The 70,482-nt window shown below is 46.5% G+C and overlaps 3 protein-coding genes and 1 non-coding gene across 4 annotated transcripts in view; 3 read left to right on the top strand and 1 right to left on the bottom strand.

The window, feature by feature from the left end:
• ATP6V1G1 (ATPase H+ transporting V1 subunit G1) overlaps positions 1-3,884 on the top strand; it is a 10,117-nt gene extending 6,233 nt beyond the window's left edge. Inside the window, exons 2-3 of the mRNA XM_049774226.1 lie at positions 258-358; positions 3,520-3,884. Of these exons, the coding sequence (XP_049630183.1) occupies positions 258-358; positions 3,520-3,693 (275 nt within the window). The 3' untranslated portion in view covers positions 3,694-3,884. The remainder of the gene's footprint in view (positions 1-257; positions 359-3,519) is intronic.
• An 11,563-nt stretch (positions 3,885-15,447) lies between these two features.
• On the top strand, positions 15,448-16,429 carry LOC126009672 (sterol carrier protein 2-like). Its single transcript, XM_049774224.1, has one exon. The coding sequence runs from the start codon at positions 15,526-15,528 to the stop codon at positions 15,946-15,948; it is 423 nt and encodes a 140-aa protein (XP_049630181.1). The 5' UTR covers positions 15,448-15,525; the 3' UTR covers positions 15,949-16,429.
• An 8,685-nt stretch (positions 16,430-25,114) lies between these two features.
• TMEM268 (transmembrane protein 268) lies at positions 25,115-60,524 on the top strand. The gene is made up of 9 exons (XM_049774191.1): positions 25,115-25,193; positions 31,477-31,667; positions 38,875-38,984; positions 42,929-43,036; positions 44,549-44,698; positions 50,210-50,320; positions 53,449-53,529; positions 55,663-55,851; positions 60,103-60,524. Exons 2-9 carry the CDS (start codon positions 31,556-31,558, stop codon positions 60,280-60,282), a joined length of 1,041 nt encoding a protein of 346 aa, XP_049630148.1. The 5' UTR covers positions 25,115-25,193; positions 31,477-31,555; the 3' UTR covers positions 60,283-60,524.
• Positions 60,525-68,720: 8,196 nt separating this feature from the next.
• LOC126010394 (small nucleolar RNA U3) lies at positions 68,721-68,924 on the bottom strand. The gene has a single exon (XR_007496432.1). It is a non-coding gene; the product is annotated as a small nucleolar RNA U3 (small nucleolar RNA).
• Positions 68,925-70,482: the final 1,558 nt, after the last annotated feature.

Genomic DNA, 70,482 nt, shown 5'->3' with positions numbered 1-70,482 from the left:
ACTATTCAGATATACTGGAATTTTCTTTTCTCTCTTTATGCGAGGCGATCCTTTGATCTCTTCCCCTTAAGTTCAGCCTGTATGGAAGCAGATCCCCTAACCAATCACTGACTCAGTTCTTTCTTTCCCAGCCATGTCTCTTGGAACTGTATCTTTAAAGTTTTTTTTTTCCCCAGTGTTTACTGTTAGAACTTGCTGCCTTAGTCTCTGCTTGTGTTTTAACCACTTCCTGATGTCACTTTTTCCTTTGATGACAGGAAAGAATCGGAGACTGAAGCAAGCCAAAGAAGAGGCCCAGGCAGAAATCGAACAGTACCGCCTGCAGAGGGAGAAGGACTTCAAGGCCAAGGAAGCTGCGGTGGGCCCCTTTTACAGTCATTGTTTACCCCCTTATTCTCCTGCACCTCTCCAGGTCCCCTTTCCCCCAGTAACAACATTAACTCAGTGCATTTGCTGATTCCTGCAGCATTCTAAAATTTGGCTTATGAGTTCCCAACCTCCAATTAGGGACACCATACCTGGTGATTACAAGCGCATGTGCCTGGGATTAGATAGAAGGACCACGCTTGGTGGTGGGCACGAGACCAGGTCAGGGCATGCCCAGAGTTTTGGGGATGAGCTCAGGGCCTTAGCTGTGCAGAACCCACACTCTTACATGAGCTGCAGCTGCTAGACTACCAGTGTGAGCAACAGTGAACCCTGCTCGTTGTCAAACAAGTACCAGTTGAAAGTTACCACACTGGGGACTCGGTAACGGGAGTCTTGCAAACCTGCCAAAAAAAACCTGTGAAAAAGGCTGAGACATCCATAAACACCAGCCACAGGGAGTGTCACTTCAGGGTAGTGTTGTGGGAGGTGTGTGCCAGTAGTATATATAGGCAGACTGGGAGATCCCAGCAAGGGGATCTGGTGATAGAGGGCTCCACGGAATGAGGCAGCTATTAGGATTCATGGTGGTGCAGGCAGTAGGAAACACTTCAGACTGGTTCCAACAATTACAGGCGAAAGGCCAACTGCATTTTGACCCAAGAGCTCCAATAATGCTTTCAGGACTCTTGGTTTTATGTTCTTTAATGTTGAGGATCCAGCCCATGGCATCCACCTGCTTTGTATGGGGTCCAGTCCTTGGATCTACCTCCCTGGTCCTTATTTGTATTTCATGATTGTGGCTTTATCTTGTGAGCTTCATTCTCAAGTTCTACTTTGTGGCCTTCTTACTGGTTCCAGGAACATGGTCTCCAAGTCCAGGTGCAGTGATGAGAAGCAGTGTGGCCATATTCTTGTCTCTGCACTGAGCTGCACGGTGCTGTTGAACCTGCATGTTCTTCTGGGATTTGAAGTTTTGAAGTGGGGCAGATCAGTGTCCTCTGGGACCTTAGGGTGTGGCTGGCTGGGCAATGGAGCCCCCACCTTACCTATATGAGGACACGCCCCCTGGCACTGCTCTGTATTTTGGAGGGCAGCCATTGCTGTCGGGATATACCACAGTCGTGTGTGTCATCCCTTGACACTGCAGCTAACAGTGACAAAGAGAATAAATTGCATATTGGAGAGAAGAAGAATGCAGGTGATATATAAAAGAATACAAAGAAGTTGTCTGTCTTAGCCACAGAACTGTAGGAAAACTACTGTCTCACCTCTTTTTGGGTTTGCTTTGGTTCTGGGGTCCTGAGAATTGTGTTGACTTTGCTCTGGGGACCAGGGGTTTTGGTATCTGACCCCCAACTGCTCTGGCACGTGTTCCAGGCAGATGAGCCATCTCCTTTCTCCTTACTCTTACCGAGGGACTATACTTGCTTCTAGGGACCATCTCAGCATCATGCTGAACATGAGCACACGCTTTCTTTGCTGTGCCATTGCCACCTTTTCTTTGGAGACTGCTAACTGGGACCTGGCATGTAGCTTCTATTCCTGGAACAGAGGTCCTGGTTTTTTTCCCCCTCCTGTGGAGAGCATTAGACTGTTAGGATTTTGAACTGGTGGCTGAACCATTAGGACCTGCCAAGGGTAGTCCTAGTATTTGCACAGTTCTCATAAAACATGATGAATTCTGAATTTGTCTTGTCTTGTGTTGCAAATGGAGCTCAAGGTTTCCGAACCCAGGGCCTCAGGCATTGGGAGTTGGAGGCCTATGCTGTATGCCAGTGATCCACAGACCTGCAAGAGTTCCAAGCTAGAACTCAGAAACTTTATTTGGGTCTTTGCGGGTCCAAAGACCTCTCTGAGACTCAGATTACCCCTGTGGGAAAGGAGTGTGATCACCTCAGAAACTGAAGAGCAAGTCAGGTGGGGTAATCGGGTGTTCAGCATGCAGGAAGGGATTTAGCAATCAGCTTAGACTTCGTGATGGCAATACAGAGGTTCGGTCACCAAAAAGGTCTAAGAATCTAAAAGGTCCACTGTCGGCTACAGGTATGGCAGGTAACCAAAAAGCCAACCTGCTGTGAAGACACTCGAAGGTACAGAAAGTCTCTTTTCCTGTGAAATCTGGGGTCAGGCTGGAGGAGTCTTCTAGCAGCTAGTTTGGGTATCATGAGAGGCTCGTGTCCCTTGCATTGTCCTGCAGTTGGCCTCAGCTCGTCAGTGCTCCGTTTCTTGTGTTCAGGTAGAGAGCATTACGCTGGTGACCCTGGCTAAACTCCCAGCAACAGTGGAATTTTCACGGCATGTGGTGAAACTGCTTCTAAATTGCGGTCCTACATGACTGTGTTACAGAGTTTTTAAAAGCTTTTTGAAGAACACCATACAGCTCCCATTTAAAATGACACTGGGAACCTCTAACCACATACCGATCCCATTCTGTCTTGCCTTCCCCAAACTGTTTTACACTTTGTTCCCCTGTATATGCACCTTGCCTTATCTTCCCCAACAACCAGAAAGTGTTCTTTGGAATGGATTATGCTTTTTCATGTCAATTCCATCCCTGGTCTTTTCTTTTTTGTTTTTGGGTCATAACCGGCAGTGCTCAGGGGTTACTCCTGGCTCTCCGCTCAGAAGTTGCTCCTGGCAGGCTCGGGGGACCATATGGGATGCCAGGAGTTGAACCACCGTCCTTATGCATGCAAGGCAAACGCCTTACCTCCATGCTATCTCTCCGGCCCCATCCCTGGTCTTTAGATTTTCTCTGGTCTTTGGTTAAGGCTGCATCAGACTCTAGGAAGATGTGAGTAGATCCATCACCACATAAAATTCTCCAGGCTAGTTACCCAGCATTGGTAATACTGTGCAATTTACTTTTTGTTCTGTGCGGGAAGAGAGAGTCTAGGAGCTGATCACCTCAAGGTCCATTCTCGACCACTGACTGAGCTTGGGCCTTCGTCTTTGGCTTTGCACTTTAGCTGTTGATAGAAGTTGCAAGTCTTTGCTGCTGGCACCTCTGTGGGAATGGCAGGTCCTCAGTGAAGTCCCAAGTTCCAGAGCTACTTCTGATTATTCCATTCCCTGATAAGACTGGGTTTTGTCCACAGTCGTGGCCTGCCCTCTGAATGTTTTCCATGTGTTTCCGTTCCCTGGCTGCAGGCGTTGGGATCCCACGGCAGCTGCAGCACCGAAGTGGAGAAGGAGACCCAGGAGAAGATAACCACCCTGCAGAAATATTTCCAGCAGAACAGGGAAGAGGTTCTGGATAACCTCTTATCCTTCATATGCGACATCCAGCCACAGATCCATGAAAACTATCGCATCAATGGCTAGGCAGAGAAGAGAGCCAGGCCTGTTTCGTGGCCGTCACATGCGTTCACGGGACACGGTGCTATAGTAGAGCTTGAGTCTAGCTGTATGAAAAGGCATTAAATTATTTATATGGTGTTAGGTCCCTTCACTTTTCTGAAAGAATAGCAAACCTCTTCACTTTGTATAAACTTTTAGCTTTCCAAAGATTTCATTTTTTTTTTTTTTTTTTTTTTTTGGTTTTTGGGCCACACCCGGCAGTGCTCAGGGGTTACTCCTGGCTGTCTGCTCAGAAATAGCTCTTGGCAGGCACGGGGGACCATATGGGACACCGGGATTCGAACCAACCACCTTTGGTCCTGGATCGGCTGCTTGCAAGGCAAACGCCGCTGTGCTATCTCTCCGGGCCCCAAAGATTTCATCTTTTGACCTCATTTTTCTTAGAAATTTAGTATACTTTCCTTTTCTGTGCCTTTTAGCTCAAGCAACATATTAATATGTGTCTTAGTACTGAATTTCTTAGATATAGTAAAAAAATATTTTTAAGAAAGAAAGGGGTTAAGTTTTTTTTCCCTAAAACTTTCTTGAAGGTCAGGGGCTTTATCAATGAAAAAACAGTAAATAGTTCTTTGTTGTTACCTGTGTAAAGCAGCAGCCAGACTTACACCAGCCTTCCCCAGCACAATGAATTCTAGTAGCATCGTCTGGCCTGCTTGTAGTATCTCTTCATCAGAATTCCTAGATGGTAGAATTTAAGAACCCGTGACATCTTATTACGTGGTGTATTGATACTCGTTTAGAAGTAAAGATTCTGTGTCAGGTAAAGACTGTGTGGTATGTTTTTCTTCCCCTCTGGCTCCTCCTCTTTGAGAACTCATCCTTACCCAGATGTTCTGGCAGATGTCCCTGAGGAAATTGAAGGAGCATATGAATATCGCCAATGCTTGGACGAACATACACACACAAACACACACACACACACACACACACACGACATAGGAAAGGAGCATATGAATATCGCCAATGCTTGGACGGACACACACACACACACACAACATAGGAATGCCAGTGTCTCAGCAGGAAGGGAATTATTTACGATTGCACATAACGGCTGTTTGGAAAAACAGCAGGCCAGCAACTGATAAGTCTCTAGCTTGCCTTATATTATGAGTACCCTATGCCGTCGCAGCCGTGGGCAAGTTGTCAAGCTCGTTTCTGTCCTGGTGGGCTAAATGGCATGTGTAATTGCGCTGTCAGTGGCTTTATGCCAGCTCTCCGTGGTTAAATGCCTGCAGCAGCCCTGCGGTAGCCTCTGGTTTGGCTGCAAAGCCATTCCTGATAGGTAGAAGTGGTTGAGAAAGCAGAAGGGATTTCCTTGCTTTTGAAAAAAAAAAAAAGAGGAAATCAGATGGCCTTGACAAGCTTATATAATTCCAGATGTTTTGATCTTGTGTAAGAAAACTTAGATTGTGTGTGTGTGTGTGTGTGTGTGTGTGTGTGTGTGTGTGTGTGTGTGTGTGCGTGCAATATGCAAAATGGATGCTGGTATTGAAGTAGAACAGCCTTGCCATTTGTCAGGACGAGTGCTACCAATTGAGTGGCCCAATCTCCTTTCTGCTTTCCCTTGGATCTTGTATAACTACTTGAACAATGGTGTGTGACCTCACTTGAGCTCCTTGCTCAGAGGCTGCTCTTCACCTATGTAGTCACCCTCGTTCCCTTGGCGAGACTACATTTCATGGCCTCAGATACCATCTGTTATTGAAGATATATATTTATACCTCATGTTGCTTATCTGATTAGCTTATATGTTTGGTAAGTCTTCCCCACTTAAATATGTCCCCAACTATACTCCTTTTTGTCAGGGTTTTTGGTTGACTTTTTTTTTTTTTTTTTTTGATGTTTGGGTCACATCCAACAGCACTCAGGTGTTACTCCTGGCTCTGTGCTCAGAAGTCGCTCCTGGCAGGCTCTGGGGACCATATGGGATGCCAAGATTAGAACTGGGGTCCATCCTGTGTTGGCCGCATGCAAGGCAAACACCTTTCCGCTGTGCTATCGCTCTAACCCCTTTTGCTTGGTTTTTTTTATTTCTCTCTTAATACTATGATTGTGATCCTCTTACCTACTCATGACAGGTACCAATTTCTCAGACTGGAGAACAAGGAAGAATCCACCCAGCATTCATTGTGTTAGACCTGCCACCTTTCCCTTGAACACTGTCTTGGGTGGTTAGGTTTGAACTTATATGACTGCTCGACTTACTTGGAGCTAGGCAGCTCAAGTCTCAGAAGCAACAAATATTTCCTAAGATGTGATCTAGTGTCTGTGCCGAGACCGAGACAAGTAGCATTTCAGGACCTGAGAGAAAATGCCAGTGTTTGAAGAGCGAATTAGATGGAGGGTAAATTAGAAGAACAGTTGTTGGCAAAGGAAAGCTGAGACACTGGGGCGTAGAACTGGAGAAAGTGGTTGGAAGAGGTGATGATGTGTATAATTGCTGGTGGGAAGGGAAGTGAGATGGGAGAATATATGTGGGATACATGAGCTCCCCGAATAGTGTGGAGGAAAGCTAGCTCTTGTTCTCAGCCCCAGTTAAATGGGGGTGCTCAGGCCACTCCTTCGGCCCATATCAGCAGTGGGGCCAGAAGTGAGGTTTGTTCCAAAAGTCTTTTATGAATTCTTTTTTTTTTTTTTTTTTTTTGGTTTTTGGGCCACACCCGGCAGTGCTCAGGGGTTACTCCTGGCTGTCTGCTCAGAAATAGCTCCTGGCAGGCTCGGGGGACCATATGGGACACCGGGATTCGAACCAACCACCTTTGGACCTGGATTGGCTGCTTGCAAGGCAAATGCCGCTGTGCTATCTCTCCGGGCCCCCTTTTGTGAATTCTAAGGGAAGGGACTTCCTTGTGCTCCAGAATGGGAAATGAGATTTTATTTTGGGGGCCATGCAGTGCTGGGGGTGGAACCCAGATCTGATATACACTCTAGCCCCTTGAACAGCACTTCTGGCCCCTGAAGTAAGCGTTCTTAGACCTGAGAGGCAGATGAACTGATTGTGAATAGGGATGAACTGATCCAGACTGCCCATTTGGATCGGTATAAACAGCCCAAGGTAGTCCAGAGACTTCTCTGTAGGGTTGTTGGGAGCAGGAACACTAATGTTGGTGGGGATTCTCTGAGAAGGAGGTTCTGTGCAGCAGTGGGTGGGCTCTGTGTATGAACTTCATCTGCCTTAAGGATGTTCAGCTGTGATCTCCCTCAAGGGGCCAGGACCACCCCTCCCAGTGTCACAATTGGAAATATGTTCAGACACATCTGATGTCCCCCGGAACCAGAGTCACGCCCAGTTGAGAACCCCTGCTCTGCAGCAACAACAGAATCGAGAACAAAATTCAGGACTGCCCCAGCCTGGGTGCTCAACAAATGCACCCCAAATCTCTCTCCTGTGAGGGTCTTTTTCACATCGTCCCAATGGCAGGAGAGGCTCTGAGATCTCAGAGGCTTAAGCCAGAAATGTTCTATCTTGGGTAACTCTAAGGAAGTTGATCTCTGAGCCAGGACTGATTGACTTCTGTGACTTCCGGCTGAGCTGTCTCTGCAGTCTCCATTTTCTACAGAAAAGGGGAAGAAAGCCAGTCGTTGCCAGCTCCTTGCTTCAACCTGTGGGCACTTGTTCTTCATTTATAGACTGCACAGTGTAGGTCACAAGACCTGATGCAGCTGATGATGGAGGGAGAGGAGTGGCGGGGCTGGGGTGTGATGAGGCAAAAAACAACAACAACTGGGCTGTTACTAGTATGAAAATTTCTTGGGATGAGGGACATGAATGAACTCAACTTTAGGGCTGTGAGGCAGATGTGAGGGGTCTCCCAGGGATCTGTCTTAGTGGTGTGCAGGGGTGAGGTTTCTATAGGATGTGCAGTGGTGAAGGGTCTCTTCCAGGAGTGTGCAGGGCTGAGGGGTCTTGCCCTGGGGGGCACAGAAGTAGAGGCGGTATCAGACTGGGATTCGAATGTTTGTGCTGACACTGGCAAGTGTCCCCTCCTGGTACTTTCCCCCCAAGACCTGCTGACCAAAGGGCCCAACCTTTGGACCCCAGAGCTGACAATAAATTTATTTATTTATTTATTTATTTGGTTTTTGGGCCACACCCTGTGGCACTCAGGGGTTCCTCCTGGCTGTCTGCTCAGAAATAGCTCCTGGCAGGCACGGGGGACCATATGGGACACCGCGATTCGAACCAACCACCTTTGGTCCTGGATCGGCTGCATGCAAGGCAAATGCGGATGTGCTATTTCTCCGGGCCCCATTGTTTTTTTTTTTTTAAGCTCATAAATTTGGAAAGACACTTGTTGGGTGCCTCCCAGTCCCACTAATGGCACAAGCCAAAGAGATGGGGATAAAATGTTTGATTTTTCCTCACAAATTGGGTGAGAGGTCCCGCCAGACATGTGAAGCTGAAGCCCTTTTGTGCAGATCTCCTGCCTCACCATACAACAGGACATGAAACAGGTTGGATGATAAATGGCCCCGGGACTCCATACAGCTCAGCAGGTGCCCCTACAAGGCCCACCAACAAAATGGCCCAACCCAATAGGTTCAAGTCTGAAAGTACTATGTATGGTATAGGATTATAGAAGGGAATAGAACAGGGGTCTCAAACTCAATTTACCTGGGGGCCGCAGGAGGCAAAGTCAGGGTGAGGCAGGGCCGCATAAGGGATTTCGCTTACCGAATATTAGCAATAAAAAATTGCATTAGTAAGAAAAAAAAATCACAAAAATCACATTAAACATTTGCATACCCTGAACGGAACTGCTCGGGGTATGCGAATATTTAATGCGAGTTTTTTCTTACTAATGCGATTTTTATTGCGGTTATTCGGTAAGCGAATAATAGCGAATACTGCGATATTTGAAGGCCGGCCTCGGGCCACAAAATGTACGGAGGGCCTCAAATGGCCCTCGGGCTGAGAGTTTGAGACCCCTGGTATAGAAGTATAGTAGGTAGGGTGTTTGCCTTTCATGAGATTGACTTGGGTTCTATCTCCGACATTACCTCTGATCCCCAGAGCAATGCCAGGAGTGAAACCTGAGCATTGCTCGGTGTGGTCCCAAAACAAAAAAAGTATTCTGGTTGTTCAGGTTTGAATGTATTCAAAATCAAAATTAAATGTCATGTATAAGACAGTTGTTTAGTCTATTTGGTGGATTTAGACCTAGCATAGGGTCAGGTTATTAAAGTGTTAGGGTTAGATTTAGAATTAGGCGTAAGCAGTCTCAGGAGCATTGAGGAGAAATAAAAAATGGCCAAACCTAAATACCCAACCCAAAGTCAATGACAATAGAATCAAGAAACTCGAACTACAACAGACTATACACAAAGGGACCTGTTACACTAGCAGTCCAGGGGGCTAAGGATGGAGGTATGGGAATGCATGCTGGCAACTATGGCGGAGGGAGGTCAATACTGGTGGTGGGATTGGCCCCAATTCACTGTCACTATGTACCTAAATACAACTGTGAAAGACTTGTAATTCACATTGGTTTCAATTAAAAAAAATAAGTTTATGTTAGATAAGCATTTGCTACAAGTTTAAGGGGATTTAGGACTGACTATGTTCTATGTTAAAAGTCAATGTTATGGGGGCCTGAGTGATAGCACAGCGGGTAGAGCATCCATTTGCCTTGCATGTGGCTGACCTGGGTTTGATCCCCTGCTGGGTTCCCCATATGTATTCCCATATAGTCCCTGAGCCTGCCAGGAGTAATTTCTGAGCACAGAGCCAGGAGTAACCCCTGAGGGCTGTCAGGTGTGCCCCCCAGACCCATAAAAAAGAAAAAAAAAGTCAAGGTTATGTATTGGGTTAATTATAAAATGTATAGGGTTAATTCAGGCTATTGGTAGTTTTGGGCCTAGGCTAGGATAAGATAAGGTTAGGGTTAGGGTTAGACTTAGGGTTTGAATTAGATTTTGAGTTAGATTTAGGTTTTGTGATATGTTTAGTATTTAGGATTATGTATGTTTTATGTTAACAATCATTAAATCTAGGCTATGTGACAGAATTAGTCTAGGGTCAAATTGAGGTAGAATTAGGCTTAGCATTGGGGTTAAGGTTAGGTTTTGTTAAGTCTAAGGGCTTAGACTGGTATACACAGGTGTTTGTTAAATGTAGGCGATTAGATTTAGGGAGCGGTTAGGGTCAGGTTAATGTAGGTTTAGTTTTAGGGTTAGGGTTAGCATTGGGCCTAGTGTTAGGATCAGGCTTTGTGATAGGTTTACGGTTTAGACCTTGGGTTATGTTAAGTTACAAATCAATGTTCAAATTCTTTTTTACTCACTAACTGGGTGGGGGCATTGGGGTGCAGGACTCTTAGCATTCCTGCTGGGCACCTCCCCCAGTTCTTAGCAACCACAATGGGGCAAAAGGAGGCATAAGGCAAAGATTGGGGTTGACTGGTGATGCTGCTGGGAGATTTCAACTTTGCAGCCCAGCAGGCACCTCGCCTGCTGCCACAAAAGACCTAAGCCCCAAGAAGAGGACTGGACACAAATACTTGTGCTTTGTTTTTCTTTTTTGTTTCTTCCTCTCAAATGGTTGGGGATAAGGGGGGGAGTGCTCTGCTCCTTGCAGTCCTGGATGCCACCCCACCCCTACCCCCAATCCTGAATGCAAAACAACTGGACACAGACAGGTACAAGCCACAGATCCAGGGATGAAATGCTTGTCTTTTCTTCGCAAGCATTTCAGGCCATACCTTCATAACCCCCAGCTGCATCTTGTCCACATAGACTTCTCCTTAGTCCAGGACTCAGAGTCCTAGGTCACTGCATGTGCAGTGAGCCTCCCTGTCTGAAGTGGTGGCCCCAGCACTGTCCATTGTGCTATGGACCCTCACCATTCTCTTTTGTGCCCCCAACACAGACCTCAGGGTCTGGTCTGAAGGCTGAGCCTTTGCAGGTTCCCTTAGAGCAGTGCTTCTCAATTATTTTCTGTCATGCCACCCTAAGAAGAAGAAAACATTTTTGTGCCCCCCCCCCGCACAACTGTAAATAGTATCTTTATTAAAAAGAACTTTAACCTACAACACAAAAATATATAAACTAATTTGAGCTGATTTTTTTAAGTTTCCACAATAAATATCATTTATTCTTTTATATGTACAGGCATTAAAAATACAAGGAAAACAATTGTCTTTTATTTCCATCTATGGATTCTCTGACTTCTCAAACAATTATTACAATAGTATTGCTCATTTTCAGACTTCCTGGAAAAAAATATTTTGCATCTAGTGAAGGAGATATCGGTTGGTCTAGCTCTTAAACATTTGAACGTAAGATACAATAAGGAAGTGAGAGTGAGTTATAAAATCATTTAGAAAACAAATTTCAAACATGAATTTAAATTTACTTCATATTTTGAACTGTGCTGAAGCCTACTCAAATATATCCACAAAACCTCAGCAGTGAATTTCAGTATGTATATTCACAACACATATAAATTCACACAAGGTGTTTTTTTTTTTTTGGGGGGGGGGGCCACACCCAGCGTTGCTTAGGGGTTACTCCTGGCTGTCTGATCAGCTGCTCCTGGCAGGCATGGGGGACCATATGGGACACCGGGATTCGAACCAACCACCTTTGGTCCTGGATCGGCTGCTTGCAAGGCAAACGCCGCTGTGCTGTCTCTCTGGGCCCACAATTTTTTTTTTTTATGGACAATCTAGTTATTCTCTTTTCTTTATAAATAAATAAAATAAAATTAAGCTATGTATATGATGATCTATACACTTTGCACTTTAATGTCCCTCATGTCTTTCAGTAGCAGTGGTTGGTAGTTTTGTTGAACTGATTTTTTTTTTTTTGGGGGGGGGGGTTTGGGCCACACCCGGTGATGCTCAGGGGTTACTCCTGGCTATGCGCTCAGAAGTCGCTCCTGGCTTGGGGGACCATATGGGACGCCGGGGGATCGAACCGAGGTCCGTCCTAGGCTAGCGCAGGCAAGGCAGGCACCTTACCTCTAGCGCCACCGCCCGGCCCCTGAACTGATTTTTTAATCAGAGATGATGTCTGGATTAATGGCTACAATGAGCACGTTTTGCAATGCATAGCTTTTCGAAGAGGGGTTTGGAAGCAGGACTCAGCAACTCTCAGCTCCAGAGACACACAGAGATATAAATATGGGGCTTAGCTTGTTATGACAGTGTTTGCTGAGGTCAAACGCGCCCCCCTTTACGGAGCCTCGCACCCCCCCTGGGGGGCACGCCCCATTATTTGAGAACCACTGCCTTAGAGGCAAGTTAACACACTTGGGCAGTGTCTGGTCCAGCACAGGTGGCGCTTCCGTGTTCTGTGTAACTCCTACCTGTGTTGGGACTGCAGGGTTCTGAGGTTCCCTCTTTCCCCATGAAAAGTTTCTGCTTTTGCTAAACTGCTCCTGTATAACCCCCTTATTAGCTTGTGGGAATGTGGCCTTCAATAAGAGCTGAAGACCAAGGAACACGGCACTGACGCTCTTGCACTCCAGATAGGCCTTAACAGATCAGCCTTGTAACATCTGACTTATGTATCTAGTGGCATTTGAATGGTGTGTCCCTTGTATCTGCTTCCTGGGGCTGTACATTCAACTCTGACACATATGCATGCTCGGCCATGACTTAGTATGTATTTCCTCTCTACCCTGGACTCCGGGTCTTTGACTGGAAGCTTTTTCCCAGGTGGAAGTCTTGGACTCTTAGTTAGCTAAGCATATATAAAACCCAGCTTGGTGACTTGCATTGCAGGGTGGTCTCTTTGTCTTATCACTGGGCTGTTAGCAGGAACCTATTAGGACCAGTGAGGCCCAGAGAAACTTTTTTTTTTTTTTTTTTTTTTTTTTTGGTTTTTGGGCCACACTCTGCGGTGCTCAGAGGTCACTCCTGGCTGTCTGCTCAGAAATAGCTCCTGGCAGGCACAGGGGACCATATGGGACACCGGGATTCGAACCAACCACCTTTGGTCCTGGATCAGCTGCTTGCAAGGCAAATTCCACTGTGCTATCTCTCCGGGCCCAAAATTCTTTTTTTTTTTTTTTTTTGGCCCAGAGAAACTTTAAAGGTTGTCCCAGGTCTCAGAGCAAAGGGACTAATCAGATAGTCTGAAGGCTGCAGGGGAGAACTTCATGCTTCACCCTGAAACTTTTCCCTCCAATGAACCCAGGAACATTTTTTAAACTTTATTTATTTATTGATTGATTGATTGATTGATTGGTTTTTGGTCACAGCCAGCGATACTCAGTGGTCACTTCTGGCTCTGCACTTAGAAATCACCCCTGGCAGGCTTGGGGGACCATATGGGATGCTGGGGATCAAACCGGGTCCCTACCGGGTCAGCCCTACTGCTGTGCTATCTCTCCAGCCCCATCCAAGAACATTTTCTTTTTTTGTTGTTTTTTGTTTTGGGGCCACACCCGGCAGCGCTCAGGGGTTACTCCTGATATTAAGCTCAGAAATCGCTCCTGGCAGGCTCAAGGAACCATATGGGATGCTCAGATTTGAACCATCGTCCTTCTGCATGCAAGGCAAGTGCCTTACCTCCATGCTATCTCTCCGGCCCCTCCAAGAACATTTTCTTTTCTTTTTTAAGTTAGTCTTTTAAAAGATGTTCTGTGTGTGTGTGTGTGTGTGTGTGTGTGTGTGTGTGTGTGTGTGTGTGTGTGTCACACCTAGCAGCGCTCGGGGCTTACTCCTGACTCCTGGCTCTACAGTCAGAAATCGCTCCTGGTAGGCTCGGGGGACCATATGGGATGGTTGGGAATCAAGCCACCATCCTTCTGCATGCAAAGGCAAATGCCCTACCTCCATTGCTATCTCTCTGCACCCCCCACCCCAAGAACATTTTCTAATTCAGGACCCTTGGGTGCTTCTGTTTTTTCTTTTCAACCCAGAACTGTGAGGGGAGCAGAAGTTAGAGGAAGCCAGTCAGTGTTTTGATGAGTCTTGGGAACTCCTGTTTTGTTCTGTTTCTTTTTGTTTTTTCAAACACTCCCACCCCCTGATTTCCAGGGACAATCTGGCACAGCTCAGTGCTTGTCTTTTTTTTTTTTTTTTTTTTTACTGCTCCTATCAGCTGATCTCCTTATTTCTCCTGACATGACTGAAAAGCTTCCACTCACTAGTTCTAAATGTTGCATCCTTCCTGCTCCTTCCCCAGAAGGGGGCAAGTCACAAGAGACAGGCAGGACCTTGCTTTCCGGGAAGATCTAGAGGAAATAGAGTTCTGCACTCTTGTCCAGGTCTCAAGGACACCACCTGGCTCTTGGGTCAACTCACTGGGTGGAGAGGAAGCCTGGGAAGGGGGATGTGGATGATTTGGGGAGATCATAAGGCTGACTACACTTGATATTTTCTGCAAACCACTTTGAAAGGAGAGAGTGGGAGCTTTCTAGAACAGATGGCAGCAGTTGAAGATAAGATTAGGAGAAAAGTAGGCTGGTTGTTTTGAGAACTAGACAGTGCTGTCTACAACTGCCTTAGGAAGGTTGGGGGCGGGGCGTCCCCGTTGAATGCTCGAGTTAAAAGCCTGATTATGGGGGCACAGCATGTAGGGAGGTTGCCTTGCAGGCAGCTGGTCCCCCAGCACTTCCAGGAGTGGTTCCTGAGCACAGAGCCAGGAGTAACCCCTAAGCAACATCGGGTGTGGCCCCCAAACCAAACCAGAAAGCTTGGTTACAGCTACCTTTTCTGCATTGTGCTTTGGGCCCCTCGAGTCTATTCCCAGGAACATTATTGCTGGGTTGAATGGCAGTTCAATTTTTGGTGTTTTGAGGAATGTCCATATTGTTTTCCAGAAAGGCTGGACTAGAACATATTCCCACCAGCTGTGAATGAGAGTCCCTTTCTCCCAGCATCCCTGACAGCACTGGCTGTTCTTGTTCTTTGTGATGCGTGTCAGTCTCTGTGGTGTGAGATGGTATCTCATTGTTTTGATTTATATCTCCCCAGGAATAATGACGTGGAGCATTTTTTTCATGAGCCCTTTGGCCAACTGTATTTCTTTGAGGAAGTGTCTATTCATCTCTTCTCTCTATTTTTTGATGGAGTTGGATTTATTTTTTTCTTGTTAAGCTCTACCAGTGCCTTGCATATCTTAGATATTAGCCTTTTATCAAATGGGTATTGGGTGGATAATTTCTCCCAATTGGTGGCAGTCTTTGTATCCTGGTCACCATATCCTTTGAAGTACGGAAGCTTCTTAGTTTAATGTAGTGCCATTTGTTTATCTGTATTTCCACTTGCTTAATCAGGGGTGTTTCATCTTTGAAGATGCCTTTCGTTCACTGTCGCGGAGAGTTCTGCCCAAGTTTTCCTCTATATACCTTATGATTTCAGGTCCGATATTGAAGTCTTTAGTTCATTTTGATTTGACTTTTGTGCCTGGTGTTAAAAAATGAGTCAGAGCCTATATATGCAAACAATAACAACAGCTGCCACACATACACCTTTATTGTATTTTTAAATCTCTTATCTTTTAAAAAAAAAGAGTTTACTAAACTTTCTGCTATTGTATTAATGACTTTATTGGAGATACAATAATTTTCACAAATATACTTGCTACTGAACTTTTTTTCTTTTTCTTCTCTTCCATTTTATTTTTTAGTTTTTCTTTCTATTTTCTTTCTATGTTTTTTCAGTAACTTTGCTTTTCCTTATCTTGAAACAAATGTATTACAGTCAGTTATGTCAACTATGGGATGTATTTCCTTTAAATAAAAAAAAATATTCAAAAAAGGGAAAGAGGCAAGTGCCCGGCGCCAAGGTGGGTCTGCAGCACAACCTCGGCCTCGGAGGAGCCGTCGTCGTCACGGTCTACAAGATGGGATTTCCCGAGGCTGCCAGAGCTTACCAAATTGAGGCTGCTCCAACTGGCTCTGCAGTTGATGGATTTAAGGCAAATCTGATCTTTAAGGAGATTGAGAAAAAGCTTGAAGAGGAAGGGGAGCAGTTTGTGAAGAAAATTGGTGGTGTTTTTGCCTTCAAAGTGAAGAATGGCCCTAATGGGAAAGAAGCCACATGGGTAGTGGATGTGAAGAACGGCAAAGGATCTGTGCTCCCTAACTCAGACCAGAAGGCCGACTGCACTATCACGATGGAGGACTCAGACTTGCTGGCTTTGATGACTGGGAAAATGAACCCTCAGTCGGCCTTTTTTCAAGGCAAATTGAAAATCACAGGCAACATGGGCATGGCGATGAAGTTGCAGACCCTTCAGCTGCAGCCGGGCAAAGCGAAGCTGTGAAGAACTAATTCCCTCTTGGGCTGGTTTGAAAATCAAGATGAGCTCTATAGATTATCTCTCCCTCTAGTTCACTGTTGGAATTTAGACTGAAACTACACATTGGCAAATAGCATTGAGATGTGTTTTTGAATGGGTGTGTCCAATCTTGTTTTTCATAACTCTGGGTGAAGTGAGCCTTGAATGGTATACTGCTGCTATGCTGAATTGCATACAACCGTGCATTGCGAAGTTAAATATGGTAATTATGGTTTGGGGTAAAATTGAATTTCAGAATAAAATTAGGAACAGCAAAATCCAAAAACTATGTAAACAAAAGCTCTCATTTTGCTTATAAAGTATTTCTAAGGATTATTCTGCTGAAGATTCAATTACAAGTTTTCCTTGGGAGAACTAAGAAAGTGTATAATACCAGTCTTTAGCCATAACTTAGTGTTGTACACTTAATACCTTATACTATTTTTCATTAAAAGTTCTGTACTGGATGGGGCCGGAGAGATAGCATGGAGGTAAGGCGTTTGCCTCTCATGCAGGAGGTCATCGGTTTGAATCCCGGCGTCCCATATATGGTCCTCCCGTGCCTGCCAGGAGCAATTTCTGAGCCTGGAGCCAGGAATAACCCCTGAGCACTGCCGGGTGTGACCCAAAAACCACAAAAAAAAAAAAAAAAAAAAAAAAAAAAAAAGTTCTGTACTGGGATCTTTTTTAAGGAGAAACCCCCCCACAGATTTTTGCATTTCATGCCAACAGAAACGATATTTTCTTCCCAAATCAAAATAAAGGAAATATGATCAGAGCATGAGGGGAAGAAATCTATAGTTGAACACAGGCCTATTTTTAAAATAAAAGTATTTTTAAATGGATTTCCTTCTTGAAAAAAAAAAAATCAATGTATTCAAATGATAAAATGCTGTCATTAAAACTTAAATACTTTGCTTTGAGATGCACGGTTTCAAATGATAAAATATTAATTCAATTAAATTTGTAAAGTTCTTGGTCCTTTATTTAATTTTTTTCTCATATAAGTTTAATTATTTACATTTAATTTTCCCTTCTAGTTTTTCTAATGCTAATGTATTTCTTATAATTCAGGAAGATAAAATAACGCTTTTCAAAGAATGTTTAATAGAAAATTAAAATAGCTCTTCCTTAAAAAAAAAAAAAAAAAAAATATTCAAAAAAAAAAAAAGAGTCAGAGGAAGAGGGATAGGCATAGAATGATCACACACATGTGTGGGATATATATATATATATATATATATATATATATTAAAGATATTATTGTTGGGGCCAGAGAGATATCATGGAGGTGGGGCATTTGCCTTGCATGCAGAGGACAGTGGTTCGAATCCTGACATCCCATATGGTCCCCTGAGCCTGGCAGGAGCGATTTCTGAGCGTATTGCCAGGAGTAATGCCTGAGTGCTGCTGGGTGTGACCCCAACCTCCCCCCCCCAAAAAAAATGACAGGAGCCAGTGGGACTGGACCGTAGTAGGAAGCAGGGACTGCAGGTAGGGCAGAGAAGAGGCTACTATGTTAATGACAGTTGGAGATGATCACGCTAGGTGTTGAAAGGAGGTAAAGTGATATACATGATACCCCATCAGCACAATATTGCAAGCCGAAGATAGCATCTAAGAATAGAGTTGAATGGGGGAGGGCTGAGGGAAACTGGGGACATTGGTAATGGGAAATGTAAAGATAAAGGGCTGGGTTTGAAATATTGTATGACTTAAACTCAATCACAAACATCTTTGGACGAATATTACAAATCTAAAAAATACAGCCTGATTCCTTCCAATCTCTTTCCCTTCTCTCCCTACTGCATGTGGATCTTTCTCATCTGGCCTTGTCCCCTTTGCTCCTTCTGTACTTGACCTTGGCACCTGTCTTTCTGTACAGAATTCAAAATGGATCCCTGCTGATCTCTTAGTAGAATGAATGTTTGGGTGATGTGACTGCTAGGAGTTGAAATAGATATAGAGCCATCAATCACAGACTGTTCTGTGAAATGTGCTTTTGAAAATGAGTGTGGGAAATGGCTCTCATTTGCCAACATGACTTACTTTGTTCTGGGGTTCCATCCAGCAGTGCTCAGGGTTTACGCTTGACTCTATAATTAGGGGTCACTCCTAGTGGGTTCAGGGGACTACATGTAGTGCTAGAGATTGAACCCAGATTAGCCACATGCAAGGCAAGTGCCTTCCTTACCTGCTGTGCTATCATATTGTGTGTCAAAACATGACTTTGGTGTGTGAAGTAAAATATTTCGTTTTGAACTATGTACTTGGAGCAGTGTGTGTGTGTGTGTGTGTGTGTGTGTGTGTGTGTGTTTGTGTGTGTGTAGAGACAGAGACAGAGAAATAAACAGAGACAGACAGATGAGGGATACTCCTCCAAGGTGTTCTCCCAAGATGGTTGGGGAATCATGTGGGATGACAGGGATCGAACCCAGATTGGCAGCATGCAAGGCAAACATCCTATTCACTTACCATTTCTCCATTAAGTCAATGGTGCTTTAAACTCATGGTTTCATCCACCATCTCTCTAAAATTTTATTTCCATTGTACAAATGATAAAACTCAGGCCAAGAACTCTTTTCCGAAGACCATTGAGTTAATCAGTGGCCATTTTCAAGATTGGAACTTGGTTCTGCCAGACTTGCCAGCCTACATCATTATTTTGCTCAATCTCTTCAAGCTAAGACAAGGTTTTTAGGCCTAACCATCGTGTATTTTTTCAGGTTGATAAAGTGAAACTCTCTAACCCGCAAGGCCTGTTCCCAAACACAAGATTCCCATTTTGGATCTTCACTCATTCACTCATTTAACCAGCTGTGCATAGGCCCTCTCTATCTATATACCCTTTGTACCACAATTCTAGGATCTGCCAGGCTGGAGAAATAATCACAATACCCTGTAGTTCTTAGAGCTACTCTGGGCTCTCTACTTAGGGTCAGGCCGGGCTGGGGATCAAACCCAGGTCTCCTATGTGCAAAACATGCACTCAGCTATCTTTCTGCTGTGCATAGGCCCTCTCTATCTATATACCCTTTGTACCACAATTCTAGGATCTGCCAGGCTGGAGAAATAATCACAATACCCTGTAGTTCTTAGAGCTACTCTGGGCTCTCTACTTAGGGTCAGGCCGGGCTGGGGATCAAACCCAGGTCTCCTATGTGCAAAACATGCACTCAGCTATCTTTCTGCTCTCACATTTCTCTAGGTTGCCAAAGGGCATGGGCAGCTGATCCCAGAGCTGAGTCTTGAACTCAGCAAACATGACAGGTGGCATGATTGCTGGGCGTTGTGCCTCTCCAGGTTGATGTGGAATGAGGACCTGGATGCCTCCCTTTAGAGTGATTCTGCCACTGGGTCAGATGCAATCCTGATGGAGGGTGGCAGACAAGGCCCTGGGGTCCTGAAGGTGGTTCTCTCTGGAAAAGCAAACATTGAACTGTGACCTGAGGTTCAGCAAGGCCACTAGTTTGATCTAGTTCCACCCAGAAAACACTTACAGCTGTATGAAGGGGTACCCTCCAGGTGGAGAATGGCCACCGTTGAGAACTGGAAGTGAGGTGGGGGGAGAGAGAGAGAGAAAGAGAGAGCGAGCGAGGGGCATAGGAGGAAATAAGAGTTGTTCTTGTAGCTCAGAGTGGTGAAGCTTTAGTGAAGAAAGAGTGAAGATGAAAATAGGGCAGGTGGCAGTAGGCAGAGAGAAAGAGGAAGTGGGGATCCCCCTGCCCCCACCTCCCCAGAGATTCTTATGACTCTGTGGAGATCACCACTTGTAGTATATGAAAAAGTTTCCATAAGATTATTCTTGGAATTGTTGTATATAAAAATATTTCCTTAGGATTGTTCTGTGACTATTGCCCCACCTAGCCCTTTCAGGTGGGGGCGCTGTGGAGTTGGCAATAAATAGCTTGATGGACAGGGGTCCATCAAAAAAAAAAAAGAGGGGTCTTTTTGCAAGAGCTGGTTGCAGGCTGCAAGAGGACTCTCTCTGTATCTCTCTGTCTCTCTGTCTCTGTCTCTCTCTGTCTCTCTGTCTCTCTGTCTCTCTCTCTCTCTCTCTCTCTCTCTCTCTCTCTCTCTCTCTCTCTCTCTCTCTCTCTCTCTCTCCCCCCAATCTTTTACACCCTAACCTTCTTGTCTGTGTGGATTATTATATGCTGCGGATAAATATTACCAAGATCTCCCCCCAAAAGGGGACAAGGGGATGGGACGTAATTTCTCATTCTGGGGATTATTCGTGGATTCACAAACACCTAACAAAGGATTTAACAGCACAGATTCACTACAACCACTGTAGTTGGAGTCTTCCCTTTCTACTGAATTTTGCTTATCTTTCTCCAATCTACATGGAATATCTTTCTGGCCCTAATGTGAGATCTTGAGTCTGAACAAGTCTGGGCCTAGGCTTTTATTTTATTTTATTATTTTATTTTTGGTTTTGGGGCCACATCCGGCAGCACTCAAGGTTTACTCCTGACTCTGCGCTCAGAAATCGCTTCTGGCAGGCTCGGGGGACCATATGGGATGCCAGGAATTGAACTGGAGTCCATCAGGGTTGCATGCGTGCAAGGCAAAACCCTACCTCTGTGCTATCACTTCATCCCAGGGCCCATGTTTTTAAATGTGGGGCGTGGCCAGCCAGTCTCAAAGGCTCCTCTTATCTGGGTCTCTCCCTTTCCAAAAGGAGCCCTCCCTGGATACTTGGACTTATTTTTTTTTTTTTTGTTTTTGGGTCACACCCGGCATTGCTCAGGGGTCACTCCTGGCTGTCTGCTCAGAAATAGCTCCTGGCAGGCACGGGAACCATATGGGACGCCGGGATTTGAACCAACCACCTTTGGTCCTGGATCGGCCGTTTGCAAGGCAAACGCCACTGTGCTATCTCTCCGGGCCCGATACTTGGACTTCTACTGGAGGACTCTGCATGGGAACACAGGAAGGGCCCCCAGCAAGCTGGATCTGGCATCCGTGGGAGGCAGAACTTGAAGGGTTACAGGTCAAAGGAGCTTTTGACTCTCGTGAATCTGTGTGCCTGGCATACTTAGTGACTCTTGTTTCTAAGCCCCCAGGTGGCTTTTTATGGGAGAAGATTGACAGATTAAGTGAGGATCTTGTTTATGTTTTGCTTGGGGCTGTGCAGCATCAGGCCACATACTCCAGAGGCAGCAGCATGGAGCTGGATAAAGGGCTTGTTCATTGAGAGCAGCTGGCTGCTGGCATCCTTGCAGCTGTACCAAGGACAAGGCCTGAACCTCATCTGCTGCCCGGATCCTTAAACACTGCTCACTGCCACCCAGCACTGGTCTCTGCCCCCTGCAGTGTGAGAAGTCAACAGAGATTTTGGTCTGAGAGGCACACCCCTGTTCCCCCATTTGGCAATATCTGTTGAAATAAAAAATGCATCTGAGGGAAGCCAGAGTGATAGCACAGCAGTAGGGCATTTGCCTTGTATGTGGCTGACCCGGGTTCAATCCCCGGCATTCCATATGGTCCCCCAAGCCTGCCAGGAGCAATTTTTGAGTGCAGAGCCAGGAGTAACCCCTGAGTGACGCCGGGTGTGGCCCCCAAACCAAAAACACAAAAATGCATCTGATTCAGTAGGTCCTCTTTCCTCTGCACTATCTCAGCAAGGCCAGTGAGGAGAGTATTTTCCCCAAATGAGTGAGTGCCCCTTCTCTTCACCCCATCCTGCCTTGGGGAGACATTGGGGGAAAGAGGACAAAAGAAAGAGCATCCCTATGAGGTGAGGAGGTTTAGGCACCCCTTAAAAGAAAAGAACCAAGAGTTCTGGCTCAAGGTGTTTTGCTAAGGTTCTGTATCCAACCAAGAATAGCACAGGGTGCCTATGGAATGAAGGGACCCTTTTGGTGGAACCCTTGGTTGGCTGTTCACTTCTAGTGAATGCTTACCTTGTATCTCAAATTGAGAACACACTATGCATATAGCTCATTTAAAAAAAAAAAAAGGAAAAGCTTTACACGGAGACTGGAGTGATAATGTAGTTGGTAGGGTGCTTGCCTTGTATACAACTGACCAGGATTCCATCTCTGGCATCCCAGAGGGTCCCCAGAGCCTGTGCTAGGGCTGATCCCTGATTTCTGAGTTAGGAGTAATCCTGAGCACAACCAGGTGTGGACACAAAACCAAAAACCAATCCAAAACTAAAAAATCTTTTTTTTTTTTTTTTTGGTTTTTGGGCTACACCCGGCGGTGCTCAGGGGTGACTCCTGGCTGTCTGCTCAGAAATAGCTCCTGGCAGGCACGGGGGACCATATGGGACACTGGGATTCGAACCAACCACCTTTGGTCCTGGATCGGCTGCTTGCAAGGCAAACGCCACTCTGCTATCTCTCCGGGCCCCAAAACTAAAAAATCTTTACAAAAACGAGAGATAGTGCTGTGTTGACTTTATTGGGGGGTGCGAGGGGCACACTCAGCAGCACTCAGGGGTTACTCCTGGCTTTGTGCTTAGAAATCATTCGTGGCTGGCTCAGGGGACTATATGGGATGCCAGGATCTAACGTGGGTTGGCCTTGTGCAAGGCAAATGCCCTACCTGCTGTGCTATGGCTCGGGTTTAACACATGGTGAGGTTGAACATTTCTCAAAAGTCAAACTGAACAGTGGAGAGAACCCGTTCAGCACTCAGAAGGGTTTTAATCTTGTTACCTCCCAGCTCTAACTAACCCTTTCCTAGCTAAAGCCAATCCCACTGGCACTTTTTTTTTTTTTTTTTTGGTTTTTGGGCCACACCCGGCGATGCTCAGGGGTGACTCCTGGCTGTCTGCTCAGAAATAGCTCCTGGCAGGCACGGGGTGGGGGTGGGGGGACCATATGGGACACCGGGTTCGAACCAACCACCTTAGTTCCTGGATCGGCTGCTTGCAAGGCAAACACTGCTGTGCTATCTCTCCGGGCCCCGCACTGGCACTTTTGATCTTGTGTTGAATGAGACCAACTTATGTATTTACAGAAGGAAACACACACACACACACACACACACACACACACACACACACACACACACACACACACACACACACACACACACACAGATTGCCCAAGCTTTAGGATCACCTGGGAAACCAGAAGCGAGCACACAGACTGGCCTCCATGCAATATCACTCCTCCACCCTGGATCCCAGTGTTTAAGTTGGCAGAAGCTTCAAGTACAGCTAGCAAGGATGTCGACATTCAACAGGGACCTGGAAAGCAGGCACATGGCTTTTCACATGCCAACTAGCAGGTACCCTGACCGAGTAAGAGCGTCACTTTTTGGTTGCCTTTTTTTTTTTTTTTTGCCAGTGTTGGACTCAAGAAGACCCTAAATTGTGTTTTTGAGCGTTTTGGTTTTGGATGCTACATCCCACAATACTCAGAGGAGAGTTACTCCTGGCTCTGCACTCAGGACTTACTCCTGATGGTGTTAGCAGGCTATAAATGTAGCTGGAAATTGGAAGTGCACTCTCCCTCCTGTACTATCTCGTTTGCCCTGAAGGCCCCCAAACTGTTTTACCCTGTTCTTTTCTGAGCACATTTTTGCTTGCCCTGTAATTTCCTGGAATCTTGCTTTTAGTTTTTTTGTTTTGGCCACACCCGGTGCCGCTCAGAGGTTACTCCAGGCTCTGTGCTCAGAAATCGTTCCTGGCTTGGGGGACCATAAGGGACGCTGGGGATCAAACCCAGGTCCGTCCCGGATTGGCCACTTGCAAGGCTGTGCTATTGCTCTGGCCCGTTTTTTGTTTTTTGTTTGATTAGGATCAAAGTATATAATAACTATTCACAAACGCATAAATCATTAATCATTCTAAACATTTTTAATTGGTGAACCACTGATTTTCAATAATAGAAATGAATAGTTGAATAACAAATGATGAAGAAACTACATCGCCTGTTGTTTTTTGTGGGGGGTAGGTCGCAGCCAGCAATTCTCAGGGCTGACTCACTCCTGGCTCTGCACTCAGGAATTACTGCTGGCAAGTTCGGGGGACCATATGAGCTGTGCTGGGAACAGAACCTGGGTTGGTGGCCTGCAAGACAAGCTCCCGCCCTTGCTGTACTATATCTCTATACTATATCTGCTAGCCCTATTGTAATCTATCTTGCTTTTTTCTTAGATGCACTTTTGCTGTCTCTTTATAAACTAAGATCTATGCTGTTTTGTCTGGGTGGGGGTGGAGGGCTCTCCTGACCTTGGTTGCAACACATGGGGTGTTGCTTGAGTGTGTGTGTATGTGTGTGTGTGTGTTGTGTGTGTGTGTTGTGTGTGTGTGTGTGTGTATGTTGGGGAGACCTCTTCCCACACCACACCAGGCAGAAGAGAGCAATCCCGAGAAACCTTGGACCCCCTAATATTGCTTTCCTGCCTTCTCTCTTCCTCCTCCTCTTCCGGCTCCTCCTCCTCCTCCTCCTCCTCCTCCTCCTCCTCCTCCTCCTCTTCTTCTTCTTCTTCTTCTTCTTCTTCTTCTTCTTCTTCTTCTTCTTCTTCTTCTTCTTCTTCTTCTTCTCCTCCTCCTCCTCCTCCTTCTCTTCCTCCTCTTCCTCTTCCCTCTCCTCCTCTTCCTCCTCTTCATCTTCTTCTCCTCCTCCTTCTCTTTCTCTTCCCTCTTCTCTTCCTCTTCCTTAACCTCCTCTTCCTCCTCCTCTTCCTCCTTTTCTTCTTCTTCTTCTTCTTCTTCTTCTTCTTCTTCTTCTCCTCCTCCTCCTCCTCTTCCTCCTCCTCCTCCTCCTCCTCCTCCTCCTTCTCTTCCTCCTCTTCCTTTTCCCTCTCCTCCTCTTCCTCCTCTTTTTCTCCCTCCTCCTCCTCCATCTCCGCTTCCTCCTCCTCCTCCTCCCTCCTCTGCCTCCGCCCCCATCTCGTGACAGTGACAGTGGGGTCGGGGCCTGGACTGGCAGGTGAGACTCAAGTCCTGGCCCAGAGCTCAGACAGGGGCGGGGACCCGTTGGGGCGCCCCAACACGTGGCTGGGGAGGCGGAGACGCTCTCCCTGGAGCCCGGGCTTGGGAGGGGAGGTGGGGCGAGGGTGAAGCAGGGAGCCTGGCTGATGAAAGGCGGATCCCAGCGGGGCTCCGGGAGGAGGCGTCTCCCGGCTCCGGAGTTAGCCTGGCTGGCAGGCGGGTCCCTCCGGGGGAAGGGTGACCGACCTCTCGGGAGCGGGGGGACGGCGGTGGAGCCCCCCGATTCTCCTCCGAGGCCCGGGGGGCCGCCCTGGAGGCGGTGGCGCGCGGCCCGGTGAGTGTGCGCTTTCGTGCGTCCTGGTGTCCGTGCGTCTTTGCGCACAGTTTGAGGCTGCCTTTGCTTAGCAGGACTGACTGCTCGGCCTGCCTGGGCTGGGGTTCTGGGGGTTCGGGGTGGATTCGAGTCCTTGGGGTGCAGAGTGGGGGGAATCACTGAGGCAGGGGGTGCTTTTTTCCTCCTCCTCCAGGGAGCCCAGCTGGCACGGGTCTGCCTGGGCGCAAAGACGCAGCGCACCGAGGCTAGGCGAAGGGGAGGGTGCCAGTCCGGTTCTGGCCCAGACCCAGACCCAGACAGGGTCCTTGATCTTGCAGGTTCAACTTTGGTTTCAGAACCCGAGTTTTTCCTCTGCGCGATGGAGACCTTGCCCCCACCCCCCCCCCATTGTTTCCAAGCTTTTGTAAAAGAAAAACAACCCCAAAAGAGAAACACCCACACTCAAGGCGGGCATGGGCTCATCAGGCTGGGACTTCCAGGTTTCACAAAAACAGAACCTGGGTTTTGTCGAAACTCTGGGATTTCCACTCTATCACCCACCCCAACCCCAAAGTCAGAGCTACCTCACTCGCTCCCAAATCTGCAAGACACTTTCTGGAGTGGGGGCCCGGTTCTGCCTTCTGCAAAAGCAGAAGGGACTTTACTGTTTGAGCCGTCTTGACAGCTAATTTTTTTTTTTCAGAGCCTGGCCAGCATTGCTAGACTCTGGAGTTAAAATGCAGAACTGGCAGGAGGAACCTCAGGAATTAGGCTAATTTGGGTGTGGAGAGGCCCCCTCATGCCAGGCTCTCCCCTCACCACTGGAACCCGTGCCAGAGAGAGCAGGATGGTTGATGGGTGGCATCAAAAGGTGATGAATGGGACAGTGCCTGTTTTGGGGCAGTCTGCGCAGCCCTGCCCCTGTCATTATCCCTGAGTGGACCAGGGGATGCCCTGGAGGGTACAGAGTGCCCTGATCGGCTCTCCTTGGCAGTGCTCAGGGTTTAGTCCTGGTGGTGCTCGATTTGCCATATATGGTGCGGGAAATTTAATTAAAGCCAGCTCACCTTTTTTTTTTAAATTTATTTTATTTTATTTTTTTTGGGTCACACCCAGTGGCACTCAAGGGTTGCTCCTGGCTCTGCACTCAGAAATCGCTCTAGGCAGGCGAGAAAATATGGGATGCTGGAGGTCGAGCTGTGTTCCAGGCAAATGCCCTACCCCTGTGCTATCTCTCCGGCCCTACCAGGTCACCTTACCCCCTATCCTGTCTCTCTGGTTCCACGATAACATTTGTTGTAAAGTAGTTTTAATTTGGGGGGGGGTGGTCATATCCAGCGGTGCTCAAGGCTTCCTCCTGGCTCTGCACTCAGAAATTGGGGCAGGAGAGATAGTATGGGGGGAAGGCATTTGCCTTGCACGCAGAAGGTCGGTGGTTCGAATCCCGGCATCCCATATGGTCTCCCGAGCCTGCCAGGAGCGATTTCTGAGGGCAGAGCCAGGAGGAAACCCCCTCCCCCCCCAAAAAAAAACACTTCTGGCAAGCTCAGGAGACCATTTAGGATGCTGGGGATCAAACCTGGGTCTGTCCCGGGTCAGCCGTGTGCAAGGCAAACGCCCTACCAGTATGATATCCCTCCGGCCTGTTGAAAAGTTTTAAGGACTCTACCACTGAACCACGTCCTTGGCCCACAGGTCCGTGGACCGCTATTGGTATGCAGGTGTTGTAGAAAGGTTGAGAGACACTGCTCTAGGGAACCTTCAGCTCAGACCTCAGGGTTGGTGTATTGTCCCAGGACTTCGCATGGTTTCCATGACTGGGTTCTGGGTGGACACATGGGCGCATCATTAATACACGGTCCATGTTCTGGCTGGAACGAGAGCAATGGAGACTCAATGATGACATGTAAGAAATACATACAGAGGGTCCTAAGGCTGAAGGAAGTATTTTGTTGTGAAAGAAGCAAAGTGCTAGGAACATGCTTGGTTCTCTTCTTTGTTCTCTTCTCCTTATTTTTTTTGGGCGGGGAAGGCACACCTGGTGATGCTCAGGGATTACTCCTGGCTATGTGTTCAGAAATTAGTTCTGGCTTGGGGACCATATGGGACGCCGGTGATCGAACCATCAGCCGTGTGCAAGGCAAACGTCCTATTGCTGCACTATTGCTCTGACCCCATTTTTAAAAATTATTTTTATTTTTTTCCTCCCTCTCTCATTTTTATTTAAAAAAAAGATTGATTGATTGATTGGTTTTTGGGCCACACCTGGTGGCATTCAAGGGCCACTCTTGGTTCTACGCTCAGAAATCGCTCCTGGCAGGCTCAGGGGACCATATGGGATGCCAGGATCAAACTGGGTCTCTCTCGGGTCAGCCGAATGCAAGGCAGCCCTATCGCTATCTCTCCGCCCCCCTCTTTCTCCTTATATATGACAAGAGCTAGCAGCTGGGTTATGGGTCAGCCCTAGGAACACTTGCCTTACATGTGTATACTCCTGGGTTTGATCCCCTCCATCTGCATCATTTAAAAAAAACATAGATTATTGGCAGAAAAATAACAACAACAACAAAAATATGGTGAGGTAATGATCAGAGCTAGTTAACGAATAGCATTTCCATCTTTGCTTAGCCACTCACAAGTTCAAAACCAACTTCTTGGCCAGACAGAATAGTGCAAAATTTTAAAATAGCAACACACATGGGCCTCCAGATCTTATTTGTTCCACTTTGTTCCAGATGCTGTTGTTCATCTTCAATTTGGGAATCTGTGGAACAGCTTTTCCCTGTGGAAAGATTCCTTTATTTGCAGATAAGGAAGCCATTTTTAAAGCTGAACCACTTGCCAACATTTACATACTAGGGGCTGGAGAGATTGTAAACAGGGGAGGGTGCTTGCCTTGCATGCATCCATTCCACTTGCATCTGGTGTAGCCCCCCCCCCCCCCAGACTGTTAGGAAGGATTCCTGAGTGCAGAACCAGTAATAACCCCTGAGCAACACTGGGTGTGGGCCCCAAACAAAGCAAAACAAAAAAATCCAAAACACTTCCGTAGTAGTAGTAAATGTGGTTATGAACTGATCTTAAAACCAGTTACTCCACCCCAGAATCCTCATTTTTTAAAATAAATGTATTGATACCAATGTGAATTACAAGACTTTCACAGATGGAGTTTAGGCTCATAGTGACAGTGAATTAGGGCCATTCCTACCACCAGTGTTGACCTCCCTCCTCACCTTTTTCCAGCATGCCTCCCATACCTTCACCCTTTGCCCCCGGGACTGCTAGCTAGTGTAACAGGTTCCTTTTGTGTATAGCTTGCTGTAGTTTGGGTCTCTTGATTCAATTGTCATTGACTTTGGCTTGGGTATTTAAGTGTGACCATTTTTTATTTCTTTTTTTTTTTTTTTTTTTTTTGGTTTTTGGGTCACACCCGGCGGTGCTCAGGGGTTACTCCTGGCTGTCTGCTCAGAAATAGCTCCTGGCAGGCACGGGGGACCATATGGGACACCGGGATTCGAACCAACCACCTTTGGTCCTGGATCGGCTGCTTGCAAGGCAAACACTGCTGTGCTATCTCTCCGGGCCCCATTTTTTATTTCTATTCAATGCTTCTGAGACCACTTGGCTCAGGATCCCATCCACTTTTTTTTTTCTTTTCTCAATTTGTAGGAGGACCTAGAAATAGGAGGCAAAACATAAGGTAATTCATGTTCTATGATTCTGTAAAAAAAAAAAAAAATTAGCAGGCAGGAGCCCCTGTCTAGAAGCTATAAATATAAATAAAATTAAAAGAAGAAAAAAAAAAAGAAAAATGAGGGACAGATGTGGCAAGTTTTTTGTTTGTTTGTTTTTTTTTGCATAGGCACAGTAAATATTGGAGAAATGAGAAAGGAAATTCAGGGCCAGAGAGATAGCATGGAGGTAGGGCATTTGCTCTTGCATGCAGAAGGACGATAGTTCGAATCCCGGCATTCCATATGGTCCCCCTGAGCCTGCCAGGAGCGAATCCTGAGCATAGAGCCAGGAGGAACCCCTGAGAGCTGCTGGGTGTGACCCAAAAAAAGGAAGGAAGGAAGGAAGGAAGGAAGGAAGGAAGGAAGGAAGGAAGGAAGGAAGGAAGGAAGGAAGGAGGGAGGGAGGGAGGGAGGGAGGGAAGGAGGGAAGGAGGGAGGGAGGAAGAAGAAAGGATGGAAGGAGGGAGGGGGAGGGAGGGAGGAAGGAAAAGGAAGGAAATACACTTGGCCTAAGGCAGGGGTCTTCAAACTTTTTAAAGTGGGGGCCGTATTACTGTCCCTTAGAGAGCTGGAGGGCCGGACTATATGAGCTACTAATTCCTACTCACACTGCACATATCTTATATAAATAAAATGAAAACCATTTATAAATAAACAGATCACGCACCAGTATTTCAATGGGAACTGTGGGCCTGCTTTTGGCTAAAGAGATGGTCAGTGTCCGGTTCCATATTTGTCACTGCCAGCTGTAACAACTGATGCAAGTGGGCATCAGTTAATCTTGATCTGGTTGGAGATTGCAGATGTTTCATTCTTGAAAAAGTCTGTTCACAGGCTTAAGTGCTACCAAAGATGGTTACCATTTTGAGTGCATGGTTCCTGATATTTGGATATACACTGAATGTATATGCTGGCAGGTATCTTGGCAACCAAACAGCGCTCACTGCTGGCGGGCCAGATCAGACACCTCTGCGGGCGGCATGTGGCCCGCGGGCCGTAGTTTGAAGACCCCTGGCCTAAGGGATAGAGGGTGTCTACAGCTTTGAAACATACTGTCATGAGACCAACTACATGTTAGCTGTCAAACCCCAAGGTCTTTATGGTTCCAGGAAACGTTCTGCTCAGTCGAGGTCAGTTCTCTGTCAGCATCATTCCTCTGTAATTAGAGGTCTTGGTTTTGCACAGATCCTAGGACAAAGCCTAGGAAAGAGGCTTTCTTTATGATTCCAGAAAAAGTTTTGCTCAGTTGTAATTGTTGTTGTCAATCTTCTATAATTAGTGATCTTGGTGGTTGCACAGATCTTAGGATGGAGGGTCTTCTGATTTCATCCCACTGTTAGGTGATGAGATAGAGCAACCTGCCCTTAGATCAAGGTTGCTGTATCCTCATCATCAGCGTGTCATATGAACCTGTCCTGGCTCAAATCGGTGCCATGCAGTATTAGGGCCTATCCCAAGGGTGTTGGTGGAATCCTCATCTTTGAATACAAAAGTTGATTTTGGGGCCGGGCGGTGGCGCTAGAGGTAAGGTGCCTGCCTTGCCTGCGCTAGCCTAGGACGGACCGTGGTTCGATCCCCCGGTGTCCCATATGGTCCCCCAAGCCAGGAGCGACTTCTGAGTGCATAGCCAGGAGTAACCCCTGAGCGTCACCGGGTGTGGCCCAAAAACCAAAAAAAAAAAAAAACAAAAAAAACAAAACAAAAACAAAAAAACCCAAAAGTTGATTTTCCTGAATAGTTGGATATTTTTATTCATTCTCCTTGGACCACCCCTACTCCCTTGGTGTTTGCATTTTTGCTTGCTTGTTTTGCGGCCACACCAAGTGATGCTCCAAGGGTTACTCCTGACGCTGCATTCAAGAATCACTCCTGGCGGTACTCGGGGTACTATATGAGATGCCAAGGGTCAAACCTAGGCTGGTTGCATGCGAGGCAAGCGCCTTTTCCACTGTACTATTTCTCCAGCCCTATGTTTGCATTTTGCAACATGTTTTTAGAAGCTCTTTTCTCTCCAAAGAGCATTTTAGTGTAAACGTGTCTGGCTGGCTGGGGTACTCCCTCAAAAAGAAAAAGAAGCTTTTGGGGCCAGAGAGATAGCATGGAGGTAGGGCGTTTGCCATGCAAGCATAAGGACAGTGGTTCGAATCCTGGCATCCCATATGGTCCCCTGAGCCTACCAGGAGCGGTTTCTGAGCTTAGAGCCAGGAATAACCCCTGAGCGCTTCTGGGTGTGACCCAGAAACCAAAATAAATAAATAAATAAGTAAATAAAAAGAAACCCCAGCTGCCTGTACTACACCCCGTGGGTCCATGAATTTGTGTGATATGGAGACCCAACCATCTTCTTGGAGACTGGGGAGAATTTGGGGAAGGGATATCCTTAGTGTAGGCCCTAGAGGCTTTAGTTCCCCTTCCCCCTTTCTAAGAAAGTTCTTCAGTGCTATCAGACTCGGGCCAGTCAGTCACAAGTCAGCAGAAGGACTCCTGATTCCCCCACATCCTGACTTCAGAATCAGACATGCCAGTGGCTGTACTCAAGCTTGAGGGCATTCTCGTGTTCTTTCCTGCAGGCGGGGAAGCCCAGCTGGATGTTCCAGAATGATCCAAGACTCAGTGAAAGGAGAATAGCAGCTCCGCTGGCTCTCTGCCATGGCCTGTGAACCCCACGTGAACCCCGGTGGGGTAGCTGGCCCTCTGCCCACTTCCTTGTCCGGCTGGAGCTCCCTGCCTGCAGCTGGGAGTACTCCTAGCTGGGGGCCAGGTAAGATCATGCGCCTTCAGAACCCTCTCCTACCGTGGTACTCCTCGCTCAAATGCTGATCCTAACTCACATCCCAACACTGATGGGAGGAGAGTGGGTATATATACACTTTGGATAAAGGTGAGTGTTGGTAGTTAATTTATTTTTAAATTTTTTTAAAAACATTTTATTTTTATTTTTATTATTATTTTGATTTTTGGGTCACACCTGGCGGTGCTCAGGGGTTACTCCTGGCTGTCTGCTCAGAAATAGCTCCTGGCAGGCACGGGGGACCATATGGGACACTGGAATTCGAACCAACCACCTTTGGTCCTGGATCGGCTGCTTGCAAGGCAAACGCCGCTGTTCTATCTCTCCAGGCCCAAATTTTTATTTTTTAAATCTTTGTTTATTGATTGAGTTATTGATTCATTGATTGGTTTTTAGGACACACCCAGCAGCGTTCAGGGGATACTCCTGGCTCTGCACTCAGAATTGGCCCCTGGCAGCCTGGGGGACCATATGGAATGCCAGGAATCAAACCCAGGTCCCTTCCAGGTCAGCTGCATGCAAGGCAAAGACCCTACCACTGAGCTATCTCTTTGGCCCCGGTATTTAATTTTATTTATGATTTTTATTTATTGGCATTTATTTTGTAGGGCCATGTTTGGTGGTGCTAGGGCTAGGGGGGCTGTCCTGAGAATGATTGACCCAGTTTGATGCTGGGTCTGGCAGTGCTTGAGAACTATACCAAGTGGGGTTGGCAAATACTTGGTAGTGGAGATCAAGTTAGGAGCCTTTCTATGGCAGTCCCAGTGCCATCTGCAGTGTGATGATGATTTAGGGGAGATGGCCCAACCCTTGTAGCTCCAGTTGCTCTCTTCCTTACAACCTGTCTTCACCATAGTGATGGGAATGGTCTCTTTGAAGTGGACAAGAGGCCCCAGGACTTTCTGCTTCTGGGTCTCTCAAAGGCTTAGCAAGATCTCTTGTTCTCAGCTTCCTGCCTTTGTAGTTTCTCACTTTTGACTTCATTTTCCCTCTTTTATCAAAGGGCACTTGCGAGATCCTTTCCTTGAGGAATTTTCACCTGCTTCTTTCTATGTAGATTTAAGTCTCCAGAGGGATTCAATATTAAATGACCAGTTTCTTCCTAAGCTGTCAGCTCCACATGGCAAGCAGCCCTGTCATCCCTGTCTATTGACCATCTCCAGCACATCCTGGTTCCAAGAATTGCTTTGTGGAATGAGTGAGTGAAGGGTCATCAGCCAGGAGAGATCCTTCAGGGCAATGTGACTGCTTCTTGCCCTGACTTGGTCACTTCAGTCAAGGGTTTCTTTGATGACTGCATCTTATTAGGAAAGCAATTGAAACACATTCATCCCACTAAGATGGCATGAAAATATTTTTTTTCAGAACTTGAAAGACATTGCCCCGTGAGTTTTGGGCAAGCCAGTTCTTGCTCTTGGTCTGAAGTTGCTTTCCACCTACGCACACATGTGCCCATGTGTAAAAACACGCACACTTGGGCAAGCATCTTTGGTAGTTTTTTTTTTTTTTTTTGGTTTTTGGGTCACACCTGGTAGTGCTCAGGGGTTCCTCCTGGCTCTACACTCAGAAATCGCTCCTGGCAGGCTCGGGGGAACCATATGGGATGCCGGGATTCCAACCACCGTCTTTCTGCATGGAAGGCAAACGCCTTACGTCCATGCTATCTCTCCGGCCCCAATCTTTGGTAGTTTTTAAGGTCTTTTTCCTTTACATATTTTTGATTAAATCTCATACTTTTCTAAGTCACATTAAAATGAAATCAAAACATATTTTCATTAAATCGGTGAATTATAAAGATACTTGTGATGGAGGGGCTTGAGTGGTAGCACAGATGTAGGGTGTTTGCCTTACATGCTGCCAATCTGGGATGGACCTGGGTTTGATCCTCAGCATCCCATATGGTACTATGAACCTCCCAGGGGCAATTTCTGAGCACAGAGCCAGGACTAACGCCTAAGTACTGTCGGTGTGGCTCCCCCCAAAAATCAAATAAAAATATTGTGATTGAGATTCAGGTATACATTGTTCTAACACCAGTCCCTTCACATACTCTCCACTAGTGTGTCTCCAGTTTCCCTCCTGCCCCCAACTTTCCTCCTTCCTCATTTTCCCAGTGCTCCATCCCCCACCCTAGTGGCAAGCTTCCACTGCAGACGAGTTCTGCTCTTTGTTTCTAGTGCCATTGGGCACTCGATACTGCCCCATAAACTTTCTTTGTATTCCACATCTGAGAGAGGTCATTTTGTGACTGTTCTTTTCCCTCTGACTGATTTCACTCAACCAGATACACCACAGATCCATCCATGTAGCAGCAAATCGCAGAATTTCATCTTTTCTTATGAGCGAGTGGTATTCGATTGGTATAAATGTACTTTGGTTTGATTATTCAGTCATTTGTTCTTAGGCACTTAGGTTCTTTCTAGATTTTAGCTATTGTGAACAGTGCTGCAATGAACATAGGGGTGCAGAGGACTTTCTGTGTGTGGTTTTGAATTAGGTCCTTTTTTAAAATTTCGGTATACTAATTTACTTGTCGTTTTTATACAAGTTTACCTATTCTTCCTTCATTCCTTTGTTCTTTCTTTTCCTTCCTTCCTCTTTTCTTTCTTCCTCTCTTCCTCTCTTCCTTCCTTCCTTCCTTCCTTCCTTTCTTCCTTCCTTCCTTCCTTCCTTTCTTCCTTCCTTCCTTCCTTCTTTCTTTCCTTCTTTCTTCTTTCTTTCTTTCTTTCTTTCTTTCTTTCTTTCTTTCTTTCTTTCTTTCTTTCTTTCTTTCTTTCTTTCTTTCTTTCTTTCTTTCTTTCTTTCTTTCTTTCTTTCTTTCTTTCTTTCTTTCTTTCTTTCTTTCTTTCTTTCTTTCTTTCTTTCTTTCTTTCGTTCTTTCTTTCTCTCTCTCTTTCTCTTTCACAGCAGATGTTTGTTTTGGAACTACAATATCACAGTGCTTCCTTCACTTTGCCACACTCCATTGGGCTTTCTCCCTCCCTCCCTTTTGACTAACTTCCGTTCTGTGGTCAGAGTCTATTTCTCTTTGACTTCCTTCTTTTTTTCTTCACATCCTACATATGAGTGAGTTTATCTTGCTTGTTTGTTTGGGGACCTGCCATGGTACTCAGGGGGATTTGGGGACTGTGACTGGATGGCTTGCCTGCTTGCAAAGCCTACACTCAGCCACTTGAGCCATCTCTTTGTTCCCGTCTTATTTTTAGTTTAGTTTATAATTATTATTTCTCCCCTTTTTCCTCCCCCTTCCTCTTTGTCCTTGTTGGGGACACATTGATGACAGCGGCTGCAGACATTGCTGGCTAGGGTACTCATTCACTGAGCTGTGGTGCTCATCAGAGTGCCACACCAGGAATAGTCTTACATACTCTGGTATGGTGGGTGGTTTTTATTTTGCTTCATTTCTCTTCAATTCATGGGCTTTGTGAGTGTGCTTGTGGTGTGTGTGTGTGTGTGTGTGTGTGTGTGTGTGTGTGTGTGTGTTGATCACACATTTGTCTGCCAGTCACACTTTCTGGCTTTGGCCCTCACACTTCTTTTTAAGTGTGGTGCTGGTGGTTTTTCTCCTGACTTGGCTCTACTTGTTTCGTGCATTTTTCATGCACATGGCTGCAGAAGGCAAAATTTCATTCCTTCTGACAGCCACATAGTGTGTATGCCAGGGCCCCTTCTTTATTCTTCCTCTGTTGTCTGACATTTGACATCTTTGCAGAACAGCTATTTTCAGGAACACTGCTGTGAATGTAAGAGTTTGCCCTTTTTTCTTTTTTCTTTTTGATTTTTGGGTCACACCCGGCAGTGCTCAGGGGTCACTCCTGGCTCTACGCTCAGAAATCACTCCTGGCAGGCTCAGGGGACCATATGGGATGCCGGGATTCGAACTACCGTCCTTCTGCATGCAAGGCACATGCCTACCTCCATGCTATTTCTCCGAGTTTGCTCATTTTTTTAGATTTAGAGAAAAACAAGGGACGCTGAAGAGACCAACAAATTAGTCCTATTTTAAGCAACAGATGTGAAAGGTTATTGCCAGGAGCCCAGAAACTCTGGATTTGCAAAGCAAACAGGGACTGGGAGAGCCTTTTCGTCTCTCGGAAAAACACTGCACAGTGTATGTTTGCGAGGCTGCAGGCTGAGAGTGGCTCCCAGGCTGCAGGGCAGCAGCTTGCAGATGTTCCAGATGTTCCATGGGGCCCAGGAATGCCTCCTTGGCTCTGACCCCGCCCCCCACTCCCATTTCTTCTCCTGTTCCCCTGGTAACAGGGAGGAAGAAAGAAAATAGTGAACCTTTGCCTTTCCATGAGGATGGGTAGGATGGTTTCAAGCCCATAAACTTGACCCCTAGAGCAAGTTTCACCACATTGTTTAGGTTCATTTCTGCTTTCTTTTTGTTTTACTCTGGCTTAAATATATTTTAATCCCTGTTATTAAATATTTAAATGATATTTTTCTATTTTAATAATTTCTTTTTTTTTTTCTTGGTTTTTGGGGCACACCTGGAGGCAGTTACTCCCGGCTCTATGCTCAGAAATCGGTCCTGGTAGGCACGGGGGACCATATGGAATAATGGGATTCGAACCACCTACCTTCTGCATGCAAGGCAAATGCCTTACCATCATGCTATCTTTCCAGCCCTTAATAATTTCATATTTTAATGTTAGTATTTTATTCTGTTTTTGTTTTGTTTTGTTTTTGGTTTTGGTTTTTGGGCCACACCCGGCGGTGCTCAGGGGTTACTCCTGGCTGTCTGCTCAGAAATAGCTCCTGGCAGGCACAGGGGACCATATGGGACACCGGGATTCGAACCAACCACCTTTGGTCCTGGATCGGCTGCTTGCAAGGCAAACACCGCTGTGCTATCTCTCTGGGCCCTAATGTTAGTATTTTAAATATTAAATTTAAATATAAACATTTAAAGTTTAATATTTTAATAATTAAGTACAAATAAATTAAGTTAAAATATTTAACATATTTTAATATCTATTAATTATGTATTATATATATCATAGTATTTATTTTAAAACGGAGCTCAGGGAACCATATTAGATGCCAAGGACTGAACCCAAGTGGGCTGCATGCAAAGCCTTACCCCTGACTAGCTCTCTGGCCTTGTTTTTGAATTTTTTTGGTTTGTTTTTACTTTTGTTTTGGGCCACATCCAGTGGTACTCATGGCTCTGCACTCAGAAATCGCTGCTGGCAGGCTCAGGGGACCATATGAGATGCTGGGGATCAAACCTGGGTCCTTCCTGTGTCTGCTGTGTGCAAGGCTAATTAATGCCTTACCACTGTGCTATCATTCCAACTCCTTGTTTTTGAGTGTTTTTGAACTTGATCTTTTTATCTTTCCCCCTTAAGAGATCACCTCCTGTTCTTTCTAAAGTGGAGGGTGGGCAGGGAAAGGGATCTAGCTCAGCTAAATCGTGCTCTGGATGGGGAATTCTTTGGGACTGACTTTTCCCCAGGGAAGAGCCCCCAAACCCGACCATCGTGTGCATATTCACTTCCTTCCCTCCAGGGCTGGTTTGGCTCCCACAGGAAGTGAATGTGGCAGACAGTTCTGAGTGGGTGCTATGCCCACCAGCTCGTGGTAACGTGATGTGGTTTTGAGGTGCCATCTAGCTCAATTTGATGTCAGAATTTCCTCCTGGAAGGCCCCTAAAATGTTGAATGTGATGCAGCTGTATGGAGGCAGTGTGAGGGGTGGGAGTTAGCCCTAAACTGTGAAAGTCAGGGTTTCTAGGGCTGCTGTAAAATAAACTGTTAATGGGAGAAGATGCTTAGGGACCTGACTGCCCTCTCAATGAGCTAAAACTGTCCCCTTCCTCCTTCCCCTGTGATCTCTTTCTCTGTTTTCCTCTTCCCTCGTTGTCCTCTTCTCCTGTTCTCTTTTTGTTTGTTTGTTTTTTGGGGGGCCATTCCTGGCTCTGCACTCAGGAATCACTCCTGGCAGGCTTGGGGGACCATATAGAATGCCTGTGATTAAACCTGAATTGCTTGGTCTCTTCTCTTTTCCTCTCCCCTAATCCTCTCTTCCTCTTCCCTCCTCTTCTCTATTTTTCTCTTCTCCCCTCTTTTCCTCTTTTTTCTCTTTCTATCCTTCCCTCCTCTTCTTCATCTCTCCATGTTTTTTGTTGCTTCTACTTTTTTTGTTTGTTTTATATTTGCTTGTTTTGGGGCCACACTCGGTGATGCTCAGGGGTTACTCATGTCTCTGCACTCAGAAATCGCTCCTGGCAGGTTTGGGGGACCATGTGGGATGCCAGGGATTAAATCCAGGTTTGTCCTGGGTTGGCCACATGCAAGGCTAATGCCATACCACTGTGCTATCACTCTGGCCCTTCTTGCTACTTCTGAAGTCGCCCACACTCCTTGGCTCACAGCTCCTTCCATATGCCAAGCAGCCATATTCTTTTTTATTTTGGTTTTTGGGCCACACCTGGCAGTGGTCAGGGGTGACTCCTGGCTGTCTACTCAGAAATAGCTCCTGGCAGGCACGGGGGACCATATGGGACACCGGGATTCAAACCAACCACCTTTGGTCCTAGATCGGCTGCTTGCAAGGCAAACGCTGCTGTGCTATCTCTCCGGGCCCCACAGCCATATTCTGTGCCTTTGCCATGAGCCATTGCATCATGCTCTTCCTCTTTGCAGGATTCTGGTCACTGCCTTGGGCCCACTCAGGTAATCTGGGGTGACCTTTCCACGAAGGCCCATTGAACAATGTCTTTGTTCTGTGAGATAAAATACATATTCTCAAATGCTGGGGGTCAGGGAGGGGACCTCTTTGGAAGATTCACTGTTCTGCCCTCCATGGTCATCTCTTGCTGGGCCTCTGAGTAGTCCCTGGCAGTGAGTTATTGGGGTTTGTTTCCTTTGAGAGGCCCAGGTAAACACCGGCTCAGTCTCCACAGAGCAGCTGGTAAAAATGACTCCTGTCTCCTTTTATTCTCCGTCTCAGACTTTCTTAGGGGTCTCTGTAGGTCCTGTCAGCCTCCTCAGTCAGTGCAATCTCTCTCCTGGGGAAGATCTGAGGAGACCTCAGGAGCTTCTCACTGGCAGAAGAGGGGATGTTGGAAGAGGTGGTACTGGTCCAAAAGAGTGATACTGGCTACCTCTGGGCTACCTCTTCCCGGGTGAGGAGCTCTTTCAAATGGAAGCTTCTGGTATGTTTTCAGAGCTGCACAATGGCCAGGTTCTCACAGTGCTCCGTGTGGACAATACCTGTGCTCCCATTTCCTTCGACCTGGCAGCTGCCGAAGAACAGCTACAGGCCTGGGGAATTCAGGTGAGTGCTGGCCCCTCTCTCCTCCCACCTGTCCATCCTCCTATGCTCTCTCTCTCTAGACCTTCTTCCTTTTTCTCTTGTTACCTGGGTTTGCCAGAGATAAGGCATGAGGTGTCAAGGATTAAACCTGTAGCCTCCAGTCTGTCTTTATTCCAATATCACACCATTGTAATGACTATTGCTTTGTAATACAATTTAAAGTGGGGAAAGTGATGCCTCCCATCTTTTCCCTCAGAGTTGCTTTAGCTATTCATGGGCATTTATTGTTCCAAATGAATCTCAGGAGTGTTTGATCTACTTCTTTGAAGAATGTCATGGATATCTTTATAGGAATTGCATTCAATCTGTACAATGCTTTGTGGAGTATTGCCATTTTAATGATGTTGATCCTCCCAATCCATGGACAGGGTATCTGTTTTCATTTCTTTTTGTCCTCTTTTATTTCTTGAAGCAATGTTTTGTAGTTTTCTTTGTATAGGTCCTTCACCTCTTTAGTTAAGTTGACTCCAAGGTATTTGAGTGTCTGTGGCACTATTGTGAATGAAATTTTTTTTTGGTTTTTGGGCCACACCCGGCAGTGCTCAGGGTTTACTCCTGACTCTATGCTCAGAAATCACTCCTGGCAGGCTCAGGGGACCATATGGGTTGCCAGGATTCGAACCACCATCCTTCTGCATGAAAGACAAATGCCTTACCTCCAAGCTATCTCTCTGCCCCAGGATTGCGGTGCTCAGGGGTTACTCCTGGCTGTCTGCTCAGAAACAGCTCCTGGCAGGCACGGGGGACCATATGGGACACCGGGATTCGAACCAACCACCTTTGGTTTTGGATCGGCTGCTTGCAAGGCAAACGCAGCTGTGCTATCTCTCAGGGGCCCAGGATTGTTTTTTTAAAGTCCATTTCTTCTTACCACAAAGAGTGGTGAGTGCAGTTAGAGAAATAACTATACTCACAATTATCATGACAATGGTAGTGAGAGAGAAATAGATTGCCAGGCAGGGGTGGGGGAGGCGGGAGATGGAGGGCATTGATGGTGGGAAGGTTGCACTAGTGAAGGAAGGTGTTCTTATTTGTTTGTTTTCTTTTTGGGCCACACCCAGTGGCGCTCAGGGGTTACTCCTGGCTTTGCACTCAGAAATCTCTCTTGGCTTGGGGAACCATATGGGATGTCAGGGAATTGAATTGCTGTCTGTCCTAGGCTAGTGCAGGCAAGGCCCAGTCACTGCTCCGTGCCTCCACTCCGACCATGGAGGGTGTTCTTTTTTTATGACAACCCAACTACAAACATGTTTGTAATCTTGGTGCTTAAATAAAGATAATATTAGAAAATAAAAAGCAAACCTGTGGCCTTGGGGCCAGAGAGATAGCACAGAGGTAGGGCATTTGCCTTACATGCAACCAACCCAGGACAGACCCGAATTTGATCCCTGGCATCCCATATGGTCCCCTGAGCCTGCCAGGAGCGATTTCTGAGTGCAGAGCCAGAAGTAACCTCTGAGTGTCTCCAAGTGTGGCCCCAAAACAAAGCACAACAAAACAAAAATTGGTGCTGGAGCAATAGCACAGTCGTAGGGAGTTTGCCTTGCATGTGGCTGATCCAGGACAGACCTGGGTTCAATCCCCGGTGTCCCATATGGTCCCCATAGTCAGGAGCAATTTCTTAGTGCATAGCCAGGAGTAACCCCTGAGCATCACCAGGCATGACCCCAAAACCAAAAAAAAAAAAATCAAAAAACAAAAACAAACCTGTGGCCTAATGTAGGCAAGGTATATACTTTCCCACCTAAGCCTCAACTCTAGAAGAGTAATATCTTAGTAGTTTTCTTAGTAATCATCTTCAGGTTCTTTTGGGTGGAGGAGGAGGGGAAGCACACATCTGGCAGTGATTGGGGGGTGTGGCATGTGGTGTCAGGGATCGTACCCAGAGCTCCTATATGTCAAGTTTGCCATCTAACCCTTTGTGTTAGTTTGCTTTGTCACATCCTGAAGTGCTGAGGGTTATTCCTGGCTCTGCACTTAGGAAACTCTCTTGGCAGGCTCAGGGAACCAAACTTGGGGGAGTTGCATGCAAGATAAGACAAATCCTAGTACATCCTGTTGTTCTTTGGCCCTGTAGAACAGCCCTTTGACCCATCCCCCTGGCCTTCCAGATTGGGTTTTCTTTTGTTTTGTTTTTTCTCTTTTTTAAAATAATATATTTATTGGGGCCGTCGAGGTGGTGCTAGAGGTAAGGTGTCTGCCTTGCAAGCGCTAGCCAAGGATGGACCACGGTTCGATTCCCCGGCGTCCCATGTGGTCCCCCGAAGCCAGGGGCAATTTCTGAGCGCTTAGCCAGGAGTAACCCCTGAACATCAAATGGGTGTGGCCAGAAAAACCAAAAAAAAAAATTTATTTAAACACCATGATTACAAACATCCCCTTTCACAAGTGCAACATTCCCACCACCAATGCCCCCCATTTCCCTCCTCCCCCACCCCGTGCCTGTATTACAGACAGACATTCTACTTCTCTCGCTTGCTCCCATTGTCATGATAGTTGTCGGTGTAGTTATTTCTCTAACTGCACTCACCACTCTTTGTGGTAAACTTCATATCGTGAGCTGGTCCTTCCAGCCCTTATTTCTATTGTCACTGGGTATTATTACAATCATGTCTTTTATTTTTCTTAAAATATATCTTCTTGTTTGTTGTTTTTGGGAGGCCATATCCAGTGATGCTCAGGAGTTACACCTGGTTTTGCACTCAGGGATCACTCCTGGCAATGTTCAGGGGACTTGACCATATGGGATGCCATAGATCAAACCCAGGTCAGCCACATGCAAGACAAATGCCATACCCACTGTAGTATCGCTCTTGCCCTAGATCAGGTTTCTTCATGGTTCACATGAAGTCTTTTAGCATATTCTGGACTATCTGCCTTGTGGCTCAGTTCTGTTTTCTTCAGCATCACCTCTCTCAGGATCTCAAGCCACGCTGCTATGGGAATAGCTCTGGCCATTGCCATGGTTGGTCAACCCAGAGGATCAGATATTCTCTATGGAACTGGCACAAGGCTAGGTTCACACTGCATGGAGACCCATATGCTTGTCCAAGTGGTCTCATGCATTGTGGTAAGCAGAACAACCCCTACTCCAGAAGTGTCCCTATACAGACATCATTATATACTAGCCGCAGGTCACTGCACAGGGGGCGGATATTCTGGGAAACTAATCATCAGGCAGTTTCATCATCCTGCTCATGTCCCGGGTGTTATGACACAGTCCCAAATGCAGTAGCCTCCCAGTACACAGGCTATGCGGCATGGCCTGGAGGGGCTGCCACTGCGTATGCCCTGCGGTTAGCCTATGTTTGAATCTGTGTGCTTCGTGTATGACACACATATAAGATTTTTCTTATGAGGGGCTGGAGAGATAGCTGGAGGTAGTGCATTTGTCTTGCATGCAGAAGGATAGTGGTTCGAATCCCGGCATCCTACTATATGGTCCCCCGAGCCTGCCAGGAGCGATTTCTGAAGGTAGAGCCAGGAGTAACCCCTGAGCGCTGCCCGGTGTGACCCCAAAATAAAACAAACAAAGATATTTCTCATGAGTTATCTTCCTTGCATCCTTACTTCCAAGCACCCCTCACTAACCTCATTTTATCATGGAGGACATTGAACTTGCCAAAACTGGGCCTTCTTGCTTTCTTGCTCCAGACACCGAGCACAGGGGCATTCGGACTAGGAACACTGTCACATTGGGTTTGGGTCTGGGGTCCTTCTGTAGGGTGGCACCCTATAAATCATCCACTGATACCCATCTTTTCCTGAGAGAACTGCACTCTGATTTATATGTCGACCTCTCTGCCTTTAGTACAGCCCTTTGCAAACACAGAAACCTCAGAGACAGGGCCCAGAGGTGGGGTACACTTGTCTTCATCTTTTTCTATGCTCTTGGGCCCCCACAGATCCCTGCTGACCAGTACAGGAGCTTGGCCGAGAGCGCCCTCTTGGAGCCTCAAGTGAGGAGATACATCATCTACAACTCCAGGCCCATGAGGCTGGCCTTCGCTGTGGTAAGGAGAGAGGCACCTCCCTATCCCCCCACAGGCCTTGCCTATGCCCCCCTCACCCTTTCTGGGGCCCAGCATGTCCTGAAGCCTTGTGGGTACAGGTAAGGCCTTTGGCTGATGGTGAACTTGCTGCCTGGGAGAGGCAGTCCACACACTCTGGTTTGTTGTGAGAGAAAATTTGAGGGAGATCTCTATTATAAGACTTCTCAGAAAATCGGGTCAGGAGGTGCTGAGGGAAATGCTGAGGGTTGGGAGTCTGCTGGATACTAAGGGTCGCCTGGACTCTAAGCTGCATGCCTGACCTTGGTCAAAAATTTCCTCTCAGGAACCAGAGTGATAGCATAGCAGTAGGGCTTTTGCCTTGCACGCAGCAGACCTGGGCCAACCTGGGTTTGATTCCCGGCAACCCATATGATCTCCTGAGCCTGCCAGGAGTGAATTCTGAGTGCAGAGCCAGGAGTAACTCCTGAACACCTCTGGGTATGGCCCCCAAACCAAAATAAATAAATAAATAAATAAATAAATAAATGTTTAAAAAAAATCTTGCAGGGCCAGAGTAATAGTACAGTGGTAATGCATTTACCTTGCATGCGGCTGACCTGGAATGGACCCAGGTTCGATTCCTGGCATCCCATATGGTCCCCTGAGCCTGCTGGAAGCGATTTCTGAGCTCAGAGCCAGGAGTAACCTCTGAATGCCTCTGGGTGTGGCCCCAAAACAAAAGCAAAAACCTAAAAAGAGCCCTTGCCTCTCATCCTAGTCATAAAAGAGGGTAGTTTCAGCTCTAGTTATGCACGCATGTCTGTATGTGTCTGTATACACGTATGTATCAGTGCCAGTAGACATATATGTGTGAAGCCAGTATTTGCACCCAGGCAGCTTGTTTGCGGTGTCTGCTCCCACCTGCCTGGATGTAAGTGGGCAAATGTCCCTCCCAGTTCCCTCTCTGCCTGCTTCTAGAGAGAAGCCACAAAAGCGGCTCTCGTTTCTCTAGAAAGTACCGAGCTCTGCATAACTTCGGGGATTGTCCTCATCTTCGTCATCCTTGGTGGCGCCAACCATGTGGAGCCCAGGGCGCCAAGCAAGTGAAGTCCAGTGAGACAGGCACCCCACCCCCCACAGCCGCCTCCCTCTTTCCCTTCTCTCCCTTTCACCATCCTTTGGAAGAGGCATCACTGTCTCCATTTTGCAGACGAGATGAGGACGCAGGCTCAATAGACACAAGAGAGCCTGCTGAAGTAGACTTTGGAGCCAAATTTTCTTCATGTCTATTCCTCTTGCTGTTTTCTGCCTTGTTTAAAGTCAGAGTGGGAGCCGGAGTGGTGGCTCGATCGGTAGGGCGTTTGCCTTGCATGAGCTAACCGAGGACAGACCTAGGTTCTATCCCCCGGCGTCCCATTTGGTTCCCCAAGCCAGAAGTGATTTCTGAGCGCATAGCCAGGAGTAACCCCTGAGCATCACCAGGTGTGGCCCAAAGGCATGCTGAAGGTGACAACTGTCTCTGGCTTCTCGCAGGTCTTCTATGTGGTGGTGTGGGCCAATATCTACTCCACCAGCCAGATGTTTGCCCTGGGTCATCACTGGGCGGGTGTGCTGCTTGTCACCCTGGTCGCCGTGAGCCTCACCCTCACCCTCGTGCTCATCTTTGAGAGGCACCAGAAGAAGGTGAGTTGTGTGTAGACACCCCTTGTCTCTGCAGAGGGTGGGGTGTCATAGTCCCAAGCCTCAAGTACCTCTTGTCTGCCACAGAAACCAGCTTCGTGCATGCAGCCCACCAGATGTGAGTACTGGAGGGAGCAAAGCCAGCACCCATGTGACCCAAGTCCTCAGTCTTTCTAAGTCATATCCATCTCCTACTGATGCTGGCATTTTGGGGGATGGGGGGTGAGTCACACCCGGGATACTCAGGGGTTACTCCTGGCTATGCACTCAGAAATCACTCCTGGCTTAGGGAACCATATGGGACGCCGGGGATCGAAGCCAAGTCCATCCTGGGTCAGACACGTACAACGCAAATGCCCTACTGCTGTGCTATTGCTCTAGCCCCTGATGCTGGCATTTCTGCAGAGAGCCTGAGAGGCAGCCTGCCTCGGGCACTGAGCTCGATAAGCTCTTTTCAAGTCCCTCTCTCTGTGCCTGATACCCATGAGTGGGTTCTCATGAGTGCCTGGCCTAAGCAATTCTGGGCACACAGAGTGCCCAAGATTGAGGCAGCAAAGTCTGACCTGAACCCCCTGGGTTGACGTCTCTGAATTCCAGCAATGGCCTTTGAGGAAGATAGCGAGGCAGATAGGGGGTAGGGTATGCGTGGAGCAAACTCAGGCTGCCATAAGCAGATGAGAGGAGGGATGGGAAGGCTGGTCACCTCCCCTTAATTCTTGGGGTTCCCTGTCTCATTCATAGAGGAGAATGATGCCACATGACTCCCCAAAGCCTTTCTGCTTCTATGCTCATTACTCTGGGGGTTCTGCCCAGGATGTGAGCTGATCCAGTAAAGGTTTTGCAGATGGTAACTCATTAACCAGGGTGAAAGCTCTGGGTAGAGGCTCCCAACTGCTCCTGCAAACTGCTCCTGCAATGTCATCATCAGAGATTGTGAAAGGTGTGCGAGGGAGTCCGAGGTCATGGTGCTCCTAACAGGCAGAGCCTGAGTTCAAGGCCAGCATGCTTGTTCCCAATTCATAATTCACATATCTGTCTTTACTGGTTTTAAGTAATCTTCATTTTTCATTTATGATCTTCTTTTTTTGTTTTGTTTTGTTTTTTGGGTCACACCCGGCAGTGCTCAGGGATTACTCCTGGCTCTACACTCAGAAATCGCTCCTGGCAGGCTCAGGGGACCATATGGGATGCCGGGATTCAAACCACCATCCTTCTGCATGCAAGGCAAACACCCTACCTCCATGCTATCTCTCCGGCCTCATATCTTCTTGTTCTCTAAATGACAACACTGAGGATCCAGGGAGGCAGTTCACAGGGCCAAAGCCCATGTGAGAGTCTCAGGTTCCTTCTCTAGCACTGCACAATCCCACAGCACCACTGTTCATGAAGCTGGAGGTGCCTTTGTAGCTTCCAGTGCCACCCATTTTGGCTTCCTCTCCTCTCCAAACCAATGTTTCATAGCATCTTTTCTGGAAGCTCATGGGGAGTGTTTTCTCATTCTTTCAGTTCCTGGTGGTCACCTGATGCGTTGGCCGGTGACCTGCTCCTCTATTACTCATAGTCAGTGTTTGGCGACATCCATCCGCAGCTCAGGTTGTGCCACTTCCCTCTGCCACCTGCACAGCCCTTTAGATCCTGTTGACCCTCTGGTGGAATCTTCCCTTTTTGACCCTATAGCCTTCATTCTTTTTTGCCACATAGCATAACATATCCATGGGCTTTGAAAATAAGACTTAAGGAATCTTGGGGTCCATTGTTCTGAGAACACCTGTGCTTTCTTCCTTGGGAGCTCCCCCTGTGTATCTGCACATACTTGGCAGAAAGCTTGTACACACACACACATTTGGTGCAGAACTAAACTCACATGCATATAAACATACACACACACACACACACACACACACACACACACACTCACACACACACAAACACACCTGGAGCAGAGCTGAACTTTGAGGTCTTTTGCAAGCCCAATACTCTCACCTGACTCAGGAGGAGGGGGTGTTGTGAAATGAAGTCTGACTCTGAACCCCACTTAGTACCTGAGAGCTCAGGAGCAAACAAGAACTTTATGGCATAATCCATGCCAAAAGGATATTAATTGGGCTTGTGTAAGAGACAGACAAAATGACGCTGCCCTTGGGCTCTGTGGACAGTTCACAGTCCTGGGCTTGGACTATAAAAAACAAATGGAAGGGCTGGAGAGATAGCATAGTGTAGGGTGTTTGCCTTGCACATAGCCAACCCTGGACTGATGGTGGTTCAATCCCCGGCATCCCATATGGTCCCTAAGCCTGTCAGGAGCGATTTCTGAGTGCAGAACCAGGAGTAAAGCCTGAGCGCCACCGGGTGTGACCCAAAAATCCACCCCTTCCAGAAAAAGCAAATGGAACTGCTGCTTCTGTCTTGAGATGCTTCTCTCAGGGAAGGCAGAAAGTATAGTGCCAGGTGTTAACAGCAGCAACCAAATATGTGGCCACCTACTTCAAGGTGGTGGATGAGGTCCAGGGTAATTGGGGGAAATCCTACCCTCTGTCCGCTTCCCCCTGCTCCTGAGCAGTTGGTGCCCAGGGAAGCTGCACCAGGTCTGCTGGCTTGTCCCAGCCTACTGAGGAACAGAACCCAAGCTTACTCATGCGAGCCAACTGGAGGTTCAGGGACTGTGTGTCTCATGCAGTGACATCTAAGAGGCCTTTTTCTATGGTTCCAGGGGCCATCATCTAAGAGGTCCTTATTCTGTATGTTGTGCTTAGAGCCTTAAGCCCTGTCCACCCACTGACAAGGAGACCAGCATCCCTGACCTGGATGGATACTCTGCAGCCTGGGCATTAGGGGGCCTTTAACCCTTTCAGGACTTAGTTTCCTCACCTGTAAAATGGGCTCCTAGTGAGGGTTGTTGGGTGAATAATGAAATGATTTACTGAAAAAAAAAAGGGCAGACCTGGTTAAAATAAAGAAGAAGCAAGTGATCAGAATGCATTTTTGTCTGCAAGAAAGTGGAACTCAGTGAGATTAAGTTATAGTCTGGGGTCTCACAGCCTTCCTTTGGGTCTGAGCTCCAATGACATCTTCCTCCTTCAATTCCTGTTGTTCAGAACTGTAAAGCATCCCTTTCTGGCTTTGTTGGTTTTGCTGTTAGCACCTCACTAGGTCACACAGCAGCTGAAGGAGCTCAGATGTTGTGATTCGCTTCTTTCAAGACTGGAAGGGTTGGAGTTGGAGTGGTGGTGCAGTGGTAGGGCATTTGCCTTGCACGTGCTGACCTAGGAAGAACCGCTGATCGATCTCCCAGCATCCCATACGGTCCCCCCGAGCCTGCCCGGGGCGATTTCTGAGTGTAGAGCCAGGAGTAACCCCTGAGTGCTGCCGGTGTGACCCAAAAACCAATAAAGAAAGAAAAAGAAAGAAAGAAAGACAGAAGGAAGGAAAGAAAGAAAGAAAGAAAGAAAGAAAGAAAGAAAGAAAGAAAGGAAGGAAGGAAGGAAGGAAGGAAGGAAGGAAGGAAGGAAGGAAGGAAGGAAGGAAGAAGAGAAAGAGAGAGAAAGAGAAAAAGAAAGGAAGAGAGAAAGAAAGAAAGAAAGAAAGAAAGAAAGAAAGAAAAAGAGAGAGAAAGAAAGAAAGAAAGAAAAAGAAAGAGAGAAAGAAAGAGAAAGAAAGAGAGAAAGAAAGAAAGAAAGAAAGAAAGAAAAAGAAAGAGAGAGAAAGAAAGAGAAAGAAAGAAAGAAAGAAAAAGAAAGAAAGAAAGAAAGAAAGAGTAAGAAAGAAAGAAAGAGTAAGAAAGAAAGATGGGAAGGTTGACTGTGTACCTCACAGACAATAGACAGCACATAGACAGGGTGTAGGGAGTGCCTCAAAATTTTTGTGATCAACATGAGATAGTGGTCAGCATGATGTCTTAATTTTATTTTACATTTTAGTGGTGCGGGGATGAACCCAAATCTGATGCAGGCCAACTGGTGTTCAACCATGGAGCCATGCCCACAGCCTTATTCTGTGATCCTTTGAATTCAGTTTCACCATCACGATCAGGGTTGTTTCAGTCTATGTATATTGAGAGTTATCTCCCCAGCATCTCCCTGTATTTATTTCTTCATTTTTACAGAGTCCACCCCCATGCACGAGACTTGGGGTATTATCTTCATTCCAGTCTGGGGAGGAGGGGACAGAGTGGTCACTTGGGCAGAGAGAGATGGAATCAGTATTTGAGTTCTTGGTGATGAGGTGTTTGAGCTGTTATTAATTGAAGTTCTAGGCCAAGGCCAAGATTTCTTCCATTTTCAGAATATAAGCATTCCTGGAAAAATCGGATACATCTTAAATCCACTAAATACCAACCACTTTAAGATGGAGTTGGACTGGCCAAGGAGAGAACTAGAGGCAGGTGTTCATCTGCCTTTGTGTCCTGGTGGGCCATTCAGAGTTGAGGCCAGGGGTTGGAGTGATAGTACAGCTGGGAGGGTGCTTTCTTTGCACTTGACTGACAAGGGTTCAATCTCCAACATCCCATATGGTCCCCTGAGCATCTCTAGGAATCAAATAAGTCTAGAGACAGGAGTGGAGTAACCCTTGAGCATTGCTGAGTGTGTGTCAAAAACAAATAAACGAAACCCCCAAAAGCAAATTGTGGCCAACACTAGCATTTTGGGGGTGCAGTATTTGTGGTAGAAGTTGGGGTCAGGGTCTCCATTCCCTTTGTGCCAGCTTCACCCATTCTGACAATAGCCACAGTGTCTGCTCACACTTTGGAAATCCTCCTACAAAGTCTACCTTTTTGGGGGACAATTAACCTGAATTGGGCCCTTGTGGATCTCCTTCCCTGGCTAAGCTTTTTTTTTTTTTTTAATCCCACAATACTCAAGGCTTACTCCTGGCTTTCCACTCAGGAATCACTACCGGCAGTGTTTGGGGGGGATCATGTGTGATGCTGGGATCGAACCCAGGTGGGCCACATGAGGACCAAGGGTCCTATTTGCTGCTGTACTATGGATCTAGCCCTTGTTAGGCTTTTGAATTCCATCGCTCACCTGCCTCTTCTTCCCAACCTGCTTGGCAATCAGCTAAACCCATGGTCAAAGAACTAGGTGAGGATAGGAGGAGGCAGGTTCCCAGAATCCCTTGCTTGCACAGACTCAGAGCCCATCTTTCAGAAATCCGGAAGACTTGTTGGCATAGCAAATCCTTAAACCCACAGCCTGAGACCTGGAAACTGTTGCATGTCTGCAGTTAAGTCCTTGGTACACAATCTTGGGAGTCTCACTGGTTCCTCTTTTGGTTCCCTTGAAAGAAAGCAAAACTCAGGAAGGATGCAGGCCTCTCAACCCTGTCTGGAAGTGGCAAAGCAAAGTTTCCACATGGGACTGTCTGACACCATTGGATTTATAGTCTTGACGACCCACATCCCTTTTTAGAGGAGCAGATGGTTGCATCTCCTCAACATAGCCTGCATCCTGGCGGCCAAGGTAGCTGTCTCCAGGGACTGAGTGCTTTGTCATTATGCTGGCCTTTGTCTTACAGGCTAACATGAACACGGACCTTAGGCTGGCAGCAGCCAACCGGGCGCTTCTGAGACACAGGGTGCTGCTGGGTGTGACCGACACTGTGGAAGGCTGCCAGAGTGTGATTCAGGTACTGACTGGGTGTCTGGGGGCACTTCTCCTGGAGGGATACCCCATGTGGCAGGGCTAATGGGAAGGACTAGTCCTTGGGGTGATTCCTGGAGTTTGCTAAGGAGATGGGATGTCTGAAAGCCTGCCCCTCTTCTTTAGAGTTTCCCCATGGACACTTTCCTCTGGGCAGTACTTAGCACCTAGTACTTGCATGGGGGCAGGGTAGGATCAAGAGCTGGAGAACCCTTAGGCCTTGTCTCTTCAGCCTCACTCAACAGACAGGTGAGTGAGCCCCACTTTGTCCAGAGCCCATGTGAGGCCCCTGAAAGTTGGGCCTGCTCCTGGTCTCCCTGACTCAGTTGTTTTCTTTACCCTGAAGGCAGTGGGAGGGACCCTGGGTAACTGGCCCCAAGTTTCCCAAGTCAGTTGGGGACACAGCTGGGGGTGTGAGGTGGTTGGGATGAGGCTCAGAGAACCTGCCCAGAGCTGTCCTGCTTTGGGGCACAGGGGCACTGACCCATTCCTTGCATGGTCCTCACACTCACTTCACTGCCATTCATGGGAAGCCCAAAGTGGGTGTGAGGTAGGGATCTGGAAGAAACTTCTGGTGCTTGTGGCCAGTTCATCATCCCACAAAACTGTGCTGAAGGGGCTGGAGAGATAGCATGGAGGTAAGGCGTTTGCCTTTCATGCAGAAGGTCATTGGTTCGAATCCCGACGTCCCATATGGTCCCCCAAGCCTGCCAGGAGTGATTTATGAGTGTGGAGCCAGGAGTAACCCCTGAGCACTGCCGGGTGTGACCCAAATACCAAAAAAAAAAAAAACACAAAAAAAAAAACAAAAAAAAAACTCTGCTGAGAATGTGCCAGGTGTTGGAAGGACAAGTAGACACTGCCTAGGTATTGAAGTTGCAGGGAACAGACATGCAGCCCTTGTGTTTAGGGAGCTTAGAGCTTTGGATGTGTTCCTTGGAAGGGGATCTGCCCGATAGTGGTGCAAGGGTGACATTGTAGGCTGGGGGCTCCTTGAGCCTGGGAATCCTCATTCAGAGGATCTCTGAATCTTCTTAACCTATTGGTTCTTAAGCATGACTTGCCAGGGTTCATGGACAGCAGCTAATTTCTTTAAGAATAACTTGGGGGGGCAGAGCAGTGGCACAAGTGGTAAGGCATCTGCCTTGCCCCCGCTAGCCTAGGATGGACCACAGTTTGACAGGTTGCTTCCCTATGGTCCCCCAAGCTAGGAGCGATTTCTGAGTGCATTGCCAGGGGGTAACCCCTGAGAGTCACCAGGTGTGACCCTAAAACCAAAAAAAAAAAAAAAAAAAAAGAAGATAGGAGAGAAGGTGTTTGTCTTGCATGTGGCCTGCTTTGATTCCATGACATCCCATATTCCCCTTAGTGTGGGGTCCCTTCTGAGCACAGGGCTAGGAGTAGATCTGGAGCATCACTGGGTATGACCCCCAAATTAAAATGGAAACCCTGAATCTAAAAACAAAAGCAAAACAAACAGAAAAGGGGACCAGAGCGATAGCACAACAGTAGGGCATTTGCCTTGCACTTGGCTGACCTGGGATAGACCCGGCATCTCATATGGTCCCCAGAGCCTGCCAGGAGTGCTTTCTGAGCACAGAGCCAGGAGTGACTCAAAAAACAAAAGCCAATAAAACCAAAACAAACATCTGGTTCTTTCTGTTACAAAATGTAATATTGTGGGACCAGAGCCATAGTAGAGCAGATAGGACCTTTTCCTTGCATGCATCTGACTTTAGTTAGATCCCTGGCATCCATATGGTCCCCAAGCACCACCAGGATTAATTCCTGAGTACAGATCCTGGAATGCCGGATGTGGCTCTTCCTTTAAAAGAGTAATGTTATAAATTACAATATTATAAATTAGATGAAATAATACCATGTCTTGATTTTTGCTAAAAATCATATAGGAGATTGGATGGGGGTGGGGATGATTGTGTCCAGCTGGATATGGGGTGAAAGTAGAGGGAAACTAGTGTAGCTATGAAGCAATAACTTTCAAACCAAAATAATAGCTGGAAGTTAGTTATTTCCTTTGTTCCACTTCTGTATATGTTTGGAACTTTTCCTGGTAAACATTCTACCGTTTTTTTGTTTTGTTTTGGGGGCCACATCCAGCAGTACGCAAATGGCTACATCCAGCTGTGTGCAGGTTGTTCCTGGTTCTGTGTTTGGGGGAACTTGTGTAGGGCTGAATTTGAACCCGGCTTGGCCACATGCAAAATAAATGCCCTGCTTACTGTACTCTCTCTACAGCACTAGATTAACTATTGAAAAAAGATTTCCTCAGGGAGAGAGTTGTTGGAAGAGGACAGATAGGACTTGATCTCCTGGGTCACTGAGCATGGGAGGGATCTAGGGTCTAGCAGAGGAAGAACCCAATTGGTATTGGTGCAGATCTCAGATCATCAGTCTCCTGCAAATTTGGGTTGTGGGGAGCAGATAGCAGCTAACGTAGAGGAGGGCTATGTCAGCCTGGAGGTCATGGCCTAGCAGAGTTGAAGGGTCTTCTGGGGAGTGTTTTCCCAGATGAGGTTGGAAGAATATGGGGAGCTGAAAACTTCCTACCCTGCTTGCTGCTCTCCCCACCCCTGACACTCTGAGCAGGCTTTGAATGGTTTTGTTGGGGTTCACTAATTTGCATATAGAATTCCAGATAGAAGGGTGCTTGAGGATGAAAATTATGGCTCCATCCAGATGCATGAGATTCAGCATGCTTTGCTGTCAATCTGAGGCCATGACCATTTTATTTCATTATTGTTTATTTTATCTGTAAGTGTCAGCGATTGAACCCAGGGCCTCTCATATGCAAGACAAATGCTGTGCCTCCAAGCTACATCCTGAGGTTGCCACAGTCATTTTGAATTGGGGCTAACATTTTTCAGATTCGTACATGAAGCCTTTTTTTTCCTCTACCAGCCTCATGGAAACTCCACATATGGGACCTTCTTTCTTCTGGGAGGAATCGGGATGTCAGTTCTCTCCCAGTCCTGATGAAGGAGACAGGAGAGGACTGGCAGGGCTGTGTCTTAGGATGGAAAGTGCAAAGTGGGGATCAAGTGCAAGGTGGGGCTGACTCGGGTCTTCTGTAGTCACGGCCTTTTCTCTCCTCAGCTCTGGTTCATTTACTTTGACCTGGAGAACTGTGCTCAGTTTTTGTCTGAACATGTGCAGGAGATGAAGATGAGCCATGAGGTAAGTGTTCTTCAGCATGGAAGCAAGCAACAGGCCAGGGACATGGCTGGAAGGGCTGGATGCAAGAAGCTGCTTTGCCTGCGGGATCCCTGGCTTTGATCTTGGGCACCACAAGGTCTCCTGACTACTGCCAGGAGTGATCCCTGAGCACCATCAGAAGTAGCCTCCAGGTAGCCCAGGACTCTTACAAAAATCAAGATTTCTTAGTACAGAGACCCAATTTTGACAACAGAGACTGAGCAGAACCTTTGGCACCATAATTTCCTAGACTTCAGCTTAGGGAACGAGCAAAAACATGGAGCACATGATACAGAAAACTGAACATACTAACAATGATAGAACAGAACCTCTAGAACTGTAAAGACTGTAACCTAGACCCTGTCCTAGGACCTGCACAAATACCAAGACCATTAGCTACAGTGGCGAACCGAGAGGAAAGTTTCTTGACACCACACACAAAAAAAAAAAAACAACCATGGGATATGGCAATGAGTATGTATGGATCCAGTGGTTGTTCCCATGACAATATGCTTCAAGAGAAGAGAAACCCTGAATCTCTTAGGCCACGGGAATTTCCTTCCTTCCCCAATACTTACTGACTTACTGTGTCTATGCCAAAAAAAAAAAAAAAGTGGGAACACCAAACCCTGCCACTCCAGCATTCCTTTTTCTTGTTTTGTTTTGTTTTGTTTGTTTTTGATATTACTTTCCTTCTCCTTTTTCTTCCACTTTTTTCTTTCTCTTTCACTCTTGTGGATATTATTTGGTGATTTTTTTTTTTAGTAAGTTGATACCAAATTTTTCTTCTCTTTTTCCTTAGCCTTTTATCTCCAACAGAATAGCATATCTTGAATCATTCAGCCTCATAAATTGAGGGGGGAAAAGAACAATACCAGGACCAGTCATATGAACATGTAGTGTAAATAAAAAATGACCAGACTGGAACACCAAACAGAATAGATACCCAACCTATAACATGCTGTAAGGTGGAGACCAATTGCACTAGGATTCTGGGGGGTAAAGGAGGGAGATATGGGAAACATGCTGGGAACAGGAGTGGAGGGAGGACAACATTGGTGGTGGGAATGCCCTTCATTCATTGTTACTATGTACCGTAAATAATTCTGTGTAATGCACTTCAGTCACACACACACACACACACACACACACACACACACACACACACACACACACACACACATACACACAAGAAGTAGCCTCCAGGGGCTGGAGTAATAGCACAGTGGTAGGATATTTGTCTTGCATACAGCTGACCCAGGATGAACTTGGGTTCTATTCCCCGACATCCCATATTGCCCCCCAAGCCAGGAGAAATTTCTGAGCACATAGCCACAAGTAACCCCTGAGCACTGATGTGCCCCCCCCAAAGAAGTATTCCTTAGCACTTCTAGGAGTGTCCCCCCCCAAAAAAAATGTCCAAAAACAAACATGAAGCAGGAGGCTGAGTTTTCTTTTGTGCTCTAGAGGACCATATGGGATGCCAGGAATCTAACCTTGGTTTGATTGGTTTGCTCTGGCCCTGGGATTCTATTGGAATGATGTCTTTTTTTTTTGTTTGTTCCTGGTTGTGGAGGGGGCATATCCAGCAACGCTCAGGGGTTACTCCTGGCTCTACACTCAGAAATAGCTCTTGGCAGGCTCGAGGACCATATCGGATGCTGGGGATCAAACCCAGGTCTGTTCCAGATCTGCAGCATGCAAGGCAAATGCTCTACTGCTGTGCTTTCCCTCTGGCCCCTGAACGATGTCTAAGAAAGAGTTATTTGGAAGAAAGGAAATAAAAAGATGTGGAAGCAAGAGTTGTTTTTCTAGGGAATGATGATAGTTTGCCCTTTAATTCCTCGCATTGTTGACATTTCCATGTTCTTACATATAGGAGCTTGAACTGGCTCTTCTGCAAGTTCGGCATTTGGTGCAAATGAACAACACAAGGAATATAGTTTGTAAGCTGCTGAGGGCCAGATGAATGTTGAGAAGTATTGACTCATTTATTTCTACATTCTCCTGCACTCAGCATCCAGACTAGAGAGGGTTCATCTTGCTTGGGAGTAACCTAACCACTGAAACACCATTATTCACCCAAAGACACCACCTTTTCTTCCTTTCTTGCAGTCCTTGCTGAGAAGTCGACTGAGCCAGGTCTGTGTTGTCATGGAGACTGGAGTGAGTCCCACAATGATGGTGGAGGGATCTGAAGACCTGCTAGAAGAAGCACCTTTGCTGCCAGGCCGCCCACACCCCAAGGAAAGGGCTGTCACTCAGACTGAGCTTCACCAGCTGGTGCCTGAGGCTGAGCCAGAGGTAAGGGGCTCTGCAGCCTGTAAGGCCACTTTCTCAGAGGCATTGTGTAGGGCCCTGGAGGGAATGATTTATGCTCTAGATTTTGGGGGGCATTTTCTAGTCTGGTTGTGCTCAGGGGTTACTCCTAGTACTGCTCAGAGATCACTGCCAACAGTGCTTTAGGAGAGCTGTCTGTGGTGCCAGGGATTGAATTGGTATTCTCCATGAGCAAGGACCCCGAGATATAATTTTGACAAATTGATTGGAGCCACCATTGCTTCTAGCAGTGATAGTCACTTTCCACACTTTCCACACTTGTACATAAAACCAGTTCTTGGACCTGCAGTTGAAAATTGCTCTCCAGGGCCTGAGTGATAGCACAGCAGTAGGGCTTGCCTTCAACGTGGTTGACCTGGGACAGATCTGGGTTTGATCCTGCCATCCCATATGGTCCCCAGAGCCTCCCAGGAATGATTTCTGAGTGCAGGAGGAACCCCTGAGTGCCGCCAGATATGGCCCCAAAACTTAAAACCCAAAACAAAACTGCTGTCCAAAGGCCAACTAATTTTTGATGATGCATTTTCTTCACTAGTATTTGAATAAAAAGTTTGTACATTTATTTTATGCTTACTAGTTATTTCCCTACTTTTAAATATCTTGGATATTCTGTCTGGTCATTTCATGGCGTATGTAATTGCCTGTCATTGGTTCATAGCCTACCTAATCATGAACATGTCTATGCATGTTTGGACCATGTTTTATCTCCTTTGTCAGGGCCATCTATCCATTGAGCTTTTTGTTTGTTTGTTTGTTTGTTTGTTTGTTTTTGGACACACCCAGTGGTGCTCAGGAGTTTCTCCTGGCTCTGTCCTGAGAAATTGCTCCTGGCAGCCTTGGGGGACCATGTGGGATGCCAGGATCAAACCTGGGTTCCTCTGGGTTGGCCATGTGCAAGGCAAATGCCCTAATGCTGTGCTATCACTCTGGCCCCATATTGAGCTTTTTTAAATGGAGATTTCCCTTTCATATGCGTCTCTGTGATTGTCCTCTTCTGGAGGAAACAGAGTTTCCTAGGTCCTACCATCTAAACTGTCTTAGATGTTGGATATAGCCAAGCGCTGGTAGACCAGAAGGCTGATCATAGCTCATCAGACCCACTGGCTGCCAGAAAGGTAGATTCAAGGGAGCATTTGCATTTTCTTTCTAGTCAAAACGATGAGGTCTAAAGCGGGGGACAGCTCAGACTCCCTCCCACACTCAGCCCAAGTGAGAGAGCCTGTAAATCAGAGTACTAAAAGAGAAGATGATAAATATCTTAATCTTTTCCTTGAATCTCATTGTCACCCTCCCTACTTTTATTTTAAATCGCAGATGAAATTGATAAGGTCACATCTTTCATTGTACGCCTGCCTGGTTTTATGTGAAATAGCCCATTAAAGATGATGGGCCTTTTAAATTATTTTTTTTCAAATTCATACAAACCAATAGTCATACAATTTCCTGTCATGAATATCAAATCTTGGTGTGTGTGCACATGGTTTTTAAAGTAGCTGCTCTCTGCTATAGCAGTGGAAGGACCATCAGCATTCAGGTCTCAGCATAGACCAGACTGTCAGATTTCAGCAGGAACCTGGTGTTTGTGAAAAGTGGAGAAATAATTGCATTGACCTCTTAGAGTTAATTTATTTTTTATTTTTATTTTTATTTATTTATTTATTTATTTTGGTATTGGGGCCATAGTCAGCTATGTTCAGGAGTTATTCCTAGCTCTGTAACTTAGGAATTACTTCTGGCAGTGCTGTGGGGGCCATATGGGATGCTGGGGATCTAACCCAGGTCAGCTGCATGCAAGGCAAGTGCTCTTCCTACTCACTATGCTATCTATCGAGATCCTTAAACATTAATGCTTAAATCCTTATAGTGTATTTTTGAGGTCTGTATTTTCCCTTTTTCCTTAGTGTGGAACGTAAGGCTCAGTGTTTAGCTGACTTACACAAGGTCACAGAACAAATGGGATAAAACCAGCTGAAGTTCGCTAAATTGGCCAGTTTCCACTGCTGAGTTCTTGGCTTCTTTCCTTAGTAATTTAACCATTATAGATGAGAAAATTCCTTCCTTTCCTCCAGCACAGAGCCTCCTTCAAACTTGACTTCAACAGAACAGATTTGAGTTCATGGAATGGTGATGTTGGTTATGATGTTGATGCCATTCACTTTGTGCTGGGTGAAATTCTTTTCTTTTCTTCCTTTACTTCTCACTCAGTTCCTCTCCTTGAAGATCTAGTGATGCAAAGGGAGCCAAGGATGCAGAGGGTGAACTAATCTGCGTAAGAGGCAGGCACAGAGTGGCTGAGCTCAAAATTCCCCCTGACCCTTTTGGTTCAATAGTCTGTTCCCAGTAGCCTTGTGTAGCTCACTACATTATTTTGTTACATTAATTTAACTGGACAGATTGGCCAGGGGAATGGTTCAAGGGGCTGGAGTGCACACTTTGCGTACCAGAGCCCGTGTTTGATCCCCAGTATTGCACAGTTCCCTGAGCACTGTTCTTGGTGTGTTCTCGCCATGACACTGGACACCCATATGGCCCCATTTGCATCACTCAGAGTGATTCCTGAACATAGGGCCAGGAGTAAGCCCTGAGCACCACAGGGTATGGTCAAAAACAGAAAAAGAAAAAAAGTAAATGGCCCAGAGTGGTGGTGCAGCAGTAGGGCATTTGCCTTGCACGTGGCTGACCCAGGACACACCTCAGTTGGATCTCTGGGGTCTCATATGGTCCCAAGCCTGCCAGGAGCGATTTCTGAGCACAGAGCCAGGAGTAACCCCTGAGAGTCACTGGGTATGGCCCAAAAACCAAAAAAAAAAAAAAAAAAAAAAAAAAAAAAGAAAAGAAAAGAGTATATACACAAAATATAAAAAATATATACACAAAAATTTCATTTGTTTAAGGTTCTAGTCAGATGCTGGAGTGCTAGTACAGTTGATAGGGCGTTTGACTTCCATGTAGCCAACCCAGTTTAATTCCTACCATCTGATATGGTCCCCTGAACCCACCAGGAATGATTCATAAATGAAGAGACAGTAATAAGCCTTGAGTACAACTGGGTGTAACCCCAAAATAAAACAAAACAAACAAAAAAGGATAAAGTTTACAGACGCATTAACAACAACCTTCCCAAAGGCAAGCTCCTTCTTTTTTTTTGGGGGGGGGGGTTTGGGCCACACCCGGCGGTGCTCAGGGGTGACTCCTGACTGTCTGCTCAGAAATAGCTCCGGGCAGCACGGGGAACCATATGGGACACTGGGATTTGAACCAACCACCTTTGGTCCTGGATCCACTGCTTGCAAGGCAAACGCTGCAGTGCTATCTCTCCGGGCCCAGGCAAGCTCCTTCTTATCTATTAAGCTCAAAGTCCCCAATCCCCCCATCACCTGCTCCTAGAAATCACCATTCTTCTATTTTTTTGTTCTTTGGTGGTGGTGGGGTCACGAGGTATATTTAGTTTTCACATTGTTTAACTTGGTAGTAGCAGTTTACCATTAAATGTTGAGCATGAGTGTATGGTGGCCTTACAGATTTCTGAGACACAAAGATAAAAGCACTTTTTTTTATGGTTTCCCTGGGGAACTGAACCCAGAACCTGCTGAATGAACCAACCTTGCTAATGAATCCATCACCCTATAAGGGGAAATGAGATAGTGCCGTGCTTGTCTTTTCTGTGATAAATCTAATTTTGAGGGGGTAGTATTTGGAGCTACCCCTGATGGTGGGTACTTAGGATCTGCTCCATGGCTCAGTGCTTGGGAGTGGGGGGAACATCATTCTTTTGTTTTTGTTTTTGTTTTTGGGCCACACCCAGCGGTGCTCAGGGGTTCCTCCTGGCTGCCTGCTCAGAAATAGCTCCTGGCAGGCATGGGGGACCATATGGGACACCGGGATTCGAACCAACCACCTTTGGCTCTGGATCGGCTGCTTGCAAGGCAAACGCTGCTGTGCTATCTCTCCGGGCCCGGAACATCACTCTTGATAGTACTCAGAAGACGACACATGCAGTGCAGTGCCCAGAGATTGATGGACCCCAGGCTTGCTGGCAAGGCAATACCTCAGCCTATTTTTTTGTTTTTATCTTATTTATTTTTATTTATTTTATTTGTTTTTATTTGTTTGGGGGCCACACCTGACAGCATTCAGGTTCTGATTCTGCACATAAGACACACCAGAGGGAGTTTCTGCAGCCCCCCACCCCAACTCTGTTCTGGTCTCTTCCAGGAAATGGCTCAGCAGCTTCTGGCTGTGTTTGGCGGCTACTACATCCGGCTTCTGGTGACCTCCCAGCTGCCCTCAACAGCAGGGACTCGACACACAGACTCCCCAACTGTTCCATGCCCCTGCCAGCTCATAGAAGCCCAAGTCTTGGGCACAGGGTGTTGCCCGTTCTTGACCAGGTGACCACGGAACAGAAGGACCCCTTTTCGTGGCAAGACTGCAAATGAGTGAGGGGAGAGTATTTCTGAGACATCTGGGGGTGCTCAGGAGAATATCACACATGCCAACAGCAGGGGAGTTTGGGTATCATGAGGAGAATCAGAAATGGGCCCATCGTGGAACTACAGGCCTGTTTGGAAGCGGAAGTCACCAGAGGTCCTTCCCCCCACTCTGTTGTCTGGAGATCCAGGACATGTGAAGAGGACCAACTGTTTGTTTTGGGGTCACACCCAGCGGCACTCAGGAGTTACTCCTGGCTCTACACTCAAAAGACGCTTCTGGCAGGCTCAGGGGACCATATGGGATGCCAGGATTTGAACCGCCATCCTTCTGCTTGCAAGGCAAATGCCCTTCCTCCATGCTATCTCTCCGGCCCAACCTTGTGTCCTTGTGTCTGCACTTGTGGTCTCAGGTGATGCTCCCATCCTTGTGGCCGGGTGAGCAAACAGACAAAGTAGACCCAGTGACTCTGTGACATGAGCTGCGGCTTCTCAAATGCCCAGACTGTCCGTCTGTCCTCAATTTGAAAAACAGACGTCTTCAGCATGCTCTCCCGGGCTGAGTGTTTCTTCCTCTCTGGTTTCTAAATCTGGTGCCCTGTGTCACAGTGAATGACCAAGCCTCTCTGACATGAGGAACTCATTTGCTCGGAGATGGGAGTGCTTGTGGGGCAGGTTAAGACTGCAGAACAAGTAATGTCAGTGCAGCTTCCTGGTACCAACACTGTCCTTCAGTGAAACCTAATTCATCACTCGAGGATCCCCTGAGGAACTCTGCTACCCAGAGTTTCTGTGGATCCACAGGCCTTTGTCTGGACACTCTTCTCAGGGGCAGGCTGTAGCACACGCTTTCCATGTTGGAGGCCATATTTGACCCCCAGCAAGGTTTGTCTCCTAGATCCAACCCAGTCTTCCAAAGCCTCCTTGGCCTCCAAGACATGGTCTTTAGCTGCAGCTTAAACTTTGTTTATCACAAAATTTCATCATCAATGGTAACTCTTGTTCCTTTCCATCTGTTGGACTCCTATGCATGCTTCAAAAAGCCTATATTTATCCTCCTCCAGAAAGCATTTCAAAATCTCTGACTTGCTATTTTCTACTGTCTTTGAATTCTTGATGTAGCCCTTAATAATGTTTAATGTGTTTTACTTTTCAGTTTGCATGTATGTGTCCATTGGTCTACTAGATTCTCTGTGCCCGAGGACAAAGACTGTACTTTTTGTGCATGATTTGGACTTGGTGTTGAAAAGTGGAAACCATGTGATTGGTTGCTTTGTCATCTGCTTGAGGGAACTTTCCCCAAGTATTCTGAGCTGGCACAGACCTGGGTTCGGGTCTCAATCTTCCTCTCACCTGTGTGATTTTGGGCTGGTTCTCAGTTTACCCAGTTATACAGTAGATTACAGAGATTATGGATGATTCCTTCTGGCCCTTTCAAAATAACACTCTATCCATTTCCAGCTTTTTATTTTTTATTTTTTTGGCATCACACACAATAATCTCACGAGTTACTTGTGAAATCCTCCCATGCTCCATATTTTTAATCCCGGGTGAGTGGGTCTTAAGTAGGGGTTGTCACAGGAAATAATCCAAAGAAAGACGAGAGGGAAATATGCATAGCCAAATTATAATCTGTTTTGTCAAGGAGAGGGGGGGAGGGAGGGAGAGGGGAGGAGAGAGAGAGGGAGAAGAGAAAGAGAGAGGGAGAGGGGAGGGAAGAGGGAAAGAGGAGAGGGATGGGAAAGAAAGGGAGAGGAGAGGGAGGAGAGAAAAGAAAAGGGAGGGAAGAAGGAGAGAGAAAGAGAAAAGGGGGTGAGGGAGGAGAGAGAGCTAAGTAGGAAAATCTCTGTTTTGGGTGAAATCAAATTGTAAACAAACAGATACAAAGACCCCATGAACGAACCAACTTCTAAATTGTAAATCAAAGTTACTATTGGCTCTGTACTTAGGAATTACTCCTGGTAGTGCTCAGGGGACCTACTGGAATACTGGGGATTAAACCTGAGTTGGGCACATGTACTAGCAAGCACCTTAACCGCCGTACTATCTTTTTAGCTTTTTCTGTACCATTCTGTCCTCTGTGCATTATGCCTTCGTTTACATTAAAGGGAGCCACACCTAAAAAATAAAAATTAAAATAAAGGGAGCCCCACCTGCTGTGGTGCCCAGACTGGATGGTCTTTTAAAATGACCTCCCTAGCAGGAGAGGGCCCTTACCCCAGATCTGCGTTTTTCACTGAGGGATGGTGGCCAGGACACTGCAACCTCTCCTGAGCTCACTGCATATACAACGATTATAGTGAACACGAGATATAATAATGCAATAATGAGGGGCCGGAGTGATAGCACAGTGGTAGAGCATTTGCCTTGCATGCAGCCAACCCAGGATGGACTCAGGTTCGACCCCCGCCAGCCCATATGGTCCCCCGAGCCTGCCAGGAGTAACCCCTGAGTGCTGCTGTGTGTGACCCAACCCCCCCAAAATAAACAAAAAATAAATGCAATAATATAAATGCAAAAAAATAATGCAATAATAAGTGGTCACAAGATGAGAGAGATAAGTCTGATCTTTTCTGTTTGCTTTTGTCTTGGTGTTTTGTCTTTTTGTTTTGGTGTCACACCCAGTGGGGCTCAGGAATCACTCCTGGTGGTGCTTGGGGGACCATATGGGCTGCTGGGGATCAAACTTGGGGTGACCTTATGCAAGGCAAGTGTAGGTACCTGCTATACTCTGGCCCCAAATCTGATCTTCTGTTTTTTTATTGTGGGCCAGAGGAGAAAGAAAGTCTTTTGACCAGCTCAGGGACATGGCTGTTTAAGGTAAGTCTCTTGAGTGAATGTGAGGGCAGCTTTGCTCAGAGAAATGATTTCTGTTGAAGCAGTCCCTTCCTCTGTTTCATGAGGAAATGGGGCTATGAATGAAGGGTACATTTATCTTTAACAGGTAAACTCTGGTAAGAATAACAAGAATAAATGTGTGTACTAAATGACAAAGCAGTTTCTCATTTGGAGGGTTATTTGAAGAGATTTTCTGGGCTTACTCCTTCCCACCTCTATGCTCTGAATCATTTGTAGTCGTCTTGGAGGATCATATGGGATGCTGAGGATAGAACTGGGCTGGCAAGTAAGGCAAGTACCCTACTCCCTGTACTATCTGGCCCCCGGTTTCTCAAATTTAGATGTTCTCTTCGAGGTCTGGAGGGGTTCTCACCTTTCTCTCTTTGAACTTTCTAAGCTCTCCCCTAGGACTGGGCGAGGGGCACTTAGAGTGTTCCCACCTGCTATATTTCTTGGCATCTGTGCCTCTTTATTTAAATTTTTTTGGAATATTTTTTGGGAGGACCATATCTATCCGTGCTCAGGAGTTATCCCTGGCTGTGTGCTCAGAAATCACTCCTGGCAGTGCTCATACGGAATGTCGGGGATTGATGGCTACATGCAAGGCAGTCACCTCCTCACTGTACTATATCACTCCTGTCTCTCCAGGTTTTCTTCAAAAAGCCCCTGTGAAATTGGTCTTGTCTGCTTCCTCTAGTTGAATCAGCAGAGCACCACATTGTCAGGTGGTGTGCTAATGACAGGCCTGGCTCCAGTGCAGACAGGCCAGAGCCAGGAGCAAGAATTCCAGCAAAGAGCCCAGATATGGGCCTGTACAATCTCCTGCATTTAAATTCCAGTGTAGCCACTGAGGCTCTGGAACGCCAGCCTCATTCTTGGCTCTGCCACCCCATCCATGGAACTGAGAGCACAGAACCTGCCTGACACTGACATGACAGTTGTTTGTGGAATGTCACTTGCAGCTCCCAAGGGCCTGCCCAAGACATGTCAAGGGCTTGAGTTTCAAGCTTGACTCAGAACTCAATAAACCGTGGCTAGTTTTTGGAAACCCTGTGCTCTGTTTTATGCTCTAGGTGCCTGACTGACTCTTGTGGTTCCTGAGGTAGATCATTAACAGTCAGAGTTAATCAGTCTCTCCTGCATCATGAGGTATAATTAAGTAAATGAGATACTCATCAGAGGTTGGAACTTCAGTTCCAGGAGACAGACTTTGTCTAATAGACAAGTGGCGGTTGTGTACTTCCTTCTCCCATTTGCCTCACTCTCACCTCACCTCTTCATAGAGGGCTCTTGAGGAAGATGGTGGAAAAGGTGGCAAGAGACATCGCTAACAAAGCTTGGCTCAGTGGTACTTGTTTTTGCGTAAAGTAGATTTATTCTTGAGTTCATGAGTTCTTGAGAATAGTATGGAGGATTATTGGAACCGAGTGGTAGTGCAGGTGGTAGTGCACGCGATAACCTAGGAAGGACCACGGTTTGATCCCCTGGCATCTAATATGGTCCCCAAGCCAGAAGCAATTTCTGAGTGCAGAGCCAGTAGTAATTCCCTCAATGTCACTGGGGGTGGCCCCAAAACAAACAAACAAAAAAGAATAGTATGGAAGACTTTCATACAAAAGTCATGCTTAAGAAGTTCAAGTTTATTGTATGCTTCAAGTAGGTGAGTTTGGGTCATTCCCCATTTAATTGATTCTAATTTCTCAATCTAGCCCATATTACAAAGTCTTCTTGGTCTTGGCCCTGGATGTCTGCTCGCTTCCAGTGTAAGTAGACCAATTTTGGACTTGCATTGCTCTCCATCTGGTGCACACATTTCTGATTTGGAATCAGCAGCTGGAACCCTGAAATCTCTGTCCTTTTGCTGTGGCTCGTGACTCCCTGTCCCCTTGACTTTGCTGGAGTCTCCAACCACAGCCACGTATCCATGGTTGAGGTCCCTGCTGAGGTCTTGCGGAGAACATTGCCTGTCTGGAAGCTTCCTCTTACCTCCTGCCCTTATCATCCCAGCCATATAACATTACCTACTTTGATTTTCTTTTTCTGTCTTACAAATAAATTCTTTAATTGAATCACGGTGAAATACTCAGTTACAAAGTTGTTCATGATTGGGTTTCAGTCATATAATGTACAGCACCTTTCACCAGCGCACATTTCCAGCTAGCCACCGATGTCCTTCAATAACGCTTCCCCTGCTTGGATCGCATGGGCTGACAATTTTCTTTTCTCTCTCTCCCCACTTTTTTTTTTAATCTTTTAGAAACTGTGGTTTGCAATATTGTTACTGGAGGAATATCACTTTACCTTTTTTTATAACCCAGTTCTCGTCCAGAGTGATCATTTCCAATTATCATTGCCGTGGTGATCCCTTTTCTGCCCTAGCTGCACTCCCCTGCTATTTATGGCAAGCTTCCTACCATAGTCTACTCCTTCTGGTCCTTGTATTGTACTATCTTTGAATATTATCATACTTTATATATATATATATATATATATATATATATATATATATATATATATATATGTCCCACAAATGAATGTGATCATTTGTAACCCTGTCTACAACACTTTTTATCTATGCTTTCTTTGGACATGTTAATCCCACTTGGATATTCAGACCCGCCTACTCCTGGGATAGAGCAGGCTGTTTTAAATAAAGAATAAAAAAAAAACACCTGGCTGTGGGGAAGAGGAAGAGAAGCAGTGTGTGTGTGTGTGTGTGTGTGTGTGTGTGTGTGTGTGTGTGTGTGTGTGTGTGTGTGAGAGAGAGAGAGAGAGAGAGAGAGAGAGAGAGAGTAAACAGAGGCAAGGAGAGCTTGGCAAAAATGAGCACATGACAGAGAGATTCAGAGCAGACAGGGTCATGGAATAAAAGCAGCTGACTCCAATGAAACTTTTCTGACTACTTGTGAGTTATTTCTTCACCATTACCCTGCTTCATCAGACCTGTCTGCCTGAGGCACCATGCCGAGGAGGACTCACCCAACACGTGACCCTTATAATTTTATAATTTATTCTATAACCAATCTTTATTTGACTCATTTTACTTAGCATAAAACTCCATATCCATTCACATAGAAGCAGATTTTATGACTTAATTTTTTTCTAACAGCTGCATAGTATGGGGTCTGTATAGATATCATATATATGTCATATATATCACATATATATCGGGGTGAGATTTTAACTCACCATTTACATTAACCAATTCACTGGTGTTGCTCCCTTTCATCTTACCATATTGCTTGGGGAACACGAAAGACATACCCAGTGGTGCTTGGTTGAAGTCTGAGCACCATCTCTGGAAGAGTTGGAGAGGCTGTGTGATGCCTGAGGTTATATTTAGGGCTTCACCAATGCTTAATAGGTGAGCCTTGAGGCAGGAGCGATATCCAGCAGGGAGGGTGTTTGCCTTGTCCATGGGCCAACCTGGGTTTGATCTCTGGCATCCATATGGTCCCCTGAGTCCACCAGGAGTATTTCCTGAGTGCAGAGCCAGGGGTGAGCACCACTGGATGTGGCCCTAATACAAAAACAAAAACAAAAACAACCCAAAAAGTGAGCTGCCACTCTGACCACAAGCTGGTAACTGAGACATATAGTCACCCTCTTGGTTTTTCCTGGAACTTCATGTCCTCTTTGTCTGTTTCTTTTTTTTTAATTTTCTGGGTCACACTTGTTACTCAAGGGCTACCCCTGGCTCTGTGCTCAGAAATCGCTTTTGGCAGGCTTGGGGACCGCATGGGATGCCAGGGATCTAATTGGAGTCAGTCGGGGATTGGCCACTTGCAAGGCAAATGCCCTACCTACCACTATGCTATTGCTCTGGCCTCTCCATTTCCTCTTCTGGGAGTGGGGTATTTCTGAAGGGGATGAACTGAGCTGATGCAGGGAAGACACACGTTAGCCCCATCACATGGCCTGTGGGAAGGGCTCAAGGCTCCATCCAGCACCACATTCTTGTGGCAGTGGCTGCTACTTGTGACAGTGCGAGCTTTGTGTGTCTTGTCATATCTACAACCTGTGTCAATTTTTGCTGTTGTTTTTGTTTCTTTGTTTTGAGGTAACACCCAGTAAGGCTCAAAGTTTCCTCCTGACTCTGGATTCGCTCCTGGTGGGAGTCTGGAAGACCAGATTGGGTACCAGGGATAGAACCGGGACAGGTGCATTAAATAAAGAGACTCCAGCCGCTCCCATGTTGATTTTGATTTTGGAATGTCCCGAGTGATGAGAGCTAGAGAGATAGCACAGTGGTAGGGCATTTGCCTTGCATACTGCTGACCTGGGACAGACACAGGTTCGATCCCTGGCATCCCATATGGTCCCCCAAGCCTGCCAGATGTGATTTCTGAGCGTAGAGCCAGGAGTAACTCCTGAGTGTCAGCGGGTGTGACCCCAAAATAAAACAAACAAAAATCCCAAGTGATGAAAGCCTGACAGGGAGAGGACGGGGTATCTAATGAAGCTGCCCATGGCACCTCAAAGGATGGGAGCTGGTTGTCATGGGAACCACCTTGCACACTTTTTGCCCTTGCTTCCACCTTCTGGGAAGAGAGCAGGACCAGAGGCTGGAGATGGAATTCCATCTCAAGGCTTCTCGAGCCTCCTCCATGGAAGGGGGACTCTTGGAGGTAGATCTGGGGGAGACTGGAGGTGGGGGTTGGTTTGGTGGAAGGAAAGGAGGGACCCAGTCTTTTGACATAACCAGTTTAATTGGAGGCAGCTGTCCCCACGGTGGCCTTTTCAGCTGGGGTGACTTGCTGGTGACCCAGGAATTGTTCCAACGTCTTCTCCTCTGGACGAGTTTCTGAATCCGTCTTCATGGCACTGGGCACCTTCTTCTCCACTCTGAGTCACTCCCAGGGCTGCGACACCTACGCCAGGGCTGTGACTAGAAGTTTCAGCACGGCCTTTTCCTCAGATTGGGGTTATATTCAGGGCCTCGGACTTGCTGCTGGTGCATGTTGTGATTCTTGGAATTCCCCTCTGTGTTCATATCTGCAAGATTGAAGGAACGGGGAGGGAGCATTTTTAACCTGCACACAGGCTGGGGCGTGGGCCTGAGTCGCTGTCAAAGGGTGGGGTGGGGTGTCCTCTTCTGCTCGAGTTCGCAAATGGCCTGAGTTTACAGACATTTGAGTTCAGACACTGTAGATAAGCACTTGAAGGAATCTCAAATGGCGTTAAATGATTGAGATTTTCTTTACTTTTAATTTCCCTTCCTTCCTTCCTTCCTTCCTTCCTTCCTTCCTTCCTTCCTTCCTTCCTTCCTTCCTTCCTTCCTTCCTTCCTTCCTTCCTTCCTTCCTTCCTTCCTTCCTTCCTTCCTTCCTTCCTTTTTCTTTCTCTCTTTCTGTTTGTTTTGGACCCCACTCAGGGGGTTACTCCTGGCTCTGCACTCAGAAATTACTCATGGCAGGCTCAGGGAATTCTATGGAATGCTGGGGATCGAACCCTGGCCTGTCTTGGGTTGGCCGTGTGCAATGCAAATGCCCTACCACTGTATTATCACTCCAGCCCCTTTTGATTTCTATTTTGTGGAAGTGCATGCCCCCTCACCCACACTCCAACCACTCAGTCTGCATCCTCTCCCTCTTGCAAAGGAAGAGAAGAATGATCATCAGTGGTAAAAGGCAGTTGCAGTTTCAACACCTAGATCCAGTCCTGTTCCAGGAAGGATGCTCTGACTCCTTGTCGTTTTGGGGTGCTCTATGTGATCAGAGAAAATTCTCTAGTAATGAACTTTAGATGTGACCCCTGAAAGAATAATCTTGGAAATGTATTACAGTTATTAAAATAGGGGCCGGAGACATAGCACAGCGGTAGAACATTTGCCTTGCACATAGTTGATCCAGGAATGATGGTGCTTTGAGTCCCTACACCCCATATGGTCCCCCAGGCCTGCCAGGAGCTATTTCTGAGCACAGAGCCAGGAGTAACCCCTGAGTGCTGCCGGATGTGACCCAAAAACAAAACAACAACAAAAAATTATTAAAATATCATGGTTGACAGCATGACTTCAATGTAGGATATGCAGATTCCAGGATCTTTTGCCAACAACAGAGACTGTTTGAAAAATAAAACTGTATTGGCACTACAGACAAGGACTTGGACTAGACAAACTATTTTGCCAGAGCCTAGAGCTGGTCTTATGCCAGGAAACTTCAGGGGTAGGGTCTCCTTGTATTTATGCCAAGGCTTTTCCTTTCCATGTCACCCATATTTTGGTGGGCCTATGCAAACAATAATTGCCACTCTAACACTGTTTTTATTTTGCTCCTTTGACTCTAAACCTTAAATAAAAAAAAAACTACTTAAACTTTTGAGGTTAACATAAACTAATATGCATATGCATGGAAATGTAAAAAATACTATGCCTTCAATGTTTAAGGAGTTACACAAATATCATAGCTTTAAATTGCTTTGTTTACCACTAAGAAATGTTATAATATACATCTGGAAACTTGAGAGACAAAGTAATTTTACATGGGTTCTGTTTTATTTCTTCTTCTTTTTTTTATTTCTTCTTAATGTTCCTTGACTGTATGCTCAAAATTAAAGTGTCAGCAATGGGAAAAAAAATACCATGGTTTACAGTCGCTCATAGCTGAGTTTTAGACTTAGAATGTTTGTTTTTGGGCTACACCTGGCAGTTCTCAGGGAAAAATAAAATAAAAAAAATCAAAATATGGGGCCGGAGAGATAGCATGGAGGTAGGGTGTTTGCCTGCATGCAGAAGGATGGTGGTTAGAATCCCGGCATCCCATATGAGCCCCCTGAGACTGCCAGGAGCGATTTCTGAGCATAGAGCTAGGAGTAACCCGAGCGCTGCTGGGTGTGATCCAAAAACCAAAATTCAAAAAAAAAAGCAAAATATGAAATGCCAAAAAATGAAAATGCAAAATATGACTTCAATGGGGCGGAAGAGATTAAAGTGTTTTGATCCCCAATATTTTATATAATCTCCCTGAATACTGTCAGGAGTGATTCCTGAGTGCAGAACCAGGAGTAAGCCTTGAGCTTTGCTGAGTGTATCCCCCACCAAGAAAAAAAAAAAAACTAAACAAAATATGTCTTCAACCTGTTTGTCTCTGTCTAATCCTCTCTCTCTCCCTCCCTCTCTCTCTCTCTGTCTCTGTCTCTCTCTCTCTAAGTTCGAGAAGCCCAGATGGCTCTGATAGTGACCATACCCATAGTCCAGCTCAATAGCTTTTCAACTGCTGTCCCCACAGATCCATAGAAAATTCCTGCCTGTTTGCAGGGACACTCGAGCTATTCCTGGCCCTGTGCTCAGAAATTGCCCCTTGGAGGCTCACTTGGGGAACCATATG

This window comes from Suncus etruscus, chromosome 5 (genome assembly GCF_024139225.1).
Source record: "Suncus etruscus isolate mSunEtr1 chromosome 5, mSunEtr1.pri.cur, whole genome shotgun sequence".
Classification (NCBI taxonomy): domain Eukaryota; kingdom Metazoa; phylum Chordata; class Mammalia; order Eulipotyphla; family Soricidae; genus Suncus; species Suncus etruscus.
This window is presented reverse-complemented; position numbering and strand designations above follow the sequence as displayed.

What these genes read in the sequence shown, in the direction of transcription:
- LOC126009672 (XM_049774224.1), top strand. Translation starts at nt 15,526, where the DNA reads ATGGGATTTCCCGAGGCTGCCAGAGCTTACCAAATTGAGGCTGCTCCA.
- TMEM268 (XM_049774191.1), top strand. Translation starts at nt 31,556, where the DNA reads ATGGCCTGTGAACCCCACGTGAACCCCGGTGGGGTAGCTGGCCCTCTG. An exon ending in GCTGCCAGAGTGTGATTCAG is followed by an intron (nt 50,321 to 53,448) that starts GTACTGACTGGG and finishes TTCTCTCCTCAG; the next exon opens with CTCTGGTTCATTTACTTTGA. An exon ending in AGATGAAGATGAGCCATGAG is followed by an intron (nt 53,530 to 55,662) that starts GTAAGTGTTCTT and finishes CCTTTCTTGCAG; the next exon opens with TCCTTGCTGAGAAGTCGACT.